At 36.7% G+C, this 72,089-nt stretch overlaps 3 protein-coding genes across 6 annotated transcripts; all 3 read right to left on the reverse strand.

Moving 5' to 3' along the window:
* Nucleotides 1-2,797: 2,797 nt before the first annotated feature.
* Nucleotides 2,798-16,121, reverse strand: LOC133299314 (uncharacterized). Its single transcript, XM_061498768.1, has 15 exons — nucleotides 15,625-16,121; nucleotides 15,290-15,384; nucleotides 15,098-15,211; nucleotides 14,561-14,665; nucleotides 14,392-14,463; nucleotides 11,558-11,670; nucleotides 11,135-11,269; nucleotides 10,354-10,422; nucleotides 10,197-10,284; nucleotides 10,004-10,075; nucleotides 5,845-5,945; nucleotides 5,381-5,498; nucleotides 4,099-4,158; nucleotides 3,837-3,947; nucleotides 2,798-3,128 (listed from the first exon to the last, which is right to left on the reverse strand). Exons 1-15 carry the CDS (start codon nucleotides 15,737-15,739, stop codon nucleotides 3,018-3,020), a joined length of 1,479 nt encoding a protein of 492 aa, XP_061354752.1. The 5' UTR covers nucleotides 15,740-16,121; the 3' UTR covers nucleotides 2,798-3,017.
* A 1,337-nt stretch (nucleotides 16,122-17,458) lies between these two features.
* LOC133299323 (uncharacterized) lies at nucleotides 17,459-30,760 on the reverse strand. Of its 4 annotated transcripts, XM_061498777.1 has the most exons (10): nucleotides 30,490-30,760; nucleotides 29,628-29,699; nucleotides 28,026-28,444; nucleotides 27,793-27,929; nucleotides 27,049-27,162; nucleotides 26,878-26,961; nucleotides 24,379-24,535; nucleotides 19,595-19,755; nucleotides 19,363-19,489; nucleotides 17,459-19,246 (listed from the first exon to the last, which is right to left on the reverse strand). In XM_061498777.1, the coding sequence occupies exons 3-10, from the start codon at nucleotides 28,341-28,343 to the stop codon at nucleotides 17,966-17,968; spliced, it is 2,379 nt and encodes a 792-aa protein (XP_061354761.1). In that variant the 5' UTR covers nucleotides 28,344-28,444; nucleotides 29,628-29,699; nucleotides 30,490-30,760; the 3' UTR covers nucleotides 17,459-17,965. The 4 variants fall into 4 exon arrangements, with proteins under 4 accessions (XP_061354761.1, XP_061354763.1, XP_061354760.1 ...); XM_061498779.1 differs by lacking the exon at nucleotides 29,628-29,699 and having other exon boundaries at nucleotides 19,369-19,489; XM_061498776.1 differs by lacking the exon at nucleotides 29,628-29,699.
* Nucleotides 30,761-56,664: 25,904 nt separating this feature from the next.
* LOC133299324 (UPF0496 protein At3g19330-like) lies at nucleotides 56,665-58,198 on the reverse strand. The gene is made up of 2 exons (XM_061498780.1): nucleotides 58,077-58,198; nucleotides 56,665-57,962 (listed from the first exon to the last, which is right to left on the reverse strand). Exons 1-2 carry the CDS (start codon nucleotides 58,159-58,161, stop codon nucleotides 56,902-56,904), a joined length of 1,146 nt encoding a protein of 381 aa, XP_061354764.1. The 5' UTR covers nucleotides 58,162-58,198; the 3' UTR covers nucleotides 56,665-56,901.
* Nucleotides 58,199-72,089: the final 13,891 nt, after the last annotated feature.

Raw genomic sequence — 72,089 nt, forward strand, 5'->3', positions numbered from 1 at the left:
AATTTAGGCATAAAAATTAATTAATTGCAATTTAAACAAATAATTATAAATTTATTACTGTTTTGAAATTATTTACTCGTGTATTGCAATGTGTCATTCTCTGATTGAGCGTAACCACTCATGCCTAACCTAAATTAGGCATGACTCGTCTGATGTTGACATGTGATATAAAAAATTTATAATTTAACTATAAAATTTTTACTTTTGTATAATCAATACTGATTTAATATTGTTAGTTAACTAAATTGGTTCATAATTGGATACTTAAATTTCAATAGACTTAGATAGAATTAGGAAATGATTAAAGAGACTTACATTTATATATATATATATATATATATATATATATATATAACTTATCGTTTATCAAGTTACTTGAGATAATTTTATCTCTGGCTTCAAAGCACACATTGCTTTTTAGAAGTTGAAACAACCCAAAATGTGTGACATTTTTCCCAAAAATAAATAAATTACATAGCTCTTGAAGTGAAACTCAAATGAAAAAAAAACAATCCTACGTTAAATTTGTTGAAGGATTGCATATTAAATAATACAGTATTTAATACATTTTATTGTAAAAATTGTTCAAAAATTTAGGCACAAAAATTAATTAATTGCAATTTAAACAAATAATTATGAATTTATTACTGTTTTGAAATTATTTACTCGTGTATTGCAATGTGTCATGCTCTGATTGAGCGTGACCACTCATGCCTAAGTTGAGCGTCATCCACGAGACACTCACACTTAAATTAGGCATGACTCGTCTGATGTTGACATGTGAAATAAAAAATTTATAATTTAACTATAAAATTTTTAATTTTGTATAATCAATACTGGTTTAATATTGTTAGTTAACTAAATTGGTTCATAATTGGATACTTAAATTACTGATTTAGTATTGTTAGTTAACTAAATTGGTTCATAATTGGATACTTAAATTTCAATAGACTTAGATGGAATTAGGAAAGGATTAAAGAGACTTATATATATATATATATATATATATATATATATATATATATATATATATATATATATAGGGAGAGATCTTTTGACTCTAGAGTAAGATTTACAACTCTTACTCTTCATCTCAACCGTTGATTTTTGTCCATCTAACTGTTATTATTTATTTGAAATAAATAATTAATTAATTGTTATAGATAACCGTTAGATGGGCAAAAATCAACGGTTGAGATAAGGAGTAAGAGTTGTAAGTTTCACTCTAGAGTCAAAAGATCACTCCCCATATATATATATATATATATATATATATATATATATATATATATATATATGGACTTATCGTGTCTCAAGTTGCTTGAGATAACTTTATCTCCTGTTACAACATCCATGCTTAGAGATGGATTTTGTGGACTAAGATCATAAGTGAGATAATGCAAGAGATAATTTCTAACCACAATCCACAATTGAGGAGAGATGAAATTGTCTCTTGCATTATCTCGTAAATGCACTAATGATTTTGGTACATATGATCCACCTCGAAGCATGGTTGTTTGCATTCACTAATTCTATTCTCCTATTCATAGGTCAAAATCAAGAATAAAAAGGAAAAGTAAATTAAGGCGATAAGTAAACTTAAACCATTTTGTTGGCCTATGCAATGATAAAATTAGTCTCATCCTAAAAAATTCTTCCATAGACTTTTACATGTAATATAACTTATATAGATTAAGCTAATAAATAACAATTTATATTATGTTTAAACAGAAAGAACCCTTCAACTATAAATCTATTACAAAAACTCTCACGTGACTCAAAACTTTGTAATTTTTTTTTGGTAAACAACAGTTAAGGCCCAAACAAAAAGGAAAAAAAAAACAGAAAAAAAAAACTAATTAATAAATACCAATGACTTGCTCCCCCCTACAAAGGCAAGATCAGCCTGATATAACAATAGTATACCACTCAGAGATTCCACAAATGTCATCTAGTCCGCAAGATCATTGACATTAAGAATGTAGTTTGCCAACCAATTTGTGCAGATATTTCCTTCTCTGTATGTATGTTGCAAATGAACCTGCCAATTTTTTCTAATCCATGTCTACATACGAGCAACAAGTTGAAGCTCACGGACTCTTTCACTATCCGAAGTGAGCACAATAATCGCACTTGAAGAATCACTTTCTATGATAACATTATTAAATTCTTCGTTCTAAGCCAACTCCAACCCACGAAAAATGCTTCATAATTCATCAAATGTCACATATTATTTTCTTTAGGAAGGTTTTTTTTTTCACATTTGCGTCAAATTAAATTCACTACTTTGTAAATTTAGTAATTTCGTGAAATCTAGTTACTAAAATTTAATAAGATACTTTACGAAATTAAACTATAACTAAAGGGAATTATATATATTTTATCCTTTATAATAATTGTAAATATTCCTCATAAGACAATAAATCAAAAATCGAAATTCCATTCTTGGCAGCAAGATTATTTATGGTCGATTTGAGAATATGTATTTAAATCACCCTTTTTTTTTATCTTTTTTTCTTTATTCGTTTGTTATATATAGAGCACAATATAATATTCTTGAAGTTTTATACCAGAAAATATATTTATGTAACACACAAGAAAACTTTGTTTTTAATGAACTATTCCAAATATGGAATTCATTTTAATAAAATATTTATTCCAAAATTAATTTATAGTATCTAATATGATCACTTAGGAATAATTTCCTAACTTATTTATTTTTCCCAATTTATTTTCTTATTAAATTAGAATTTGAAATCTACTTTTAGAATAGATAGGAATTAACGCTTTATAGTTTATATCACATCATAACACATAAAATCAATACCAATTTCATGTTATTCGGTCTTTATTATCTCTTATATTCCTTCCCTACCTAAATCTCTATAATTTCAACACACATTGACATAGACTTACATGAAAAATATAGAAGAGGATAAACAGAAAGCAGAAATTAACTAACTTCTAGGATTGTTTAACATGTACATGAGACTGAGAAGCACCAATTGTAAACACCATCAAGGAGTAATGTTTCCCTGTCTTGCCTTAAGGACAAGCTCTTCAGTGGTGGTGCCAATGATCTCGTTAGCCCGTTTCAGCCCAACACATTGATACCGACCAATAGAATCCTGAATTCAAAGGTCAGCTTACAGTCAACACAAAAATCAAAATCTCTTCAGAGCAAAAATTTCCTAGGGTCACAATAATCAAAAATAATCTCCTAGCAATCATAGCAGCATACCATTTCATCAACCTTAAAGAGTTTTACACTAGTTGACAAAATCTAACCTTAAAAGAGTTTTACACTAGTTGACAAAATCTAGTAGCTACAACTTAAGATACTAACACAAAGCAAACAAAATAATAATAATAATCCATAGGTTTCAATTTTCCTTGATGTTCTCATTCAGTCTAGAAATATATTAAAATCTCTAAAATGAAATTAATGCGATAAAAGATAAATACAATGACTCATCTCTAATTGGCAAACATGGCTCAAACAATTAATATTTCTTCAAATACTTCCAAAATAAAAATTACCAAATTCAACAATAGCACATTTAACACAAATTTAGACAACAAAGATTCATCTATACTACTATAAAGGAAACACCACACATGATCTTTCCTATTTGCTTATAAGAAATTTCCAACTGCTATTAGCACACTCATTTAACCTTTAAAGATTTGCAACCATTCACTTTAAAATGTAGAGAGATAAAAAGAAGTGGAAATAACAAAAACAAAGTTACATAAAAAAGGAACCCAAGTTTTCCATTGAAGAGATGCAATATTAAATACTTCAATTAGAACGAGAGAATTTTGGGAAATCTCACCCGAGTAACAATTCCCAATTTCTCCAATTTCCCAACTGCATCATCCACATCAAAATTACATTCCTCCCCAAACTCCTCTTTAATTAGTTCCTCACACCATTGATCAAGATCCTGATTCACATTATCAGATAGATAACATAAGGACTTGAGTAACACTACAAGAAACCTTGTTTCCATAAGTATAAAATAGAATTTCAAAATAAAAAAGGTGGAGAAGAGAACAGAAAACAAGATTTCTATAAACCTATATTGATGTAGATACCTGTCTTGTAGCTTTGCCCTGTTCCATCAGAATAAAGAATGAAACTATTACCTCTTTGACCTACAAATTTAAAGAATTTCAGATTAGTAACCTTCAGATTAAATGTTTGACAGTGCAAAGTTACATAACGAAAAATCAAAAGCAAGCGACTCAAATTAAAGGCTAGTAGTAGCAACTAACAAATGATCTTCCAGCAATCTAATCACTCAATTCTTAGTTTTGAAGGTTACACGCTTGCCAATACACTAGACTATCACATACAAAGTAACATAAATTCTAAGTCCTTTAAATCACAACTGAATGATGTTTTCACACTACCACCAGTCCCACTAGATGAAAATTTCATACCAGCAAAACCAGAACACAAGTACAGCCAACCAAAACAGAACCAAACACTGAAACAGAGCACAATAAGCAAAAGCAAACCAATAACCACCCACCCAGATCAAAACAGTAACAGATTGAAGGAGAAAGAGTTCAGCCACAACCCAGATTAGCCACAGTCAAACCCAGTCGTTAGCCAGAGTCACCCCAAGCAGGGACCCAGTCAAACCACCCACAAATTGAAGTTGCACCAAGCACAGACCATTGCATTAGGGTTCAGATGAGAGAATGAGGTCGAATGGGATGTTCCAGATGAGGTTGAATAAGAGAAAGAGATCAAATGGGGTGTTTAGGATTTTGGTAGGCTTGGTTTCTTTTTTTGTTTTTTTTCCCCCTGAGAATTGGATTGCTCTGCCACTTGGATGGTGGCTGCCTAGACTGCAAAATTAGCTGATCCCTATAATCCTACCACAATCTCACCAAACCGAGCACGTAATTGTAATTGAGAACGAAGATCCCACAAAACAGCGTAAGATTGTATGATCCTATATCAATCATTGTGATCTTTACAACCTTGCATAAGTGTTCAACTGTTCATTATTTAGAGTTATGCGTTATAAAAAAAATTTCTTTCTAAGCAAAAATCTTTATTTGATTACAACCTCATGGATACTTAAAAAAAAGATTAGCGGAAAAAAAAACTTATTAATCATATGTACAACATGCATGATATGTTTTAATGAAGTCAGATGGCCAGATTAGATGAGTTCTGACCACTTTAGGCCAAACAGGGTTATTGAGGATTGACCAGACTCAAACTGGCTAGTTTCAGACTCAGATTATTCTAATAGAACTGTCCAGCCGTATCCTATTTTTCAAAATTCTAAAAATATTAACAAAAATCATTGATACTGATTTAACTGGGAAAAAGAGCAGAGTGCATCAAGCTAGCACTTACTTCCTGTTGAATGACATCGTCACACAGATGGAGAAGTGTACCCTTTCCGCTGTCCAGTTGTTTGTCATACATTGACTGTGTAATCAAATTTTGGTATTGAGCCATATTTTGTTGGAACCTATGGGAAATAAAAATTAGTAGCCACAATGGTTAAATAGATTTTGCCAAATGCATTTACTTGTATATACCACAAACTTGTCATACCACAAACTTGTCGAATGTGGTAATTGAACATGTGAACAAGATTCAATGAGCAACATGACTATTGAGCAATGACTAGTCCAACATTAGTGGGAAAAAGAGTGATTTAGTAAAAATACAACAATCCATATAAGAGTAAAAAGATTTCTTTAGAATACTACCCATTAAAATAGATCAAGTTTCAGGGTTATATGCAGCTGACTATCATAATAATCATTGGAAAGCATATATTTCCAATGAAGGGAAACAGTAAACATACTTACGTGAAGTATGTCTTAGCACAATAACCAATTACTGTGGAGAGAACAGCAATGATGACCCACCAATCAGCTGTTGGCATTTCAAGTGAACTAACTACAGCAACCTGCTAAGAAGAACATTAAATGCATTAGTTCAGAAAATAAAAACGGAAACATGTTTGAATTCTAATTTTCTACACTCCCCCTCAAGTTGGGAGGTAAATATTGATCATTCCCGACTTGCCAATCAAGTCTTCGAATGCTGGACGGTGTAGGCCCTTGGTAAGGACATCTGCCGTTTGCTCTTTGGTTGGAACATATATCAAATGCACACTTCCATCATCTAATTTTTCTTTGATGAAGTGACGATCAACTTCCACGTGCTTTGTTCGATCATGATGCACAGGATTTTGAGCAATGCTAACAGCTGCCTTGTTGTCACAATATAGTTTTATTGGTAGGGAATATGAAATCTTCAACTCTTGAAGAAGTCTTCTCAACCAGATTCCTTCACAAACTCCATGAGCTAAAGCTCGAAATTCTGCTTCAGCACTACTTCTTGCAACCACTGTTTGCTTTTTGCTTCTCCAAGTAACAAGATTTCCCCACACATAGGTGCAATAGCCTGAGGTAGATCTTCTGTCTACTGATGAGCCTGCCCAATCTGCATCAGTGTAGATTTCAATTGTCCTTTTATACCCCTTTTTAAAGAATAATCCTCTTCCTGGAGTATTCTTGAGGTATCTAAGCACCCTATAGACTGCACTAAGATGCTTCTCCTTGGGTGAGTGCATGAATTGACTAATCATACTCACCGCAAAGGCAATGTCAGGACGCGTATGAGATAAGTAGATTAGTTTACCAACCAATCGCTGATATTGTTCTTTATCCACCTCATTCCCATCTTCAATACCTAACTTGGTATTAGGTTCCACAGGTGTCTCAGCAGGTTTACACCCTAACATTCCTGTTTCCAACAAAAGATCTAGAACATATTTCTTTTGTGTTAGAGTGATGCCTGTTTTGCTCCTAGCAACTTCCATACCAAGGAAATATTTGAGAGTGCCAAGGTCTTTGAGTTCAAATTGAGCTGCTAGAAATTTCTTCAAGGTGTTCAATTCCTCAATATCATCACCTGTAAGAATTATATCATCTACATATACAATAAGAATAGCAATTTTACCATCCTTAGAGTGTTTGTGGAAGAGAGTATGATCAGTCTGTGCTTGAATGAAGCCTCTTCTTTTGACTGCTTGTGTGAATTTGTCGAACCATTCTCTGGGAGACTGTTTCAATCCATATAGAGACTTTTTTAGTTTACACACTGATCCATTTCCCTTTTCAAAACCAGGTGGAGGATCCATATAGACTTCTTCATGTAAGTCACCATTTAGGAATGCATTCTTCACATCTAACTGTTGCAGAGGCCAATCTAGATTGGCAGCAAGAGATAAGAGAACTCGGATGGTATTGACTTTAGCAACCGGAGCAAAAGTCTCATGATAATCTATCCCATGAGTCTGAGTGAAACCCTTTGCAACCAATCTTGCCTTGTATCTGTTGATGCTATTATCTGCATTGAATTTTATTGTAAACACCCATTTGCATCCTACTGCCTTTTTTCCTTTGGGTAGGGTCACTATCTCCCAAGTTCCATTTCTTTCTAAAGCATTCATTTCTTCAAAGACAACATCCCTCCATTTTTTATCATTGAGAGCCTCATGTATATTTCTCGGTATCTTTGTACTATCCAACATAGTATTGAAAGCACGAAACCCTGGGGACAACTTTCCATATGAAATATGATTAGAAATAGGATGAGTAGTACAAGATCGAGTACCTTTTCTGAGAGCAATGGGCAAGTGTAGATCATTTTCACCATGACACTCAAGTATTGGGGTGCTGGAACTAGAACATGGTTCAGAATCCTGGCAGTGTAGAGGCTCTGGGTTATTCACACTTTGAGGAGGCTTTCGCCTGCTATAAACTTGTCCCCATTTTGAGGAGGCTCCTGATGGTGAGGATTCTGTAGCTCCCCCTGTTTCCAAAAGTAGAGGTAATACTGTGGCATTAATAGGTTCCCATGACTGATCTTCATCTACTCCTATAGACTCCCCCTGAAGAGAAGTCGAGGGGAAGAAAGGGTCATTCTCAGAAAAAGTGACATCCATAGAGACAAAGACCTTACGAAGAGAGGGTGAATAACACTTATAGCCACGTTGAGTAGGAGAATAACCAATAAAGACACACTGGAGAGACTTAGGATCAAGCTTAGACCGTTGATGGGAGGGAATATGGACAAATACAACACAACCAAATAACTTGAGAGGTAAGGAGGAGACACCTCGGAAGGAAGGGAAGATACGAACAAGACTAGAAAGAGGAGACTGAAATTTCAGAATGCGAGATGGCATTCGATTTATCAGATACGAGGCAGTGAGAACTGCCTCTCCCCAAAGATATTTAGGAACACTCGTGGTAAACATAAGAGTCCGAGCAACTTCAAGGAGATGTCGGTTTTTTCTTTCCGCAACTCCGTTTTGTTGGGGTGTGTCAGGACACGAGCTTTGGTGAAGGATGCCATGTTGGGAAAGATATTCTCCAAGAATAGAGTTAAAATACTCTTTGCCATTATCTGTACGAAGAATTTGTATAGCAACTTGGAATTGGGTTTGAACCATGGCATGAAATTTTTTAAACACGGATGCAGCATCGGACTTATCCTTTAGAAGATACACCCAACAAACTCGAGAATGGTCATCAATGAAGGTAATGAACCATCGAGTACCTGAAATATTTTTAACACGGGCTGGACCCCATATGTCGCTATGAATTAAGGAAAATGGGGAAGAGTCATGGTGAACTTTAGAAGGATAATGAGCACGAGTATGCTTGGCAAGTTGACAAATATCACAAGAAAACAAACTTGGACTTTTATTAATAAATAAGTTTGGCAACAACTTCTGGAGATAAATAAAATTTGGATGGCCTAGCCTACGATGCCACAGCATAACATCATTACATGAATCAAAAGGAAACAGAGTTTTTTTCTACGAAAACAGCTTCATGAGTCACATCCTCCTCAAAGTAGTAAAGTCCACCATCCTCTCTAGCACTGCCAATCATCCTCTCCGAGTCCTGTTCCTGAAAAACACAACCATGTGGAAAGAATTTAGCAAAGCAATGGAACTCAGAGGTGAGCTTGCTAATGGAAATGAGATTACAAGTCAGAGAAGGAACATAAAGAACTGATGTCAAAGTAATCAGCTCAGAAAGTTTAATGGTTCCGTGTCCCGCAATCTGGGAAAAACTGCCATCGGCGATCTTGACCCGAGAAGGTTCAGAATATGGAGTGTATGAACAAAACAAGCCAAGATTACCTGTCATATGATCAGAGGCTCCAGAATCAAGGATCCAATGATTTTGACTATCAACATGGAAAGTTGTACCTTGCTGGACCACATGACTAGTGGCCTTAGGAGGTTGCTCGTGGTAATAAAAAGAGTGTTTTGAGGAAGCCATGAATAAAAAGAGAAGGGTTGACCGTTGATGAAAAATCAAGTTTTGTAAACTTTTGATCTGACCTCTGGAACAGGAAGGGGAGAAGCCGACGAGAAGGTCTGTGCAAGTCGCGACGGAAAAAAAACGTCTGGAAGGCGGCGCGTGGTGGCGCGTGCAGCGGCTGACGGCGATGGGTCCAGCGGCGGTCGACTCGTCGGATCCTTCTGAGTCGAATGGTCACCTCACTTTTTTGATCGGAGGTCAGTAAACTAAGTTTCTGTGTTGGACAGATTCAAGGCGGTGTTTAGGAGGTGTTTGACGGTGATGGAAGTGTTTGGATGGTTATTTCAGATTTGAATTAGGGTAGGAACGAACCCGCTCTGATACCATATTGAAAAGAAGTTTTTGTATATTGATATTGAATAAATTACATGAGTGAGTATTTATACAAGAAAGAATCGCTAAGAATGACTAAGCGATGACTAATCAATCCTATCACAATCCTAATCACAATCAATTCTAATCAATCACAATTAATCCTAATCAATCATAATCAATCCTAATCAATCATAATCAATCCTAATTAATAGGAAATAAAAACGGAAACATGTTTGAATTCTAATTTTCTACAAAAAGCATAACACAAAAATAAAAAATACTCTATTGAGGTTGTAAAACTAACCAGCCCAACTATAGCTGATCCAAGAAACTTGACCCAATCCATTGGAGTTAATCCAGGATTTTTCTTCTCTGGCTGTCATGTAAGAAAGTTATTGACCAAGGTTATCACTTGTGTTTGCCAGGGAAGAAGTTAATTAGGTAATAAAAATTGGAATGTTTTCTAAATACATCACAAATGAGGCAAAGCAACTCACAAGAACTATTTCCATATCAGCCATTGGAATATTTTTGAAATGCTTCACATATATTCCTCGTTCTGCTTTCGATTTGGTACTGGCGCTCCTGAAGAAACAATTTTCATCTCAGATTTCAAATTTTCAATAGAAGTTTGAATATATAAAGCATATCTACCTGTAGACAACAATTATCCTATCAAATGTCGGTTCTTGGATCATGGTCTTGCCCAGCAAATTCCGGACACTGGCAATTGCAGCAAACAATCTCATGAGTGAGTCAGTGACCAGATCATCACAAATTCAAAATTTATGCAACTTAGATGCATGAGCACAGCAATTTTGGTGAGAATGGAACATCAGTGCTTCTTAGACAAATCAGAAGATTGACTGAATGTATGAGGAATTTTGAGGCATTTGAACTATTTTCTTAACCCATGAGCAAATCTTAAATCCAACCATTCTATATACAATTGAAGTTTTAGACTTTCATCACAATAGAATTCTCTATGCCCCAGTACTTAAGCTAATTTAAGATCCAGAACCTCGATCCAAAATGACTATTAGCTTGGATATGGTCATTGTTAACTTTTCCAGAGGTTGTATTAGTGTAATGGTTGTAAACTAGTAATTCCAAAGTAACATTTAGTACCAAAATTTTATGCAGTATTGAGCAAACAATGAGAATTTAAATCTTTGGTTCAATGGAAGCAGAATCAGGATTTACATAAATCTAGATTATCAGAAGCAATGTCATTCAGCTTGCACAGAATGGTCAACGTGAATAAGATGCATCAGATAAGCATCTATTACAAGTAATAAATTAATAATGTTATATAAATGCACTATCAACTATCAAGGGTCCTCACAAAGAAAATAAGATAACAGGATAACAAGAAAAACAGTAGCAGCAACAACAACAAACACACACAAGAGTACACACAGAGATGCAATAGGACCTTAGTGGCATATTTTCAAGACGTATCCGTTCAACATATAGGTCATCCCCATCTGCTTCAGAGTTAATTTCACTGTCCTGCTTTGCATCTTTTTTATTACGCCTTTTTGACCTTCTGGACAAAAGCTTTTCCAACCTGCAAGCATCACAACTTTAAAAGGTTTCTGAAAAAAAAAAGCTTAAGAAACATGCTGTGTATACTCTGGTATGTTCACATGTATAGATTCCACAATATGGTCTTTCACTGCATAGATAAAGCAGATGATATTGATTATAATTCATGCAAAAGAAATTATTTTACATTGACCTTTTAAAGATTTTGTTGAGACAAGTTAATATGATAATCAATATCATGACTTCTCATAATGGATGATTCATTAGAGTCAACAATAAAATTCACTTTCCAGTCTAAGAGCTGGCTTACCTAGTTAATCTTAACAGATATGCCCAAAAACGTCCAATGAGCATGTCCACCTTCTCCATGATAAAGTAGTCAGTTGTTCGATCAAGTCCAATGCCACGCCGAAAGATAACATACTAAAATAATAGGATGTATTAGCTTGCCATTTCACAAACAGACTAAGTGTGAGGAACAAAACAACTTCGATTGGTGTTTGTATTGGCAGGTGTTAATTACATTTTTTTCTGATCCAATGCACAAAATTAAAAAATAACTAATTGTGAATCAACCTCTACTGTGAGTGTGTGCAAGAGAGAAAGAGAGGAGGGAATATCAACTGCAGTCCCGCCATAGTTAACAATGGCACATATAGCACTGTTATCACGGTGCGACCTCAGGCTGTTACCCATTCATTGTCATTGAGCATTTTGAAGTTGCAGAAGTTGCGGCTGCTATCCTGCAAAATTGCAGCTCTTAGCAGCTGCTATTCTTCACAGGGAAAATTCCCCAATTTACCCACCCTGCTTTGTGCGTTATTGAATCCATTTTTGGGGTATTTTTGCAAATCCCCTTGTTTGACATCAGAAACCCTACGTGTTTCTGATTCGAGACTAAATGCACCTTTCTTTCACGCTCATATTTGTGAGTTGACACCATGAATAACAATGAAGCCTGACCTCCTAAGATTCCGGCTACCGATCACAGATTTTCAGTGGCGTTTCTGGCCAACCCACAGCAGTATAGCATTGTTTCTGGCAAGCTCCTTTCATGCATCATAGCAAAACCCTCCTTTGGTCTCAGTTCTGTCCACGTTCTCACTTATTCAGAGAGGTTTCTGTTCTTTTATTTATTTATTTTTTCAGCATCTGTGTTGTGTCTTTCCTCTGTTCTTTGATACTTTCCGTGGGTTGTGTTCAGAGAGGTAGCCTCACGTGTTGGGTTCTTTTCATTTTTAGAGAGGTCTAAATGTATTCCCCTGACTTTCAAACGGATCTCTATTTTTTCAATTTTTGATTTTAGTGAGATTTCCCCTAATTTTTCCTTTATGTTCCTTGACTTCTGTTGTTATTAACTTCACTATGACTTTTGACTATTAATTATGAACAAGTCTTTAATTTTGGATAACTTTTCACTTTTGAGCATTTAAATGTGTGTTATAAATTATTTCACTTGTATCTATAATTATAGTGGCTAAAGGTGAGCCATGGAACAGCGGCAAGGTTGCTCCTTGTGATCGGAAGGTCACAGGTTCAAGTCTCGAAAATAGTTTCTTCATAGAAATACAAGAGTAAGGTTGCGTATAATCGACTCTCACCCCTACCCTTCTAAGTTGAAGAGCTTTATGCACCAGATAAGGGTGTATAAACGGGCCGAGTCAAGCTAAGCTTTAGTTTAAATAGGCCAGACCTATATAAAATATTTTGAGTCTAGCCAGACTTAGCTTGATGTAAAGACCTATATTAAAAAGTCAAAAGACCTGACTTAGACCTGTTAGCCTATTTAAGCCTATGAAACATTCAATACCTATAAAAAATTATAAAAAAATAAATGAAATAATATGTAAAGAACAACCCAAAAGCTTAAGCTTTTGGGTGAGGCTACATTAATGGTTTTATATTTCTCTAACACATCCCTCACACAAGAGCCCGGTGGGCTTGAAGGGTGGACAATGCACAGGCCTGCCTACTTGTGTTAAGAAACTCCACAAGACTTGATTAATTATCAATTAAATGGGGGACGGTGAGGATCGAACCCATGAGACCGAGGCTCTGATACTATGTAAAGAATCAATTTAATCCAAAAGCTTAAGTTTTTGGGTGAGGCTACATTAATGGTTTTATATTTTTCTAACATAATATTATTTATTAATTTATTTAAATAATTTAATTAAAATAAATAATATGATATAGGTCGGCCTATAGGCTAGACGTGGCTTGATGTAGGCCGAGCCGTAAGCCCCTAATAGGCTGCTTGACCCATTTACACACTAGCACCAAGAATTTCCCATTTGAGGGTGAGTGTTGGAGCAACAGTAAGGTTGTTCCTTGTGACTGAAAGGCCATGGGTTCAAGCATAGGAAGCAGCCTCTTCACAAAAAATGCAAGATTAAACCGCATACAATCGACCTTCACCCTTACCCTTGCAAGATGGGGAGTCTTGTGCATCGAGGTTTTCCCTTATCTTCCTCTAGGAGATAAGGGCCTAAGGAAGCCCTGATTCAAGATAAAAATCCCAAATAATGGGTCCTACCCATTAGAGAGGTTGTATTTTACCCAAACTCTAACACTCTCAAGTACTCCCCATCTTCCAATTCTCGAAAATTAGTTCAACAATTGCCCGTGTCATGAAAGAAGCATGTAAAACTAAGAACAAATATCAAGGCCTCATCAAGCTCCCTTCTCGCCACTGTTTCATTTTAAATAAGCAAGATCTTTTTCTTAGAACAAATATTTAGTGAATCAATGAGCATGCAAAAAAAGATTCTAATTTCCAATAATGAAACTAGAAGGATGTTTTAATACCTTAAAAGGGAAAAAAATAAAAAAAATAATGTAGGTCAGCATACCTTGGAAAAAAAAGATTAAACACCATCCCACAAATTGAAAAGAAAAAATTTCAAAGAGATGGGCAGTAATGACTTATAAATTCATGAGTTTCATACAGCATCACTTGGAACCAAATCAAATCCCCCCGCCGCCCCCCAACCAAAAAAAAAAAAAAAAAAAAAAAAAAAAAAAAAAAAACCAGAGAGAGAGAGAGAGAGAGAAATTGCCAGCACGGATAATAAATAATGAATGCTACAGAACCAAGAAATCCTTGATGCATAAGTACCTCCTACAACAGATTCAGAGGCATACCTTATCAGAGAAATCTGGAAGGTTATCATGATGATGCTCTTGAAAATATTTCTTTAAAAGTGTCTTGTCAAGCTTCATTAGCAAAAAACAGACATCAGCAACTATTAGCAGCACAATCAAACATCCCAGGTAACCTATGCAATTAAAGGGGCATATATTATGCACAAACCTTAGATTCATCAACAGTAATGGGAAGATTTAGAAGATACTGGCCTGAATGTGCAACATCAATTTCATCTTCAGTCACTATCTTGAAGTTGCTCTTTTCCATGACCTGCATTAAGAATCAAAGAATCTTCATACAACATAAGAAACAAATATTTAAAAGATATACGTAATGATACTTTCTTTCGTCCAGCACCAAATATTTAAGTCATGCAAATCTTATTTACCAAATACCTCTTGTTTTGGAACTCTAAAAAATGATACTTGTATTATGATTACCTAAAGCTATACCCTTCTCTTAAGCCTTACCCTTTAATGACCCCAGTGTTTAACCTACAACACACTTTTAACCCCATTGATCTGTGTTAAAAGAGTAGCCATTATACAATTCATTCATTTATTCCAATAACACAAGTAAACTCAATACAGCCATAGTCACAATCCCTATACTGTCCCACCCTTCATCAATACCATAGGTTGAGTTAGTTTATAACAAATACCATCATTTTTACATTAGTAACGCATGAGGTGGAGATAGTACCTGAAATAGGTATGTCAAGAAATTCTGTTCAAGTACATCAATTTCTTCATGAGCTAGCTTCTGCTGTTCCAACTTCTGTGCCCCATGCACAGGGTCAAAGAGGGAGTAGAGTTGCTGAAGACATAAAAGAATCAGGCTCCACAACAACAAGGTATCGATAGCTATATCAAAAGATCAAGGAATGAATAATACCATCAAGTCCTCAAATTGTAGAAGGTACCAAGCTCGGATTGTGTACTCTACTCTCTTGCAGAGCTTCAAAAACTCAGCTCGGTCGGAACTATGTTCTGCATATATTACCCAAAAGACTCAAGCACAAAGAGAACAGCAACTTCGAAGGGAGAAAAAACATATGCTATATTTCTTTGTCTAAATTAATTAAAGAAAAAAAAGAAAAAAACTACAGAATTTGAACTCCATAAAAGAACTATTGAACTAAATTATCTAAAGGGTAGGAAATAACATTGAATTTCATCCCAAACATGCTTTTATAACTACCAAAACAACAACAACAACAAAAATAATACCAATAAGGTTGGCCAATGTCATTGTGAGCCTGGGCTTCAGAATTGGAATGACAGCTTCACGCTCTAAACGGATGACTTCATTCTTTTCCCGATCCATCCCTTGCGAAACTGCCATTTTTTCTAGCTACCCTCTTCGTAGTTACAGCAACACTCCCCAAAAAATTAATACTTGAAGCAACCAAGGCGTAAAGGAAACGTTTTTATGCAATATATGGAAAAGGGTAGGTGCAGACTAGATGAAACAGAAGGTTTTTACACAACCCATCAATTTATATTCATATGTTAAGATTCACGCTTCATAGACTGTAACCGCACCTCCCAAAAAGTAACGAAAGCACTCGAAGGTGAAGGTGAAGGTGAAGGTGGGGTCACACAAATGCGTTTTCACCAAACGAAGTTTTGGTTTCTTCGCAACCTCGCAAGTTTCAATTCTCCTTCAGATGGCAAAGCGATTGTTCATAACTCACAGAAGTGAAGTTTCAGAGATTTTTTTTTTTTTTTTTGGTAAGCAGAGCGTCGAATTAAAACTGTTTTTTGATTTATTCAAAGCTGTTTTTATTTTTCAATGCTAAAAAATATATTGTAAATTTGTAATGCTATTTTTTTTTTTCTGGTCAATTTTTTTTTTGTCTGTTTCATTTTACTGTTTGTCGGTCGAGTTGTTGAGTTTGATTTAGATTTTGAGGGAAAGAAAACAAAAAATTACTGATATTGTTTTTTCTTTTCATTATCCAAAGAAAATGCTGATAGTTATCTATTTCAAAATTGCACATTTTGTATTCTCTGACTTTTAAAAAAAAAATTATAATGTATCTTATAAAAAAAAAGTTTTTTTTTTTTGTACGATTATTTTATAAATCTTATCTTCTGTTTCCAACAAACATTTCTCACAGATTATCATCCAATTTATTATTAAAGTATGAAGCAATTCTTGAGAAGCATTATTGACATAGTAATAGTAAGTATCCAATGCTCGAGGGCGACTTTCTTGTCAATATCGAGAAATAAATTGGATCATATTTCTTAGTATAAAATATATTATGTTATTTATTTATTTTATATATTCCTCACAGGCTACTTCATTCAGGGTCTCGCTAATATCAATTTCGGAAAAAAATAAATTAAATTAACGATATGCATTTTTTTGTACTTATTACTACCAGACAATTACATAAGTTACATGAAAATTAATTTAAGGTATTTCAAATTATACTTAATTTTTTATACAATAATATTCAATCTCTCACACACACGTCAACATGAATCGATTATTATCTAAACAAAATTGATGAGTTCTTTTCTCTCTCATTCATCTTTTAAGTGATGTGTGGTTGTTAAAAAGCCAAGGAGACAAATGACCCGACACTGGTTCGTGAAGTTCAGAAGCCAGATTTGAAAGTTGATGTACGTCACATCATTTTTGTGTGGCATTAGAACCCGTTATTAGTTTGTCTCTCAAATTATAAGCAATTATCAAAAGACAAATAGCTTTTCAAGTAATTTAGTGAACAATCCATCTTAACAAGTGACAAAGGCCAATTCTATCGTGCAAGATCCGCACTATACCCTCAGATCAGAGCAACTTTTCCACTGTCCAATTCAAGAGTTATCAAGATTGCACATATTTATAATCACATTATAACTCTAATTTTGTTCCTAAGATTAAATTGGCAGTTAAAGTATATTTGAGTGCAAAGCTAATAGTTAATAAACTATCAACACCAGAGGCACCAGAGTTCTCAACCTTGGCTAGGGACAGCATGTAAAGAACATATTGTTCGTGATGACAACAGCAGCCCAATAATGCTCATCAATGAAGAATCACATTCCCAGCTTAAAAAATCAGATGATAGAATCAGAACCAGTAAAGGCCTATGTCCACATACTACAACATAATTTGGTTGCTGGTAACACAATCATAACCGAATAAGACCATTGTTCAGCATTATAAACACAAAACGAAATTATGAAAAAGAACAAAAGTATAGCTCAAAAAGAGGCACCTACCTTTCAAAATTATTGAAGAATATCTATCTAGAAACAGAGAGAGAGAAAAAAAAAAAAAAGGGAATGAAATATGTAACTTGCCTAATGACCTCAAATTCTTGAAGCTTATCTTACTCCCGGGCTTTCTCCCATCTAACATCTAGATATGTACATGTTATTGTGTTGACCATGGTATAGATATTTACATGAACCTATCTCATCTCAGGGTATATATATTCCTTCTATGGATCTTGCTCAAGTTACAAAATATTATCAACCCGGACAAAGTTGCATTTCTTTTCACTATCAATCTATCACTGAACCCCTAGATAGGTAACATTGGGTTGAACATAGTTTACCGGTTCCATGACCTCAAGTATGGCTTTCCCATTTGATCATGTAAAGCGGGATTCTGAGGCTGCAATGTCATCCATGCCATATCATCAGGCCCCAGAGAACTAGATGCCTCACGTCCATTGAAGTAGTCTAGTGGATGAGAAGATGGGGGTACAACAGCATTGATCCTGGGAGTACCTGCATCTACTACTCCATAGGTTCTTGGAGCAAGGAACTGGTCACCGTGTCTTACTGATTCATAAGGGCTACCTGAACGTAATTGGCTACACTGTGATAGAATACTAAATAAGCTTTGGTCTGAGTTCCCTCCAGTTCCAAGACTCTGACTAGATAGACTCCCACCATCAGATCCGTTCCAGCCACCACGAACTTGATGTTCAGCAGAAAACCAATGCTGACCAATGAAATCTCCAGTATTCACATGAGATTGGGAAGGTGCCACCATGGGAGGAGCATTAACAGCCCAATCAGTTATATTTACTGCAGATAATGGATCTTGCTTCGGCGTTAAGTATCTTCCTCCATCAGAATAAATATTTTCTGACAAGTTTTCTGGCCCAAAAAACACCTCACTAGATCTCCTCTGCCCTTGATCCAATGTGGGGGGTGTTTGCGATGGCTCCTTAAAATGACTAAAAAGTTGGCCATCCCCCATCATAACGTTGTTTGAAGTCTGGAAATCTAACGCGGCTCTTTTTTGTTCATGATGATAGGAGTTAACCCCCTTTCCCTTGAAGAGAGACGGAAGCAAGTCAATTCGATCCTGGCTCTGGTAAGAACTGAAGGAATCATCATTTGACAGCCTGTGCAACAACTCTTTACCGGTGTCTTCTTGATGTAAATCAGATTCTAGACTTATTAGTCCAGTTTGTTGCACTTCATCAACCTGTGGATTTACCAAAGATAACCCATTGGCTGTGTACTCATGGGTCACAGCAGAATCATAGTAAGAATGTGGCATTTTAACTGCTTGCCAGGCATTACAATCAGAAGAGAAAGGAGCTCCTTCACTAATAGGAACATCCTGGGAGTTCATAATCCTTGAATACTCAGATTTATTCTGTGAAGCATCATCTGATTTCGATAAAATAATTTTATCTGAATTTATACTCAAGTGGTTGAGCTCGTCATCACCGCTATGATAAGAATTATGCAGGGACTGGTTCTCTGAGGATCTAGCAAGAGAATCTTCATTATCTTCCAAGCTAGACTGATCATTAAGACCACCATCCTCTTCCTGATCCTGAGGCTGGATCCCTGAGCTCACAATCTCCTCATCCTGTGTGACAAATTATAAATGGAAAAGTTTTAACAGAACCATTGAGAAAAATGCCCTCATCGCATACGGCCAAGATAAAACCAAGGATCTTCCGAAAAGGAAACACTACTACAAACCTCTACCAGTGGCTTTGATTTATCCTTCATCTCAACTACCAATGAGTTTCTCATATCATGTGTCTGTATCAATCTCTCTTTCCAGTTTGCATAAGCCACAGGGAGGTCTTTGTTCACCAATTGCAACCTATAAAATCTTTTCTGATAAGCAATAATGGTGAAATTTTTTAAGATGTACTGTATTAAAAGATAATAATCTGACAGACATAACAGCCCTCAACATTGCACTAACCAGTGGTCATGCAACTTCTTCTGTTCTTCTTTGATAAATACTTTGTATGGCTGCACATGAATGTCATCAAGGTCACCCAAAACATGGTTTAGTGTCCTAGACTGGATCCCGTTGCAAGATAGCTTCATACTCTTAACAAGATCATGCTGTTTCTTGCTAATCTGAAACAAAGAAAACAATCAGCAAATGCTTAGGAGATATTAATAACTATGCAGTAAAAATGCAAAAGTTTGCTTTGTTTCAATTAGAATGTATGAATGTATTGTATTCAATTGTGTATAGAACTGTACAAAAGACCTCTATTTAAAGAGGTTAAATGACCTAATGGGCCAAGCCCAAATAACCTGCTAGAATAACAAAATAATAAATAATACAATCCTATATAATATTATATTATTTTCTAACACTCCCCCTCAAGCTGGTGCGTATATATCATAAGCTCACAGCTTGTTACATATATGATCTATTCGGGGACCTCTCAGAGCCTTGGTGAAAACATCTGCAAGTTGATCACTGGAATTGACAAATGTTGTTTCTATCTCTCCTGATTGAATCTTCTCTCTAACAAGGTGACAGTCAATTTCTATATGTTTGGTTCTCTCATGAAAGACTGGGTTAGAGGATATATGCAATGCTGCTTGATTGTCACAAATGAGCTTCATGGGCTGCTGTTCATAGAGATGTAGTTCCTTAAGCAATTGTTTAGCCAGATGAGCTCACATGTTGCATTTTCCATTACCCGATATTCTGCCCCTGCACTTGACCTTGCGACCACAGTTTGCTTCTTACTTTTCCAAGAGATCAAGTTTCCTCCAAGGAGAACACAATACCCCGAGGTGGATCGTCTGTCTGAAGAAGAACCTGCCCAGTCAGCATCTGAATAGCTAGATACCTTTGCATTCCCTTTATTTGAGTATAATAAACCTTTTCCTGGTGCTCTTTTGATATATCGAAGAATCCTGATAACTGCATCCCAATGGGAGTCACAAGGAGAGTCAAGGAATTGACTTGCCACACTAACTGCAAAAGAAATGTCTGGTCTTGTCACAGTAAGATAATTCAACTTTCCAACTAACCGGCGATAACGACCAGGGTCTGCTAATGGCTCCCCCTGTCCGGGTAACAGCTTAACATTAGGATCCATAGGTGTATCAATAGGTTTACATCCCAACATATCAGTCTCATCTAGGATATCCAGTGCATACTTCCTCTGACAAATGGAGATGCCCTGCCTAGACTGTGCCACTTCGATCCCTAAGAAATATCGAAGTCTGCCAAGTAATAATGATGTCATCAACATAGACCAGGAGATAGATGCACTGGCCAGAAGAGCTATGCCTATAGAAGACAGAATGATCGGCTTTACTTCTAGTTAAGCCAAAGGATTGAACAGCAGAACTAAAGCGACTAAACCAAGCCCGAGGGGACTGCTTCAAGCCATATAAAGATTTCCGAAGCTTACATACCATTCTAGAATTCTCCCCCTGAGCAACAAAACCCGGTGGTTGCTCCATATATACTTCCTCTTGCAAGTCACCATGTAAAAATGCATTTTGTGTTATCAAGCTGTAGAAGAGGCCATTGATGAATGGCAGCAAGTGCAAGAAATAGGCGAACAGATGCCATCTTGGCAACAGGAGAAAAAGTATCCCCATAGTCAAGACCAAATATCTGAGTGTATCCCTTGGCCACCAAACGAGCTTTGAGGCGATCAACAGTGCCATCAGGACCAACCTTGACAGTGAATACCCATCGACAACCGACAACTGACTTTCCAGGAGTAGCATGAACAAGATCCCATGTGCCATTGGAGTGAAGTGCTTGCATTTCATCAATCATTGCTTGACGCCAACCCGGATGAGAGAGTGCTTCACCTGTGGTTTTAAGAATAGAAATAGACGAAATACTAGAAACAAAAGTAAAATGTGGTGAAGAGAGTCTATCATAACGCAAGAAACTATAAAGTGGATGAGGGTTACGAGTGGATCGAATACCTTTGCGAAGGGCAATGGGAGTAATTTCTGATGGAGGATCCGGAGGGGAAGAGTCGATAGTAGCAGGCGGTGAGTCAGTAAGGGTCAAATCCGCTGAAGGCGCAGTCTGACGACGCTGATAGGTGAGAAAAGGACGGTCTTCAGGGATGGAGGCAAGGGGCTGCTCCTCCGGGATAGAGTCTCCTGCAACTGGTAAAGACAAATCAAGAAAAGGAACAGGAAGAACTTGATCAACTTGTGTTATCTGTGATGGGATAGAATGAAAAGGTTGTTGATCAAGGAAAGTGACATCAGCCAAGACAACATAACGCTTGAGATCAGGAGAGTAGCAACGATACCCCTTTTGAAAACGAGTATATCCAAGGAAAATACACTTGAAGGCTTTGGATGTTAATTTATCTTTTCCTGGAGTAAGATCATGAACAAAGCAAGTACATCCAAATACATGTGGAGGTAGAGGATAGGAAGGTGCTCCTGGAAATAAAACACTATGTGGAACTTCGTTATTGAGTACGGAAGAGGGCATGCGATTGATGAGAAAGCAAGAGGTGATTATAGCATCTGCCCAAAAACGAAGTGGAACATTCATATGAATTAGTAGGGTACAAGCAGTTTCAACCAGATGCCGATTCTTACGTTCGGCCACTCCATTGTGTTGTGGAGTGTGTGGACAAGTGGTCTGGTGTAACGTCCCACGTTTCTCCAAAAAATTAGAAAACTCAAGAGACACATATTCTTTTGCATTATCACTGCGCAAAATTTGAATAGAAGCACCAAATTGAGTATCTCGGCACAATTTTTGATAAATTGAAAATAATTCAGAACGATTTTTCATTAAATAAACCCAAGTGCAACGAGAGAAATCATCAATAAAGATGACAAAATACTGAAAACCCAAAACAGACGTTGTTCGACTCGGACTCCAAATATCATAATGAACAATAGAAAAAGGAGCATCAACTCTTTTATTGACTCTATTAGCAAAGGAGGAGCGAGTGTGCTTTCCTTGCTGACAAGAATGACAGTTGAAAGACTTAAGATTGGATAAAAAGGGAACCACATGCTGAAGCTTGGAGAGGCTTGGATGACCCAGACAGCTGTGAATTAGCTCAGGAGACTCTGTGAGAGAACAGGCTACTGCAGAAGGTGGTGCAATCAGATAGTAGAGACCTCGTGACTCAATGTCCGCTCCAATCGTCTTCCCCGTACCCGAATCCTGCATAGAAAAGGATTGTCTAGAGAAGGTAACAATACATGAAAGAGAATGAATCAACTGGCTAACAGATATTAAATTAAAAGGAATGCCAGGTATATAATAAACAGAACTCAAAGTTAAAAGGGGAGTTGGGTTGGCTTCCCCAATTCCACGAGCAAGAGCCTTAGTACCATCAGCAAGAGTGACAGAGGGTAGGTTATTAGAATAAGAAAGTGAAGTGAAGAGATCTTTATTACAACAAAGATGATGAGTAGCACCTGAGTCTATTATCCAGGGTCCAAGAGATGATTGATCAAAAAAAAAAATGATTACCAGTGTCTTGAGTAGGATGCTGAGAAGAAACCTTCTTGAGAAATGCCGCATAGTCGGCACTTGAAAGAGTTACTAATCCAGTAAAAGGTGGTGTAGCATCAGTTTGAGCAAAGTTGGCAGTCGGTGGCTTCAAATGAGGGTACTTCCTATAGCAGCGTTCTTCAAAATGCCCAAGATTCTGGCAATAATTGCAACGAGGCCTCTGTCTGTGGCCACGTCCGCGACCGCGTCCACTGTTCCAATTGGAATCACTGGCCCGAGAAAAGAATGGAGATGGGGTAGTACTGGAGATGATGCCAGTCGTGTTTTTGGATGCATTACTTGAGCCCTCCATCACAAAATAAAATAAAGGAGATGACCAGATCTGAAAATAGGAGAGGAAGGCGAGTTGTTCTGTATTTTTTTTTTTTTTTTGCGTGAACAGTTAAACTGTACGAACACGATGAACAGTGAATTTGTACGGACTGGATGAACAGTTCCACCGTGCGGACGATGTGAACAGTGGATCGTACGGACGCGGTGGACAGTGAATCTGTACGGACTGTACGAACGCGGTGAACAATAATTTTTTTTTCTTTTTTTTCAAAAAACCCGCGTGAAGAGTTTAGAACCAAGCCGGAGGGACGCACGGCGTTAGAGGAAGGAGAGAACGCCTAAGCAGTGGGCCTAGGGTTTTAGCAGAAGCGAACAATTCCCAGAACAAAGAGCTTTGATACCAAATTAGAATGTATGAATGTATTGTATTCAATTGTGTATAGAACTGTACAAAAGACCTCTATTTAAAGAGGTTAAATGACCTAATGGGCCAAGCCCAAATAACCTGCTAGAATAACAGAATAATAAATAATACAATCCTATATAATATTATATTATTTTCTAACAGTTTCCAAATCCTAAAAGGAAAAGAAGAATATGCAAATAATATTGTCATGTGTTATTAAATCTATAGTTGAAGTATATTTGGAAGAATTTACAAAAATCACATTAAAAGCTCTAATCAAATAAGAAAAATCAAGAGAAATATAAGAATATAGCAGTCTGCCTTCAAAGACTTGCTCACTCTTCATTATGTTAGTTGAAGTTTAACTTTAACTTGTCACTTAAGAGGGACTAGGATAAAAAAATTCGCATAATTGAGAAACAATTTTATTATCCATCTAATTACTGAGAGTGACACTAATGAGATAACTGACCCAGATACCAAGATGTTTATCCCAATCAATTTATTATTGTTCAGAAATAAGATAGAGGGAGTGCCTAACCTTGATATATGACATATATTTGTCACCATCACTAGAATGAATGTTCAGCTTGCATAGCTTGTCTCCTTTCTTGGGCCTTGCTCCCACATTATGCATATAATCTGAAGAAACCATCAAATTTTTGGGTTTACCTTTACTGAAGCCTTTGTCAAGCACCCTGCCAAACGTTATTTCATAAACATTTAATCGAGCACTAAAAAAGTAAGAGCTGATATACATATAAAGGAATGAAAACATAAACACAGCCAAGATCACCATCCAGCAGAAGATATAAAACAAAACAGTGCCAGCAAGACATATGCCACTACAAGACATACAAATATGAAAACAGGGGGGAAAATTTGTCCCAAATAACCACAGGATTTAGTTATATACCTTTCCCATTTTACAACATGACTCAAACCTACTTATCGTGCATACTCAGTTAAGTAATCACAACAAAAATTGCCTATGATCAAATTCAACAATCAACATCTTAGAAATACCAAAACAGAACAAACAAATATCTAAAGCAACCTTTAACAAAACCTACCAACATATAGTGAAGTGACAATAACAGAAGGATACCAAACAAAACTTCAATAAAAAAAGTTGTGTAGTCCACCTATGAATCCTTTGGACAAAAATATGCCCAACAATCATTAATGTACACGAATAATACTTGTGCAAAGAGCGATACAAACAATAAGCTATGATGAAATCCCCAGTAGAAGACCTATGCAACCTAAAGCACACAAATCAACACTTGATATGCTACCAGAAATCACGACAGGCATAGTAATAACAACCAACAAGCATAGCACAAGTGAAATGAGCATCCAACAATAAGGATACCTTCGAACTTTGTTAACCAGTTGAGTGGGTCATTGTACCTAAACTAAAAATATTTTATCAAGAGTTCCTTTTTCCTTATTTTCCACTGAAAACCTATGATGACCACAAGTAGAGAGTGAAATGATATATTTAACATCACTTAAATTAAAAAGGATGATCGTGAAAGGAAAGGTGAAACTAGATTATGTACTCTATCCATGCTAGCTGAAGTTTCAAAATAACTACAAGAAAACCAACATAAGATCTAGGAGAGACATGTAAAGGGTTTTCATTGAAATAACTTTTCAACTGCTAATTCTCGTTATGTCCTCTTTGCATCAAATTCCCGAGCCAAAAATCCAGAAACAGATGCTTGGATACAGTGATTAACCTTGGTTTACTATTAATATTTCAAAGAATTATTCCAAGCTTTATTTTTCTGTGCTTACAAACTCCAGGGATTGTACAAACCTACATATAACTTTAGGCTAAAAAAATTAAAAGGAAATAAAAAAAATCTTTCCACTTTTCCGGGTATAACAAAGTGAGAATGATGATAATAGCAGTAATGGGGGATAAAGTAACAAAAGCAATCACAAAAGAGAAGTTGACAATGACAAAATAATAGTAATTAGTAACAACCATGATAGTAGCATGAACTGGAAATGGAGATGACTATGACAGTTATAGCATTCATTCAATCCTCTAAAACGTAAAGAGTTCTCAAGGAAGTGGGTGGCGATAAATTTAAATTGTGGAAAACTTATCCCCTGTGAAGTTCAAGAAGAAATTCCATCCATCCTATAAGAAATATTCGTGTATGCATATAGGGTCTCTTAAGTCAGCAAGTAGATCTTATTCCCTGCTGTGAAGTTCAAGCAGAAATTCCTCCATCCTATATGAAATCTTGAAACAAATGCAGAACTCTTAAATTTCTATAACACAGTGGTTTACCTTACAGATATTTTACTTGGCCGTCAAGAATATCAATGGAAGCATTGATAAATTAAAAACTACACTCCTAAAGCATGTAAGATCTACAAAGTTTGTAGTTCAACTCTCAAATGTATTGCTGACTAAAGAGACCCTATATGCAAATACGAAGTTGCTGATTATAGATTGATTAGTTAACTTTTAGAGTAAACACTCTTTTTAGTCCCTGTCAATATCTACGAAGTCTTTTTTAGTCCCTGACAATAAAAAAGGACCAAAATGGTCCCTGAAATTACAAAAAAATGGTCATGTTAGTCCTTATGTCAACTCCTAAATATGTAGAGTGGCCCTTTTCTGGTACTTTCAGGGACCAATTTGGTCCTTTTTTATTGCCAGGGACTGAAAAGGACTTCGTAGATATTGCGAGGGACTAAAAAGGGTGTTTACTCTAACTTTTATGTCCATCATCACAATTTTGAAAAAATATGACACCCCACACTATTTAACAAAACCAATCTTTTAGAGGATGTCTATGATATATTCCAGTTATCTGCTCCCCGCTTGTACGGTTGTGTGCTGTCTTTCTATTATGGATACCTACCTATCCAAGCATTGGAAGCACAGAGTAAAGAAGGGATCCTTCTCGTAAAAATATGGAATAAACCCTGTCCTTCTTACTCAGTATTTTTGTATGTATGCAAGAGTGTGGTGTGTGCAGATTGCAATATATAGAAAGTCATCCAAGTGTCGAACCTCCAAGTCTTTTGCACAATTTCCTTTTCTGAATCTTTGCAGCTTTCCCAGCTCCCCTTTAACTTCATTAGAAATCCTACCATACTGCAAAAAGAAGAATGAGAACACATCATTAAGTACCATGCCAAAAGACAAATTCAGAATGTACAGTGAAATAACTGCATAACTTACTCATTGTGATAATCATGTAACTGCGAATAGTATGCTCTTTTATCAGACTTCAGATGCTGTTCCTGGTTAACAATCATATCTGGATGAAGATCACCTGAACAAAGTGAAGCACCCCTGGAAATATATATTACAACACACTTATCACTCTGAAAGAGAGAGAGAGAGAGAGAGAGAGAGAGAGAGAATAGTTTCATGAATAACCAGAAAACTACGGAAAGTTCAATCCATGTTATAAAAATACGGTGATGAGATTACAGGGGACAAAATCAGATTTCGCTGAGAATGAAATATGATAATGCCATTAAAACACTATTGATATACAATCATAGAAATGGTTGTCAAATAAACATAAACCATAAAATATAACCATAAAAACTATAAAGAATGAATGAAAAGTAAATACAGCCAAATTAGATCCCTGGAGTTGCAAAAGTTCAACCAAACTAGAAACTTGTCAATGTGCTCTAAGATATAAATAAAACTAGATCAAATTTCACAAAATCCAAACGATCCATAACAAAATATGCAGTTGGAAAATCCGGTTAACTGAACACAAAAATTTATAATAAGTCTGGTTACCATATCACATCAATGAAAAATACCTTAACAGTCATCCAAATAAGAAATTGTCACATTTAGCATATATTTATGTGTACACAGATGAATACAGTCAGATCAACCATACACATACTGAATACAGCAGATTGTGTCTCAAGAATGAAAATATTAAGAAAAAGATCTTGCCATTTCAAGAAAGGGTTTCCAAAGTGAAAGTTATCCCCAGAAAGTAATTCTTGTACAACTTGATGTGGCTCTAAGTCACTCGGAAGAAACTGCATAAGAAGATTTCTTTCATTGTCCGAAAGGTGTGTGTTCCAAACCTGCCAAAAGTTTCACAAAAGACAATTTAGAATTAAAAAAAAAAAAAACTATTTTCAGCTGCAAATAATTGGAACTGACTACAAAATGATAGTTACCTCATACGAAATCACTTCATTTAAATTATCCAAGCCAAAAATTTCTTCAGGTATGGCAAACACATCTGCCAAGATTTGGTGTCCATTAGGGACAAAATTGGCAAATGGTCTCATTTGTCTCCAACTGATGCCAATCTGTTCCCGCTTGGCAACAACTCTTTGCTGATTACCATCCCACTCAACAGAAACATGAGATTTCATGGCTAAATCACTTCTCACTAGTCCCAAATTCTTTCTTTTAGTCCTATGTTGCTCTGGATAACCATAACTAACCATACTTGCACCATTTGATCGTTTTCTTCTTTGATCAGCAGCCATGGCAGCGCAAGATGAAATGTTCTTCAACAAAACACTAAGCCAGTATGAAGCAAAACACCCATTCGTTCACTTTTAATTAACATCTTTCATCCGAAAGCAACCTAACAAGTTCCAAAGGAAAATAATCTGAATTATATGATAATTCTCAAAGTCCAAACCCCAATGTTCAGAGAAGTTAAACATTATTTTCCATCCATACAATTGCAATTTCATTTGGTAAAATTCCCTCCCTTGAAAGGTTTGAACAAAGCCATTCCCAGGTTTGAACGAAGCAAATCCATACTGGTTAGCATAGACATCAAGGTTCAGGGGTACGAAAGTAGAGCATGTTTGGTGCATGAAATTGTCATTCCATTCCTACATCTATTCCACAGGAATAAGGACTGCTTAGTTCTTTAGAAAAAGATTCAACACCAGCCCTTGATTCCATAGAGGCATGAATCCGCATTCCATTCCAGAGAGGAGAGATAGGTGATGGAAATTTTCTCTGTCCATAATGAATAAAAATTTGTCTAACTCGCTTATACCTTATTCATATTAGCTATATTTATGACTGCATTTTATCATGATTCTGTGTATGAAAGATAAAACAAAATGGAATGGAATAAAATGTGATCCATTCCTGAGCAATCATGTACCAAACTTGGAACTCAGCAATCACAAAAACAAAACACTCCAGCTACTTAAAAGTTCAGATGACACACCAAAGGAAAAGAGGTTATTATAAAAAGCTGATATGTGAAGCATTTTGAGTGAATCAACTCCAGTACAAGGTCACACACTTTTTCATACGTGCACAGGGCAAGTAGGCCCATAATATTTGTTCACTATTTTTCACATAAAAAAGGCTAATTCCATGTATCAGAATTCATCTTAATGCTAGGATGGATTTCCCAAAAACAAATACTCACAGAAGCATAGAAACAAACTTCTAAAACAATCTATACAAAGTAATGCATGCACATTTTACCAGTTAGAATCTGGAGTACCTTTAATGTTGCTATCACAAGTGTAATAGTTATTCCTATGCATAAAATCTCTTACAAGTACGTCACCCAAGAAGCAAGAACTATAATACAATTTACAGCTACTTCCAAACACCCAATGAAAAGTTAAATTACCAAAAGGAACAAACATCAATATTCATGCATAAGTGGGGGAAAAGCTTCTATATTTATTGTTCCATGCAAAATTAGATAAAAATATTTCTTTCTATAAAAAATAAAAGCACAAATATGCACCAAGCATGATGATTCGCAAGAATCAATGTAGCTGATAGCTGACCTCACTTAGTGAAAATGAGACTCTGGTGGTAGTTGTTGTTGTAGTTATCGTTGTTACAAAGAACTTTTGTAACTTTCCGCAAAACCCACACATCATATTGGAATAACATCAGGAAGTATGCAGAGGAAGTTAACCAACACAAATCAGCCTCCTTAACAGGTAATTATAACAGAACTATAACGCGACACACAATCACCAAACCTGTATGATATGAGGGCGTGAATCCCACATTGGCCTGGTGTAAGACACAAAACTCCCACTAAAAAACCTTGTCATTAGGAGAGGGTTCTCCTCTACAAAAAGTGGTATAAGTGGCCGCTTTGTCAATCTATTCTTCCCTATCCAATAAGGTTTGAAACACAGCACTAGAGCATGAGTCCCAAAGTAGAGGCTCTCCCCCTTGAGTCATTAACACCTAGCTTTTAGTGGTTGAATTCTCTATTATTTTGATAATCAATTTGAGAACAAGGATTTCCGTTTATCATTCCCAATTTTCAATTTAGCATAATTTCTGTGTGTTTGTTTCGGCATCATATTCAATATTTAAATCCCCAAAAGAAGCAAACCCATTGCACAATTTTACTGCCCTTAAACTTCAGTCCCTCATCCCCCTTAAAAAAAAACAAATAATTACCATAAGAAGAAAAACATAACAAAGATAACAAAACCTCACGTTTTGTTCGAATTCCTACGCACGTAACCCATCAAAAAAAAAAAAAAAATTACATATCGAAATTCAAAAATTGCCGAAAAACCACATTTCAAAAGTTAACTTGTTTGGAACCCTAAAGACCAAAGGTTTAAAAACATAGATAAGAGAAGCTATCGCAATAAAATAAATAAATAAAAATTAAAAGATTACCAGTGAAATGGTGGGCGCTAGTAAGAAGATTGTAATCTGCAGAGCAAATTGAAGCAACAAAAATTCGGAGAAGGATTGAAATTGCAGAGAAGAAGATAGCGATAGCCTAAGAGCGAGAAACAAAGAGAGAGAGAGAGAGAGAAGGTTGTTTCGGATTATACGATGGGGGGTTTGAAGTAATGGAAAGAAGACACACCACAATTTGAGTGTCTGTGTTTTGTGTGTCTCTGTGTGAGGATCAGACGAGTGTGGCTTCCTCAACGAACCGTTATTTTCCGCATTGAACCATTCCTTCGCGCGCTTGAGCTCGGCTTGGCTCGAGCCTCTAGCCACTAGGGTTCGCTCCTCCGTGTGCTGTCGTGTGGTTCGTGATGATACAACCGTATGCTTTCTATTGGGTTGCTAGGATACGAAATGTTTGAATTGTTCTGATTTTATTTTATTTTTAACTTATTTTATAGAATAGTTAATCAAATAGATATTTTTTATATTTTTTTTAAAAGTTAAAATACAAAATAAAAATAACTTAAATATGTTTTCTAAATTAAATTCTAAAACAAATAAACAGGTACAATTTTTGAAACTTTTTTTAATGAATAATCCTTATCAAACGAGTTTTTTTAATTTTTATTTGAAAATTAAAAAACTTTTTTTTGAAACAGATTTCAAACAGGCCCTTTTTCTTTCGAATTTGAATTAGTTTTTAAAATAAAAATATAACTAATTGTTATATTTCTTAAAATTTTAACACTTCTAAAAATATAAAAAAATTAATATATTTAGATTTAATTTAATATTTTCATATTTATGTAATAATATTATTTGGATGTCAAACAAAGATGTCTAGCTTAGGAGATGGTAATTATATTTATGGAATAAAGGTAGAGGAGACCAGCAATAGGAAGCACAGTATCCTTAACCAATAGTCTGATGGTATGAATAAGGGGAGTATGTATGCACCTAGAGATGGTGCGTGCTTTGGGAGTAGATTGAACAATATTCAAAAGTTAGTTCCCCTCTTGGCACTGTTCTGCTATATATTAAGCCTTTAGGGACAGTTAATGGGGTGTAAAACGGCCTAGAGTAGTATTCACATAGGAGATGGGCGAGGGTGAGAGAATGGTGTTTAGAAGATCGTTGATCGTAGACGCACGTCTTGAGTTTGTGGGCTCAGATAAGCTCACGGCCTGGCCAGCGACAGGAGACCTACATGGAGGTGCCAAGCCAAAAGTACCCTCACCATTGAAAAAGTCGCGAATAGCAAGGGAAATTTGTGAGGGAAAAATTCCCTTTCAAACTGCGACGGAATTTGCAAGGGAAAAACAATTGCGAGAGAAAATAGGCAAGATTTCCGTTACTACATTGCCGTCGCAGAATCCCTTGCAGTTCGGTCGCAATTGGCAAGGGAAATTAAATCCCTTGCAAGAATCATAAGTCTGTGACGGAAACAGCGAGGGAAAAAATTGGCGACGGAAGTTCCCTCGCAAAATTTAGGATCTGAAAATTGCAACTGAAATTTCACAATTTCCCTCGCAAATTGCGAGGAAATATATTCCCTCTCAAATTCCCTCGCAAATTGCGAGGGAATATATTCCCTCCCAAATTGCGAGGGAAGGAGGGAATATATTCCCTCACAAAATTCAAAAATAATATATAAATCAAATTTTAAAGGGACAAGGGCATAAATTGGTCGCCGCATCATGTGTATGAGAAAAAATCATTAAATATGTCGCCGCATCCTTTATGGCAGACATTGAGTGCATGTAGTGACAGTAGTGCCTATGTCAGCTAGTCATAGGAAAGATAAGACTCTGTTGATATTTAAGGTGTGTGTAAAAATTGTTCAATAGTGAGAAGCAGAGAAAAATGTCTGAAAGATTCCTGTTCCAACCACCCTCGTCGCCATCACTGTACAAATTAAATGAAAAGTGACACATGCTTCCGATCGATGCTACCAAAAAGGGCATTGGTCTTTGTAGTTGGGCTTTAACCACTTAATTAAAAGTCAAGTCTGGCCCAATAAAGAAAGATAGGGTTCCCAATTCAAGATGTTCAGCAGCCTCTTGGACGTGCATGAATAGCATTTTGAAGACAAGGGAGTATGAAAATCAGTCACTAAGAGAAAATAGAGAGAGCCATTTTAGAAACTTCACATAAGAATTGAAGAAGGAGTAATCTTTGATCATTCTACGATATATCTTTCATCTACCGTTCGATCCAGCTGAGATTCTATTAGTAGCATCACCAGAATTTCGAAACCAACACTACTATGTGTGTACGATTCTACTGCAGGAAACAATCTTGAGAGAATGTTTTTTTCTCTTAAATTCACTGTTGGATCGTGCTGAAATACTTTAAGCAAGAGTTACAATCATTATACTTCATATCTAACGATCAGTTTGTCGATTGGAGCTCACACACACACACATATATAACTTTGAATGTGTGTGAGTAACATTTTGTTGGCATATTCCTGACTCATCATTATTCATATCCAACGGTGGCATTTCTGGTTGGAGGCCTGTAGCATCACGAGAAATTCCAAACCGAAGTGGTTTGTGTGTAGGATTCTGTTTTAGGCAGCGATCTTGAGAGAATGTTTCTTTCTTGAGTCCACCGTTGGATCGTGCTAAAATACTTTAAGTAAGGGTTGCACTTATTATACTTTATATTTAACGGTCATTTTTTCGATTGGAGCTCTGAAGATTGGTGCAACTGAAACAGAGGATAACAGTATTCCTACTCTATTTTGGGTAGTAAGATTCCAAGGGAAATATCTTTTTGCTCAACCATTTGATTGTCCTCAATATTAGTTAGTCCCACCATGATGTTGATACTTTTGTCAACACACATAATTGCTTCTCATGAAGAATACATGTGGTTTATAAGAAAAAAAAATATGCAATATTATTTTTTGCCATTATTTTAAAATAAACGGATCCTTCTCCTTAGTGTAATTTGTAAAAATTTGTAAAAAAAAATTTGTAAACGGAAATAAAGCCTAATTTTATTCACAAAAAGTATGTTAATAAATATTGGAAATAAAATTAATTAATTTGGAATATTTTAATTAAATGAAATTTCAATTATTATTATACGTTAAAGAAATTATAATTAAAAATTTACATTAAAACATGAAGTATGGTAAAAGTGAAAATAAAAAAAAAATTAGTTATTAAAATATAAAGGTATATGGAAGCAGGATTCGAACCCTTCCCTCAAAAGGGCTTTTGATTGTCGTAAACCAATTTGACTACTGGAACACTGTAATAAAACATCACATTCTTGTTATTTTATTTGTACCTTTAGTTATCCCTTCCAAATTTTTATAAAATTCCCCTCCTCCTCTTAGGGTTTTCAGTTTCCCTCTCTTTCTCAATACGACTATTGTTTCCCTCTCTTTCGTGCGCTTAACTTTTTCTCACAACCTCTCTTTCTGTTGGTTTGTTCCCTCTCTCTAGCAGAAAGAAAGAAAGTTGGCTACAGGAAGCAATAAACCTGATCCAATAGACCTGTTAGCTAGCTTCCCCACACAAATGGCTACAGAAAGCAGTCTCGAGAGGATAAGTTCTTTTTCCACGCTCTGTTCATCATTCACTAGTGAGTGTTCTCTCAACCTTACTATGCTTCTTCCCTTCCATATCTTATCTAGGGTTTACTATGTCTCCATCAATTTCAATTTTGAGCGTTGTTTTGAAACCCTGTTTTTGTTGTTTTTCATTGGTTTTTGTGCATGTTTTTTGGAGTTTGAATATGATGGGTATTCTTGCATATGACTTTGTCCTGACTTCATGACTTTTTTGCTTTTAGTAGTTATCTTGTCTTATGACTTTGTCCTCTTGTGGTCTTTTACTCATTTCTCGATTACAGCTTTTGGAAGTCAGGTGCTCATGGTGCCTCTTTAGGGTAATATGAGACATTTACTCATTTTTCGCTTCTAGCATTTTGCAGTTGGGTGCCCATAGTGCCTTTTTAGGGTAACATAAGACTTTTACTCATTTCTCGCTTTCATTTTTTGGAAGTTGGATGCCCATGTTTAGGGTAACATGAGACTTTTAATTATTTTTCATTTTCGGCTTTTGGAGTTTGGGTGGACATGGTATCCTTTTAAGGTGACATGAGACTTTTACTCATTTCTTGCTCCTAGCTTTTAGAAGTCGGGTGCCCAGGTACCTTTTTAGGGTAACATGGGATTTTTACTCATTTCCCGCTTCCGGCATTTGAAAGTCGGGTTCCCATGGTGTCCTTTCAGGGTGCATAGGACTTGTACTCATTTCCTATTCCAGCTTTTGTTCGGGTGCCCTTTGTACCCTTTTAGGGTAATATGGGACTTTTACATACGGTTTTAAATGGAATCCGCTTTATTCACTAATGCTTGCAAAGTACAAAATTCAAAGTACAATGTTGTAAAAAAAATAGGTAAAAGTAATTTAAATGAACTACCCAAAGGCAGGAACTTTTGAGGCTCTTAGTTATAATATTGCTTTAACTTTGCCACATTCCAATGCCTCGTGATGGGCTATCCACCTAAGTTTCTAGCTTGTAGGCGCTTGAATTTATGCTATTGATTACCCTATAGGGACCTTCCCAATTAGGCACTAGCTTGCCTTCAATGGCATTCATGTTCTTGATATTCGCGCTCTAATGACTCCTCTGTTGTACCGAGTTGCTACCCGTTGTTTAGAGGTGAACTAGGTTATGGAAGCTTTTTCTCGGTCCTCGTCCAGCAATTCAAGGTTCACCTTCATCAATTAGTTATTCATTTCCTCGGGAAGTTATCCAAAAAGGCTCCCCGACCTTTACAGTTATCATTGCCTCGAAGCCATAAGTACGTTTGAACGGGGTTTCTTGGGTGTTGGACTGAGTCATCATTTGGTATCCTCATAGAACATCGTACAACCCCCAACTCACTTCCCCCAACATCTGAGGAGCTTCTTCTTTATGCCAATGGTTAGGATCTTATTCACCGAATCGGCTTGCCTATTTGTTTGAGGATGCTCCACCGCCGTAAAGTTGTGCTTTACCCCCAACTCATCGACGGCTTCCTGGAACTTGCGATCTGTGAATTGAGTTCCACTATCCATGATGATCACTCCATGATTACCAAATCTGCACACTATTTGCTTGTAGAAGAACTTCTATACGTTCTTTATCGTGAATGTTGCCATTGGTTCGCCTTCAATCCACTTAATGAAGTAGTCCACAACAATGACTAAGTATTTAACCCATTAGTAGCTTTGGAAAAGAGACCCAGGATATCTATTCCCCATTTATAAAAAAAAGCCATGGTGAAGTTAAGGCAAACAACTCATTGGGAGGCGGCTTATGGACGTTGGAAAACCTCTAACATTGATCGCATTAATGTACATGTATCTTGCCTCGAATTGCTTTTCTAGATAGAGACTTCCCACCTAAGTGATGCTTATTGATTCCTTTGTAAGTCTCTTTGAATACATACTCGGTTGTCGGTGAGGCAATACAATTTAAGAGTGGATAGAAAAAACCTCTTCGATATAACTTATCTTTGATGATCACATACTAGGGATCTTGTTGAAGGAGTTTTCCAGCCTTTTCTTGTCTTTGGGGAATAGGGAGAGTTTCCTTCTTCAAATAAGACACAATCGGGCTCGCCTAGATCGCTTCTTCTACTACACAAACAATACTCAGAGCTCGAAATTTTTTCTGCACTATTGATCTTAAGTTTTCGGGTAACTTCATGCTAGCTAGTTTGGATAGGATGTTTGTCCTTATGTTTTTGTTCCTTTTGTCATGTTCTACTTGTACTTTTATGAATTGCCCGAGTAATTCTTGCGCTTACGCCAAATATGAAGCCATTAATGTCCTTGGGGCTTGGTAAGTGCCTTTGACCTGATAGGTGAGTCGTTGAAGACCTCAATGTGCTCGGCATGTGTGAGTCTGACTATCAATGCTTCATACTCAACTTAATTATTACTCATAGGGAATTTGAGTGTCACTAAGTGTTTGATAACTAACCCCTCCGGGTTCTCTATGATTATCCTGACACCACTTCCCTAAACATTGGAAGATCCATTCACATATAACTTCCATCGCATTTTATCTTCTGACTTCTATGCATGCGTCTTCTATGCTACAAAATCAACAAGTGCTTGCGCCTTTATTGCATTTCTTTCCTTATATAAGATGTCAAAGTCTGAAAGATCCACCGCCCAGGCCATCATCCTCCCAATTAAGTTTGGCTTTCTTATGACTAGTTTGATAGATTAATTTGTCTTTTCCACCACTTGGTGACATTGAAAATATGGCCTCATTCTCTTTTGGGTGAGATGAGGAGGGTGTACGCTATTTTCTCGACTTGCTAGTTCTAGGCTTATGTTCCTTGCAAGACTTTTTAGTTAAATAAATGGGCCTTTGCCTGCAGCTCCTTCCTTGACCAGCTCCAAACTCACAACTTCATATGCTATTTCCAGGTAAATGAAGAGTGTTTCTCTGGGTTTCGGCTTATTGAGAATGGGAGGGGAAGCTAGGAACTGTTTCAATTCCTGCAAAGCTGCTTTATATTCTTCTGTTCATATGAAGTTATGCCCCCTTTACAATTGCAAAAGAGGTAATGAGGTATGGGCTAACTTTGCCAAAAGTTGTGACAATGCTACAGCCCAGCTAGTGAGCTACTTCATCTTTCAGTTCTGCATTTCCAACACTGCCCGACATTTGTCCTAGTTGGCTTTGATTCTTTTTTCCGTCAAGAAGAATCTGAGGAACTTTCTTGCTAAGACCCCAAACGCACATTTCGTCGGGTTTAATTTCCTGTTTTTCCCCTCAATTGTGAGAACATTTCCTCCAAATCTACTAGGTGGGTTGTTGGTTCCCTGGATTTAACTATCATATCATCGACATAGACTTCTAGCATTCTTCGGATTTGGGCTCGAAAAACCTTGCTCATCATCCTCATATAAGTGGCCCCGACATTCTTTATTGCGAAAGGCATCAAATTACAGTAGCAGACAATGTTACCTGTAATGTTTGTTGTATTTTCTTGATCCTCCTTATACATCAGGATCTAGTTGTACCTGGAATATGCTTTCAAGAAAGACAACAATTTGAAACCGGACAAGTTATCCACTAATTGGTCGATACTAGGTAGTGGGAATGGGTCCTTCGGGCAAGCTTTATTTAAGTCAGTATTGTTGGTGCACATCCTCCATCGTCCATCTGCTTTCTTGACCATTACCACATTTGACCACCATGTTGCGTATTCCACTTCTTGGATGAACCCGACTTCAAACAGTTCTTTTACTCTTTCTTCTACTGCCTTCCTTTTACCAGGCACATTTTCCTCTTATTGTGGGCTACCAGCCTGGATCCCGGCATCATCGATGGTTAGTGGCAGGAAAAAGTTGGACGATCACTAGCATGTCTAATGGTGCTCGAGTAAATAGGTCTGCATATTTCTTTAATGGGTACTCTAAATCTTGTGCCAATATGGCTTCCAAGTCGGCACTAACTTTCGTTGTTTGGTCTGACTTCCTTCAAATTAGAATTTGTACATTCTTCCCGTGGGCTCAAACTCTCTTAACTCGGGAGTCTAACTCAGCGAATAAGACATGTTCTCCGTTGTTTGCTTCCTGCTTTGAGCAGTATCCGAGATCTGGAAAATCTCTTTCCCCTTTTCTTCTGGTTTAATATGTAACTCAACTCCCTTGTTTGGGACTCTTAAGCTTATGTTGTAGTTGTTGGCGACTAGTTGATCCCCTTTAATCATAGCCATTTTCCCATTCTTGGCCTCGAACTTTAAGGCCAAATAGTGGATTAGTAGCACTCCCCAAAAAGCCCTCACGAATGGGTGTCCCAGTATCACGTTATAAGTAGTTTGACAATCTATAACAGTGAAAGTCAATGTTGCCGACTTATGTGTGGGCACCTTCCCTGGGGTAAGTTGTAAATTGATATACCCGAGTGGCTTTATCTTGTTCTAAGTGAGGCCATAAACTCGACATTGCATAGAAATAATCGATCTGCACACAAGTCAATCTGATGGAAGGCATCCCATAAGATGATATTTATTGAACTCCTAGGACCTACCAACATTCAATATACCCAGTAATTGGATAAGAGCTAATGAAAACCACAGGATCATCGTGGCATCATCAGTGAAAGTGATAGGGGTGGTTCATGTCTTTCCTCCTTCCTACTTGAATCTGCTCCATTTATAGCCATACAGGATTTCAGATATCGCTTCCTGTCATTGGAAGACTCACTTCCTCCAGCTTGACCTTCGGTTATCATGTATATATGCCCAAGTTCTTCATGATTAGATTGTGGCGAGCAATGGTCTTACTTTTGCACCTTATTCTTCCTGATAGATTCCTTCTGCTTGTCCTTAGAGGGGATTTGGCTTCTATTAAGTCTCATCCCCCTTTTATTTCTTGGTTCATAAGCTTCAGAGCTTCATCTTTTAAAATACTTTTGCAGTTTTCCTTGGTGGATTAGCTGCTCTATTGCATCCTTGAGGTTGTAATAGTCATTTGTAATATATCCATAACATTTGTGGAAATGACACCATTTGCTTTTGTCTATTTGAGCACACATCAATCTGATGAGGGTGGCTTTTCTCCGTTAGGAAACTCTGTGTTCATGACTTCCTTGAGAATCTATACCCTTGATGTATTAAGGGGGTACACCCCAACCACTTCTTGACTTCCATCTCGGGTCTTCCCACGAGTATATATGCTTTGAGTCCATTTATGGACTGCTAGAATCCACAATTGATCTCTTTTTGGGAAGCTTTGAACTCTTCCAGTCCAATGTACTTCCGAGATCTTTCAAGAAGGTTCTCCTTTGCCAACGACCTCCTTTTTTCCAGTGAGTTGGAAAACCCACTTAGATGAAGCACGACAGAGAATAACAGCAAGTATGTTTATGTTTCTAGGCTTATGACTTGCTTGGCTTCAGCTTGGAGAAATTTATAATACTCCTATAATATCTCTTCAGACTTCTGCCTTACTTCACACTGAACGTGTACGGTCTTTGGCTATGGTTCATAATTGGCATACTGCAGCGTGAAATGGTTAGCTAAGTCGGCCCAACTATCCACCGAGTTGGTGGGTAATGACGTGCACCACTCTAGTGCATGCTTCCTTAGAAATACATGGAATATCTTGCATAAGAGGGAATCTATCTCCATGCATAGAGACATAGCTTCCCCGAATATGGTGACGAATTCGATTGGGTCTAAAATTCCATCATACATTTTAAAGTTAGTCAGCTGCCTGAACCAAGACGAAATCGGTGTTGCTTGACGTCGCTAGGTCAGGGGGTACACACCTGGTCTTGCCTTCCTAAATCATTATATCGATAGGAGTATTCTGGTGTGAAATGAATTGGTAAGGTGTGTAGTGAGGCCACTGCTCGCTTGTTCCAAGGCTATGCTTCCCGCTAATTGAGGTGTGCCTTATTCCCTCTAGGTTGATATTGGTTATGAGTTCGGGCTTGGTAATAGTGTCTGGCGTGGTAATGTCAATGGTTTGGTCGACCAAGCTGATATGGGTGGGGTGACGCTCATCAGGTATAAGTGGGAGGGGTTTGACGACTAGCGCGAGGTGAGAAAGGAGGGTGAGACTCCCCTTCCTTGGAGTGAGTCCTCTGTCTATATCAGCTCCAAGCAAAGTCTCTCCAAAAATCCTGTTATTCTTACAATAGTTGCAACAGTTGAGTTACTCCTGACATTTGAACGCAGTGAAGCTCCATACCTATGATGAGATGGTACTCGTCTGTTGGTTAGGGCTTAGTTGGAATGTTCATTACAAGTCATGAGAATTTGGGTGGGATTAGGTTTTAGCGTTCCCTACAGATAGCACCAAATGTTAAGATTTTGAACAGAGATGTCTAGTTGAGGAGCTAACGATTGTATCTCCAGAGCAACGGTAGAGATGACCGATAATAGGAAACAAAATATTTCTAACCAATAGTATAATGGTATGAGTGTGTGTGAACTTGGAGATGGTGAGTTCTCTGGAAGTAGATTGAATAGTATTTAGAAGTTAGTCCCCCGCTTGGCATTGTTTTGCTATATGTTAAGCCTTTAAGGACCGCTCATGGGGTCGAAAATGGCCCTGAATGCTATTCGTGCAAGTGGTGGACGTGTGTGAGAGAGTAGCGTTCAGAAGATCATGGATCATAGACCCACGTACTAGGTTGTTGGGCTCAGACAGGCTCATGACTTGGTTGGTGATAGGTGACCTACTTAGAGCCCGTTTGGATAAGCTTTTGAAAAAAATGACTTTTTATGCCTTGCTTATTTTAAGTGTTTTTTTTTTTATAAAAGTTAAAGCTATTTAGATTTTGAAAAAAATATTTGCCTATTGAAAAATGCTTTTTTTAGAAGTTAAAATTTTTAACTTATAAAAAACAAGTTTTGGTTTTTTTTTTGTGACTTCTCCTTTTTTTCAAAACAAACATCCAAACGGTAATTTGTAGTGAGAAGGACTTTTTTCTTAAAGAAAGCAGTTTTTGGAGAGAGAAAAAGTCCATCCAAACAGGCTCTGAGAGGCCCTAAGCTGGAAGTACCCTGAACCATAATGCCCATACCCTATCTGAGATTCTCCCGGAACACACACACACACACACACACACACTCAAACACATATAGACTTGATTTTCTAAGCTTCTAAGTCATCTCTTAACCTAGAAATCTTTGACTTTTGAGTTGACCTTGATACTTTGTGTTTCTTCACCCTTTTTAAATGTTGCTCTAGTCTTCCTTCGGACATGTTGCACTATCTTCTATAATGTGCTTGCATGTTTAGCTTCCCTGTGCTTTGTTATCATCAAAACTCACTATTTTCACTATGTAACCTTTAGGGTTCAACATATATCTTTACTTTTATGGTTTTAGATTGGGATTTTTGCCAAAAAAAACTCATTGAAAATAACCATGAATCTGGACGAAAACCAAAGATTGATGCAGGAAATAACCATTCCCACATGATTTGGATCTTTTCTATGGTTAGGGAATGATTCTTCAACCTGGGATGGAGAGGGAGAACATTTTTTACCTTCTGAAATAACCATCTTCGACGAAGTAAGGGCATTTAAAACGTAACCCCGTTGTTGAATACTTACTCGAGTAAGTGGGTTATTTACGTGAGTAAGTAACTCACTTCCTCTGGTAAGTAACCATCAACTAATCAAACATGAACAAATTAATATATATTTTTCAAAGGGGGCAAATCGGTAAATTGATTTAAAAATAGGGCAAAATGGTTTAATTCCCTCAAAATAAAAGCAATAAACTTTTATCTTACCCAATATTTGGAGCTTTCAGTTGAAAAAACAAACATATTCGATGAGAGGGTTATTCTAGAGACTAAAGAGATACATATGTGATCAATTTACAGATAGGTTATTCTATCTACTTTTTTTTATGTCTATTTTGCAATCTCCAACCCTATTAGATTAGAATTTGATGAGAGGGAAATAATAAATAGTAGTTGAGATTTTGTTCTAACAGTATTGAAGATTGGTAGGCAACTACAAACTGAGATCTTAAATGTTGTATACCTGCAGTAGTATTGGTCATATAAGGATGTATGTCGACTGACTTTAAAAGTAGAGGGATAGTGTAGAAAAAATGAGGTACTTCAAAATTCCTACCTAGATTTTCTAACAACAAGTAGTTATGAGCTCATTCACTACTACTTGTGCGGGGAAGACTCTTTCTAATCCTAAACCAACGAGCAAAGAAGGATTAACCAATCTTGGAGAAAAAAGATTAGTGTTGGGGCACAAAGGTGTTTCAAGTGTCGAGGGATCATACATTTCGCTATGAATTATCCAAATCAGCAGATTGTGATGCTTATTGAAGCTCCAATCTATGATAATGTCCTTGTCTACGATGAATTCAACAAAGAGAAAAACAAAGAGTATCCACTTTATGATAAGGTCCCTATCTATGATGAATCTGACAAAGAGCAAGATGATGAGAATCCAATAGTTAATGCTCCAATCTATGACAAATTCCCTATCTATGATGAGTATGATAGGGAGCAAGACAAAGAGAACCTAAAGGAGGAAGAAATCTTTTATAGTAATTTCGGTGTAAAGTCAATTACTAGAAATTCTAATATCTCTGACAAAAGAGAAGTTCTACCCAAAGATGCCACGAGGAATGATCCTTCGTTTAAGAAATCTTTAATTTGCAAGCAAAATTACGAATTTGGGCACAACGGACAAGGCAACCTCGTGCTCTATGGAGATAATGATTTAGCTTTTGGTAGAAGTTTAATTGGAGATTGTTAAGAGCAATGAGACTTGAAGTTATCTCAGACAGAATTTTTCTATGATGGGTCACAGATGCGATCACTGAACCAAATTACAGGCAATAGTCCTTTTAAGATAGTCTGTGGGTTTTGTTCACTTACTTCCCTGCTAGTTCCCAAGCACTTTAGTTAAAATGTAAATGAACATTCCAAGCACATCAAAGAATTGCATTCACAAGTTCTATGCTTCATTAGGGAATTTGGTGATATTGTACCAGAAGAGTTACCACCTGCATTACCACCTCAAGGAGTTGACATCAACGAAGATGACGCAGATTTGAGGTCGAAACTTTTCCTAGTAGGGGAGGATGATGCACCCGAGCTGATTGACTTGGTTGGGCTCAAATTTGGATAGCCAAATCCAAATTAGCTTATGCACAAGACCCGTCACGTTGTTATAAGCATCAACAGTTTTGGAATTTTCCATAGTTTATTCCATAATTTAGGGCTTTTCAATAATTATTAATTATTTACCTTTTTTTTTTTAGATTATGTTTGAGTGTGCATTGGTTGTGCATTATCTCCTTTGATTGCACACGATTCCTTTTGATTCTGTTTGATTTTATTTTCATTATATTTTGTTTGCCTATTTAAGGCTTGGAGAAGAACTCTATTGTTATTTAATTTTTTTTGGTTAATAAAATTTAGAAAAAAATAATAATATTTTCTCGCAAAAGTTATTTTCAATCTTTCTTTCTGTGTAGCCAATGGATTACTACTTCGACATTAGATAGCTAGTATGGAATATAATAGAGTTATGGGTGTAGAAAAAAGAGGAAAATCTACAATTTTTTCATGTTAAAAAGTTCAATAGCATTTGATGAATTAATATTTTCAAAAAAATATCTCATAGTTTTAGGTCTAGAAAAAGAGATAACAAATAAGATAGGTTGATCAGTGTCAATGACAAAGTTGGAGAAGTACTCGCTATGAATGCATCGGATGAAGTGTGGGGGAAAACTATTGACCCTCAACTAATAGGCCACCTGCCTTCGCCAAAATTCGTGCAGCATAAATTAAATTTTAGCGTTTATGTTCATGTCATGTATTTAATTGTAAATTATTATTTAATTTGCATGCATAAATTAGTTTTATTATTTATTATCAGTAATGTCTAACTTACATATAAAATATTCCAGTGTGACCCTCAAATATTTAGGAGCCACCAATAGCGACACCTAATTCAAAATTTATTTGTAAACAATTATTTGGAGAAGATATAATTTTTTATTTTAATTTTTTTTAAGTTATTGTATGTACTTTAATATATTTTATTTGAAATTATGGTTTTTAAATTTTGTTAATAAATTAAAATAGAAAATAATATATAAATAAGTTAGAAGAAACAAAAAAATAATTTAAGAATATTTGAAATTTTATTTTAAGGAATATTTTTCTTTGTCTATAACATATTTAACATTATTTAATGTACCAAAAAAATAATTGATTAATATGTTTATCTAGTGTGCACCAAATATACGATAAGATGCTGCTTATGTTGTATTAATTTTAAAAGAGAAAAATAAACAAAATTGTATAGTAAATCAACTTGGTTTAGTAAAGTCTAAATGAGTGGAGTGGAAGTCAAAATAAAATCGCTAAACCGAATTTTTTATTTTTATTTTTTTAACTTGGTGCAAAAGTTATCACGGAGGATAACTTTTGGATTAGGGGTGAGTTTAACTGTTTAACAACCAAAATATATCTACCTTCCGATGCAGCTTAAATCAAAAGATAAAACACGTTATACAAACATTAATTAGTTTAAAGAGAGCTATCAACGCATTTTTTTTTTTATTTAGTGGAATTTTATACTAACCTTATTAATAAAAAAATATATTTGTTATTGAATAAAATAATATGAAATTTTATTCAATAATTAAATATATTTAAAAGTAAATATGAAGAAAATATTACTGACATTTGTATTCTCCATTGCGAAAAGAGTGTAAGCAGAGAGTTGTGTCGCAATACCATACCAGTGCCGATGGTATGTGGCTGGAGTAGAAGCATCTCTCTTTTGGTAGAACAAAGACAAACTAGTGCAATCATGTATGATAACAAAGAAAGGATTAATGCAGAAACAATAGTACTTTGAAGTTTCTGTTGCGTTGGTACCTACAAATTTCCAGTTTCTGTTCTTTAATATCAGCTGGCTTGGTGCCATGGTGGTTGTAATTAAGGATTTGGGAATATAACTAAAAGCTTAATGGTTAAGAATAAAACAAAACACCAAATACAAAAAAAACTTGCTGGAAGGTTACACTGAAATAATTCTGGAAATGCATTCAAAAGTTGAAAGTTGCTGCAAATGAAAGTGTAAGCACTAAGATGAGAGCCGGCGATGTTGAGAATCAATATCTATATATATATATATATAGAGAGAGAGAGAGAGAGAGAGAGAGACGGAAGCAAGGGGAGCAAAAAAAACAGAGAAATTTTTTTTCATGTTGATGCTGCCACAGGTCCTCACAAAATTAAGTGCTTAATGAGTATGAATCAATTGACTTTGTTCTACTTGTGTCTTCGATATACAAATGATTTTTTGAACTTGGCAATGTGATGGACTTTCTCGTGGGGCCCATCACTGTTGTGAAAAAAATTTCAAAGCTTCTGTCTGACACACGTTTGAATTCCTGTTCCACACGTGAACTTCCATCCTTGCTATCTATGAAGACAGGCACAGCCTTTAATAATATCCTTTATGAGACCCATGTAAAAGTAGAGCTACACATGGTGGGCCCATCACATTCATTAAGATATAGCAATATTTTGCTCCTTCAAATAGTGTGTGGTTATCATAATTTTTGTTCAGAGGCTTTAATGAAGCTTGCTGTAGTATCAATGGGACCCACGTTAAAGTGGAGCTAGACATATTCAACATCATTTCAGTATCTCACTTCAAGATAATTTTTTGCAAAAATTCAAGAAACTGCCCATGAAGTCCGTGAAATCCATCGGCAAACAAAGTCCGAGATGCGCTACCCCTCGGCAAACAAAAGTCCGAGATGCGCCACCCCTCGGCAAAAGTCATAAATAGCTGACGCCTAGCCAACGTCCCATCTAGGCACATTTGTACTGTCACTTAAATGCTATTATTTTAGCTATTGCAGGTCATGATCATAGAGCAACATATAAATCGGAGCAACCAAACATCAAAGACCCAAGTCACTGAGCATTGTTTATCACACACTCGTATTGTCGCCGAGTTTTGTTGTTAAAGAAAGAAATGTACATATCTATGATCTATGAAGACTACCAGCCTCTTTCTCTCTTGGAATGCATTATTCTCTCCAGAAGATCTCATCTACTGCTTTATTTGTTACAAGCGAGTTTTATTTTTGAAGAAGGGATAGCATACATATTTATCATCAGGATCTTCATCACCTCTCTCTCTTGGAACAATTATCCTCTCTAGAAGATCTCATCTACTGCTTTATTTGTCATAAGCGAGTTTTATTTTTGAAGAAGGGATAGCATACATATTTATCATCAGGATCTTCATCACCTCTCTCTTGGAACAATTATCCTCTCCAGAAGATCTCATCTACTGCTTTATTTTCTCACGAAGCTCGGATCTGCAATCCTGTCGACATTATTTTACTATTATCAGACGCTCAAGACATTCTTGTTCCAGTTGCCAACATCTAAAGAGTACTTGATTCAACATGGGCTCGCCAGCTTATTCTTACAATTAAATTATTACTACTTCAACAACATTTGAAGACATTCCTCAATAACAAGACGCATCTTCAAAGACAACAAAGTTCAGCACAATTGCAAGCCATAATAGAATATTCTCTTGAAATACTCAAGCATCGCCAATCAGACAATTCATACTCGACGACAACAAATAGACAACTCATGAAGGCCGACGTATTACCGATCGGTTACATTATATCCTACTTAGAACACTACACACTACGTACCCGCCTAAGCTGCCATATATCTTGGCATCTTGACTCCTTCAAGCTACCAAGCTGGGGGGGCTCCTGTTCTGGATACAACTTACATTAGGCCCACCAGATGGGCCCAATCTCTCAAAGCCCACAGTCTAGAACATTCTAGAGGGCACCCATGGCAAGCTATAGAGGCTTTCCACTGAGACATCTCCATTTTCCTGCACTGCTGCCCATGTACACTGACAGGGACCAGCTTGATGAGACAGCTCATGGGCTGACCAGCTCAAGCCCCCATGCAAGAGAGGACTCTCCTCTCTAAATACCCCTCTCACACATGGAGAGGGAATCTTCTTCTTCCTCACTCCTCTCATATGTTGTCATACACACACACTCCCCCTTTGAGCACATACATGGGAAGCTCCACTAATGCCTTGGTCTCTACCATTGCTACTATGGACACCCCTATATCAACATACTTCACCCTCCATGGGAGACATTTATGTACTACCATAAGTACAGTATCAGGCATGATTGTATAAGACTTAATTAAATTTTAATACTATCCAGCGTTTGGCATGATATTGTATAAGATAATATCATCCAATGTTTGGTAATACACTGTATAATACTAGATAGGTTAAAAATAAATATTTTTATCAAAAATACCTTTTAATAATGAATTTACATAATTCTTCCAAATATATCAAATGATATTATTTTTTATAGAAATGTGTTGATCAGTGTGTCCAAAAAATATATTAATTTTTATAAAAATAAAATTCTCCAATATTTTAAAAAAAATTATATTGAAAATTTATTTTTTATTTTAATATATTGATAATAAAATAATATATTAATTCTTGAGAATTGCATTGGTTATTACATCAACCCCTTATCAGGCCTAATCCTACCCTCCTAGGCCTGATTAAGTTATACATCATTTTGATGTATAAAGGGATCCTGCTGTATAAGCTTATACTATATGATGGTCACACCAAATAACTAAAAATGTCATAACGTATAGTATAAGCTTATACAATCAGACCTTATATATCACACCAAACAAACAAAATATATAACTAGCTACTTGAGCATAATGTCTAGCCACCCTGCACCTGCCTCTTGCCATGAGGGGACTCTCCTGCTGCAGTTGAAGTACCTAAAATTTAAGTCCCCATGAGGGGTGTGATTCAACTATCTCAATAAATCTAGGGTTTATGGAGTAGTCTCAACTCATGAGTTCACTTCTTGCATGAAGGATCAGATACATAGCGTAGCATACATCATATAAGCATAACTAAGATTGGACATCCGAGAGCCTAGGTCTTCCCTCGGATAGTCCTAACAAGATAGGACATCTGAGAGCTTAGGTCCTTCCTCGGATAATCATTACAAGATATGGCATCCGGGAGCTTAGGTCCTCCCTCGAACAGTCCATACATAATCTTCGAGCTACATAGAACCTCCGGAGCATAACATATATATGTTCATTGGTCAAGAACTAGAAATTATGCAAGTTAGACAAATCAAATACTTATCATATTTAAGAATCAATACATTAAGTATATATACCATAGAGTCACATATCATAACCTGCATGAATGCAACAATACTAAGCATATAACATAATCAGATATACATACATACAAATATCCAAACCACAATCCCATTGGATCATGGTGGAAAACAAGCTAGGAGAAAACTCCTTAAACCAAAAGCTTATCTCTTGTAGCACCCAAAGCTGGCTTACATGATATCCATGAAAACTAAGTAAACTTTTCCAAAACTTGATCTCGAAGCACAGTATCACTTGGTTCCGACCTGGTTTATCAACTAATACCAATGAATACAGTTGCCATCAATCAACAAATAGACTTAACACGTATTCCAAGAAATTCACATTTTACATGGTAATTTCCAAGTTCAAGATAATAATACACATGATTAATCAACACTTTAAAGTGCCTAACCATGCCAAGAAAAATCCGAAATATAATCAAACCACCCATGAGTCAGCTACAGACATGATCTCCATGTCTGTAGCTCACGAGGACTTTACCTTGCATCTCCATGCAAGTAGCTGAGTCGTTCTAGTCTTACTCGAGATCACCAATGCCCATTATTGGTATCTCTAGACTAGGAACATATTTCTGGCAATGGACGTGTGGTGTCATTGAGCCCTCATGATCGTGATCCCTATCACAAATCCTCAATGTGACACCTGTTCCATTCCAAGGACTTTATCCAGTTACTCATATTCAATATTTGAGACAAGCAATATGAAACAAGATAAATAATGCTTTTATTCATAAAATATATTCATAACAAATAAAGAAATACATGGGTCCATCTGACTCTTAGATTGCCTCTAGAACACCTATGTACTAACAATCATAACATGTGAAGGACAAGATTTAAAAGTAAAGGTTCCTTTTTGTGATGGACTTGCATTGTAAGAAGAGTCAAGGTCTTATGTTTTCCTTTTATGTATGCTAATGCTTCTTGTTAATATTAATATTTACACAAGTGAGAAAATAACTCTCAGTAGATGAGTAGTTGAGAAAATAAAACAAGTAAATGGGTGGCGCGGAGTTCTTTGGTTCAAATATTAGGCCAAGTAATTTAGGGTTAGTGATTAAAACTTTTGCTTTATGTACCCTAAAAGGGTTTATCTCATTCAAATAAATAGAATATTTCTAAAAAAACAAAAAGAAAAAAGAAAAAAAAACAAGTAAATGCATTTTACCCCCTTTGAATTACGGGGCAAGATATACTTACCACAAAAAATATTTACCACCTTTATAACCAATCTAATTACCATTGATTTTCGTTAATCTAACGGTTATATTTTATTAAGAATTAATAATTAATTAATAAGTACAACCCAATAATTTTCAATAAAGTATAACCGTTAGATTGACAGAAATCAACGGTGATTAAATTAGTTGTAAGGGTGATAAACTTTTTTGGTGGTAAATATATCTTTTCCCTTGAATTATAGCCATTCTAAATCCAATACTCTTGGTATTTCAGCTAATCCTTTAAGTTGTTTTTAATGAAAGTGTTGATATCATTCAAATTATACTGATGTTCCCGGGACCCTTGTAACCAAATTTTAGGCTATTAAGTAACTTAAAATCAAATTTATGAAGTTTATGTGATTAAAATATAAAACTTAACTCCAGGACCTGATGGGTTTCCTGCGCTATTTTATCACAGAAATTGGGATTTGGTCAAAGAGCAAGTGTTTAATAGTATGAAGTGGTACCTTTCCAAGCCGGATCAGATAAGGGAGATCAACCATACTCTTCTTGCTTTGATTCCCAAGGTGGATAGGCCCTGCCTCATGAAGCAATTTAGACCTATTGCTTTATGCAATACGGTCTATAAAGGCTTAAGTAAAATTCTGGTGAATAAAATTAAACCTTTTATAGGAAATCTCATTGCTCCTAACCAGGTGAGTTTTATTCCTAAGAGGAATATTCAGGACAACATCATTATTGTCCAAGAGCTTATTCACTCCATGCATAGGATGAATGGAAAGAAGAGCTTCTTTTCAATCAAGATTGACTTGGAGAAGGCTTATGACAGGCTCAATTGGGGATTTATTAAATCAGTGCTTGAAGAGGTGAAGCTCCCTGGTGATTTGATTGCTGCTATTATGGGCTGTGTCACTACACCTTTCATTGAAGTGCTATGGAATGGTGCTAGAACTTCTGGTTTTCTTCCTCAAAGGGGAATTAGGCAAGGGGACCCACTTTCACCCTACCTATTTGTCCTTTGTATGGAAAAACTTACACACTTAATCATGGATGAAGTGGAAAGAAAGAATTGGCAGCAATTAAGGCTGGTAGGTCAGGGCCACAGATTCCCCATCTGATGTTTGCTGATGACATCATCATATTTGCTGAAGCTTCCTTAAGCCAACTAGCTTGTGTGTCTGACTGCTTGGTTAAGTTTGCCAGAATGTCAGGTCAATGTGTGAGTATGGAGAAATCATGCATCTATTTCTCTAGGAATACCCCTCCAGGGATTGTTGATTCTATTTCAGATGTAAGTGGCTTCAAGGTAGTTAAGAGTATTGGTTGCTACTTGGGAGCTCTCATGAGGCATGGGAGGGCTAGTAGAACACACTATGCTAGTGTCATAGACAGAGTACAGAATAGGCTTCAAGGATGGAAATCTAAATGTTTGTCTTTGGCTGGGAGATTTACTTTGGCTAAAAGTGTGATTTCAGCAATCCCAATGTATCATATGCAAAATAATTCTTTTCCAAGCCATATATGCCAGGACATTGAGAGATTGCAGCGAAATTTCATTTGGGGGGATTCAGATACGAAAAGAAAGGCATACTATATTGCTTGGGACCAACTCTGTAAACCTAAAGACTGTGGGGGCCTTGGTATTATAAAGCTCAGATTTCAGAATGAGGCTTTTATGCAAAAATTTCTTGGATGCTCATCAATGATCAAGAGAGTCTTTGGTCCAAAGTTTTACTTGGTAAATATGGTAGGAAGCAAGATCCTAGAAGAGGATTTATTGTTAAACAAGGGGACTCCCCTCTATGGAAGAGTATCTGTTCGGCTAGAGTTAAGATGGACCCTCATTTGACTTGGGAAGTTGGAAATGGCAAATCTGTGCTTTTTGGGTAGACTGTTGGAATGGTTGGAATTCTAGCTTATATGAGCTTGCTTGTGTTAAGCCTCCCAACACAGATTTGGGTCTAAAAGTCTGTGAATTGGTTGCGCATGGAGCAGGAGGCTGGAAGTGGGAGTATTTGAAAAATTACCTTGATGATGGCATTATTAGGAAGCTGCAAGATACTCTGCCTCTTTCATCTTCTGGTCTGAATGATAGGCTGTGTTGGATCAGACATAGTGCTTCTAGATCTATGGTTAGGAATGCTTACTGTCAGCTAACTGATCTTTATGTTGGAAAAGATAAGCTTTGGTCTTTTATTTGGAAATGGAAAGGACCATATAGGATTGCAGTATTCTTATAGCTGGCTTGTTTGAACAAGCTCCCTGTTAGAAGCATTACTGGACTTTGGAGTGGTGGAGAGACATCCTGTCCCACTTGTTTTGACAACCAGGAGACAATCTTGCATGTGCTGCGTGACTGCAAAAGAGTCAGAAGTGTTTGGGAGCAATGGTTTGGAGGAAATGTACCAGAAGCCTTTTTGGCAGCAGAGGGTATCGATTGGTTTAAGCTCAATGTTTGTAAGTCCTTCTCATCCATTTACTGGCAATCCTGGAATGAAGCCTTTTTTGTCACTTGTTGGTTCTTATGGCATTGGCGAAACCTTATGGTACATGATAACATGTTCTCTTGGCCTGGGGATCCTTTGAGTAGGATACTGATTTATTTAAAAGATATGAAAAAATGTTGCAGCAGTGATCCTTTTTCCCAGGTGCAAATAGAGATTCCTCTTTTATTGGTTGCTGTAGTAATGCTCAAAAGGAAGCTGTTAAAATTCTGGTTGATGGAGCTGTCAATTTGAACTCCAAAGCTAGAGTTTGTGGAGGTTTTATTTGCAACTCTAAGGGTGAGTGGTTATCTGGCTTCTCTCTCAATATTGGCAGCTGTTCTTGCCTTGAAGCTGAGCTTTGGGGAATTTGGCAAGGTCTTCAAATAGTGAAGGATCTGAATTTCAAGGAAGTATGGATCGGCTGTGATAGCAAGGAAGCTATTTTTTGTATTAACTCCTCAACTGAAACAGATGGTAGTTCCCTGTTAGTTAGGAAGATTAGAAGTATTGTTCATTCCTTGGAACATGTTTATTTTGAATATGTTCTGAGAGAATTTAATTTCTGTGCTGACAGATTAGCTTCTTTAGGTTGGAAAGGTAGGGGTAGAGAGTTGAATGTGTATTCCTCTCCCCCTACTAGCATTTTTCCTCTTTGGAAAGAATTTTGTAGCTTTCTGCTGATGAAACATGTTTCTTTTGACATGCATCAGCTTTCAATTTAATTCTTCTGGGCTAGGCCCTCCACTTTTACCAAAAAAAAAATATATATATATATAAAATTTTTTGTAATAGTAAGGTCTTGGGATATTTGCGTTTAGTAGGTTCCGTTTGATTAAACTAAAAAAAATTAATGTTTTCATTTAAAATCAAATTTCGAGAAAATAAAGTGATAAAATAGAAAAGTTAAAGGATGAGCTAAAGAAGAGCAATGTTTTTTTGAAAATAAAATACACTTTACTTCCCCCAAAAAAAATATCTCAATAGTCATGTTGCCTTTTCAGTTTTACTAGATGCGATGAATGTAATTCAATCCTCTTGTACTAACCGCAAACTGTGTGCGATATAATAAAGTGAATTGTTATTTTTTTTTGGTGAATGAGTGAATTATTATTATTTTGTTACTAGAGTTGCAAAGCCCAATTAAGGAAAATATTTTCGATATTGACTGCATATTTATTCTACCTCTGCCTTTGTGATTAATGTCCTACGAATTTCATTTTTCATTTTTCATTTTTTTTAATTTTAATAAAGGGAGTACTAGTTTGTTTACCAAAAAAAAAGAGGAAGCACTAGTTTAAGATCACTAAACATAGGCTCCAACTAAGTTAAAATTTTGGCAAACATATTTCTGCAGTTAATGCAGATAAGTTATCTGCATTTATTCTCAAAACGGCGTCGTTTTGATATTGAAATTTTAAAAAATTATAAATATAAAGACTATTATAATTCTGAAATAAATTAAAATTACAAAAATATCATGATTTCCACCCTAAAACCATATTGTATTAAGCTTACTGCAGATAAATTATCTGCAGTAACTGCAGAAAAAGCAAACCCTAAAACTTTACCGAAAAAATAAAAACAAAAACAAACGCGCAAGTGGTATTAGGAGTACAGGGATGAGATGAAGTGCATCCGTTTGTAGCTAATGGAAGACAAAGGAATATCTCTCTAATATTCAATTTTAAAGATAACAGGTTCACTCGGTGGAGCTAGGACTATGCAAAATAATCAAAAAATTAGGTCGAATCATGAACCGAACCAAACCGTCCCATAAAATAACCGAATTTTAAAAATCAGTTCATGAACCGAACCGGTTTTTAAAGAACCAGTTCATGAACCAAACCAGTTTTTTGAACCAGTTTAAGAACCAAACCGATTTTTAGAACCGGTTTAAGAACCGAACTATTTCCGAACCGAACCGAACCAAATTAAATTTTATAACTTTATTTTTTAAATTTTTAAATTTTTTTCTTTTCAAAAGAGGGTCGACAACCGAACCAATTTCGAACCGAACCGAACCAAACCAATTTTGAACCGAACCACTTTCGAACCGAATCATTTAAACCAATTCGGTTCGATTTTTCAAAAAAACCGGTTCGGTTCAACCCATGCACATCCCTAGCGCGGTGTATTAGATTAGGATTTTAAAAGACTTTTTTAAGATAAAAAATCTTATAGATTTTAAAAGACTATTCAGAACTGGAGAGATTTTAAAAACTTTTTTAAAAGACTTTTTTTACAATCAAGATTTCATAAGATTGAATTTTAAAAGATTTTAATAGAATTTATAAGTTTTGAAAAGATAATATGGATTTATAAGATTTTAAAAAATCATATGAATTTCTAACAAACATTCAAAATTACAAGAGTCAATATAAAAAGTTAACAAAGAAATGCAATGATATTAATAAAAAAAAATATAATATAATATAATTTTCTATATATATATATATATCATAAATTTTCTCAATCTTAGAAAAAATCAACGACTCTGATTTGTAAGCATGTAACACCATTAATCTTTTTTGATCTAACGACTCTCAGATGAGATGTCAAACTTCAAATTTGACACTGGTGTCAAAAAATCCTACTTCATATACATATATATATATAATATATTAATATTTCTCATATTATAAGCGGTAAAATCTCCTGCACACTTACACATACATAAAAGTGTTTAAGATTCATATGGAGTCAGGTATAGAGAAGATAGAGGAAAAGAAAATATGAACCTCACATTTTTATATGTATAGAAAAATAATTTATTTTTTCTAATATATATTTTTTCATAATATGCTATTATGAATCCCAAACAGTTACACATACATAAAAGTGTTTGGGATTCATGTGTGTAGAAAAGTAAGTACTGCCTGTCAGTTTGATTCATTCAGATGGACAATAATTCAATAACCTCACACAACCACTGTAGTCTGTAGTGGTTGCAATTTTTTTTTTCCTTACTGCAATATGAGAAAAATAATTTCCACATATATATACATATAATAACTAAAAAATAAAAAATAAAAACTATACAATGGCACCTCTGAATGGTATTTGTATAAGCAACAAACTGTACACAGTTCCACTATGGGTACAATGGTTGTCATTGTACATAATAGCATTCTCCAGCATCTATAAGAATTTCTGCCTAGACAGTGTCCACACAAAACAGCTTAAAACTGATCAATTGATGCTGATGAGAGGAAGATTACGTACAGTTGAGATGAAATATGGATCCTCTTCAGTTTTTAAAAGAAAATTACACAGTAGGTGCTACTCTTGATCTAACATTTCACAGTTATTAAACTATATTTAACATTCATATTCGTCCCCCATACTCATTGCTGAAATTATCTAATTACTTGGAGTGCTGATAATTATATATCAACACAATCACAAAATTACACTACCACTGTAATCCTCTATGAAGTAACTCATTTATGAATAAGGTTCCTCTAAAGTGAGGAAGTAAAAGTGTACTACTAACCATTGATTTAATTTAAAATGTACCGTAATCTTAGCCAAGAGTGGATACACTTTTACTTGCTCAAGTTATCGACAAATTCACTTTGAGGAACTTTTTTCCTGAGTTATTTATTAAAACAGAAAAACCAAATTCCATTTGGACATCATGAGCATGACTAGCGAACTTCAGTAGCCACAGGTGTTTAAGTCACTAATACTACAAAAGTGATAGAACAGACGATAATGAAACAGAATGATTTGAAAGAGGTATTGAGTACTATAATCTGCTACTGATATCAGTAATGTATACAGAAACTCTGTATAACTCGCTGAAACAAAGAGAAAATACAGATAGCCCAGGCACTTCTAGAGGCCTGGTCTTTCCCACACCTTTCCACTCACTTCTTTCTTGCCTCATTCTCTCTTACCTTTCTTTCCCCCCAATTAAAAGAATATCCTTATTCATTTTCAGCCTCTTCAGTCACACGTGGTGTCCTGCTCCCTACATCCACTTCCTTTCTTCCTATGGCACACCCTCTTTAAGTGCGGCTTGCTAACAGATTGACAATGTGATAGTGCTATATGAGGCTATGGCCATAAAGAACCCCGTGTATAATTATAAACAGCTTTGTATGGAAGTTTATAACACTGACACTGTCGCATCTCCAGTGTGACATTGTCACACTGGTGATACAACCAAGATAAATGCAGAAGAAAGCTCTCAGTTTCAAAGTTCACAAAGAAATTAGATTGACAAATAAAAATGTGAGCGCAGAGTTCCTCAGTAAAATTTCAAATTATATTTAACACAAGGTGAACTTTAGGACTGGAATTTGTACTCAATAGGCAATAAATGGAACGTTAATGAGAAAGAGTAACTAATTAGTCTCCATATATAGCTGTGGTTTCTTCACACTGTTTTGCAAAATGAAATGAGAATACTTGGGAGACAGTCAACCGGAACTAAAAACAATGAAACTGCATGTATTCCTCTTCGAACATATCAGGAGAAAACTAGAAAACCAAATAAACAACCACGCAGTAACAGCTAGGTAGAATCTACACCTAAAGACTCACTGGACAGACGACTAAACAGTAAAAACAACACGAAAGGTATACAAAATCCCCAGAGGAATACAATCATTAGCATTATAAACAGAACCAAAAAATGATATCATTACAAATTTACATTTAACACTATGAAGTACATCATGATGCATAACAATGATTACATACTATCACAGAGCATAAATCCCTAATCTCTTAGTAAAATATTGACCCTATACCAAAAATCCTTCTTATTTAAGATCTAAAATTTGATGGCAAGTAAAATGCTGGCAGGTAGAGAATGAACCCAATGGTGAATACATAAGGGGTTCTGTAAAACATACAGTGTCACAAATTATAAACAGAGCCTAAATCCTTAATTGTTGGTCAGTTGCACATGCTTAAGTGAATATGTCATAAAAAAAGGGCAGAGTTTGATAGAAACTAACTACAAAGTTTGATGAAGGGATATCTCTTTGAGGAGTGCATATCTGGCCTTGTTAATAGCATAAAAACAGAGGTATATATGTTGCTCAAGATCATTAAGCAGCTGTTCAAAAACTGGTTGGCTCTTGCGGAGTTGCTTCAGCACTTCCTGTAAGGGGTGCCTATCCCTACCCCTCTGCAATGCAAACCGAACCTGAGCCTTATCGCCTTCAAACTGCGTTTGAAGCCGATCAATGAGGCTATCAATGGTGTCAAGATCATTCACCACAAAAATAGCATTAGCAGCAGCATCAAGCTGCTTCAACCTAGCAATTTCCTTCCTTTCACTTTGCTTGGGACGAGGAATGCACGACGCATTGCAAAAGGGTGCAGCAGCCACGGCGGCGAACCCAGCCGCGGCATGGGTGGCAACAACCGCGGCGGAAACGACAGCTCCGACGGCGGTTATAACGACGCAAACCGCGCAACCGGCGGTGGCGTGGCTAAGGAACCGAATTCTGGAGTGACACTTCTGGCGATTGAGATCGACACTGAGCTTGAGTTCAGAGAAGCTGCGACGCAAGTTGGTGAAACTATGGGAATGTGGAAAGAAGAAAGGGTTTTCTTCACTGTCGAATTGGAGGAAGATATCATACACGCGGTCGCAGTGCGATTGAGAGAGGTCTGCGGGGAGGACGGAGAGGAGATCCGAGAGAGGGGAGTAGATGTGGCGGGCGCGGTGGACGCTGCGGCAGAGGAGGAGGCAGAGGTCGGAGGTGGTTTCGCTGTGGTCGAAGTAAGTGGAAACGAGGCGCGTGAGGGTGCTGTTAGGTTTAGCATTGGCGAGTGTTTCACGGACGCTTTGCGGATCGGGTTGGAGAACCTGAGAGAGGACGTGGCGGTGGTGAGAGTCTTCATCGTTCTCGTTTTCCTCGATGTGTTCTACCTGTGGAGGGGCTTGGACCATGGAGCGAATTTCATTGTAGGAGTGGGCTTGCACGGCGAGATCGTATTCGCGAGAGACATTTGGAGCAGGGGAAGAACGTGTGCTTGTTGCGGGAGTGTTTTGTTCCGTCGAGTTTTCTGGGAAAGTGAAACAAAAAATGCTAAGATTCGGTGAGGCATTTTAACAAACAGGCAGTAGGTGTTGAAATGAAAGGGGGATTCAGTTATAAATTTTTTTATTTTTTTATTTACCTTGGGAAAGGGGTGCAGAAGGAGGATGATGAGGAAGGTTGGTGATTGAAGGAGTAAACGATTTGAAGGAGATGCATTCCAGCATTGTATTGTAATAAAAATTCAGTGTGATTTTTGTCTCTCTTCTTCTTGGATACACTGATTGTGTGGGCTCTTCCCGAAATAGCCGAAAGGGAGAGGGACAGTGGTGGCGGCTTGAATGTATTGGGCTTGTTGAATGGTCAATGAACTAAAAAATAGTTAAATTGGAGATTGGACAACGATTTTTTTTTTTTTTTTTTGTATAACAGACAACGATTCTTCTAATAAATAGTTTTTGTGAGGTTGGATTTCGCCTTCAAATTTTCATTCTTACCCTAGAATATAGAGTTGATTAGATTTTTTTTTTTCCTTCGGAATTCTAATATAGTAATGCTCCATTTTGGGGAACGTTTTGACCAAAAAATTACCAGACTGTCACGCGAACAGTAAAATTTTCCAAAATGTCACGCGTGATAATTCGCTACACAGTGTAGCGAATTATGTTTGCAAATAATTCATCGATGCCATTTATGAAGCGAGGTATTTATCCGTTGTCTATGTGACTTGTTCATCTTTTCGTTTTTGAACTTGTTTATATTAAAGTTTGGTAATACATATGTGCTGATTAACTATGAAGCACCGACCCTTCAAAAACCCTGACGTGTCGTGTCCGACACTTCCCGACACTCTCGGACACTCCGACACTCCCCGACACTCCCCGACACTCCAACACGCGTTATAGAAAATCAAAAAAAGGTTCAAAAGTTGCGTTGTGTTGAGTTTTTAGTTCCAACTATTAGATTCGTTGTATTACGATTACCATTTCATTGAGTTTAATATAAATATTTGGGATATCTTATGTTTCTTTGCAAAGTTTATAAATATCAGAATATTACATTCATTTTTTGGTTAAATTATTGAATATTAAATGTAATATTCACTACATAAATTAAAAATATTATTTAATATCAAAACGTGTCTTAACGTGTCGAAATCTAATATTTTTTAGAACTAACGTGTCGGAGTGTCGTGTCGGAGTGTCACGTGTCTCGTGTCGGTATCGGTGCTACATAGCTGATTAATGCAGGTTTAACAGTTATGATGTGCGCCAGACTGTGTTTACACACATTCGCAGGTACTGCCATCATATGGACGTGATGCGTAGACGACAGTGTCGTTGGAGACCATACCTGGGCTTCGAGTTTAATGCACCTACTACTGACACTGCCCGCAGATGGATTTCAGTTTGTCCACTAATTGCGTGGTTTCATAGAGTTAGCCGTCGATGGATGACTCGCAGGACTGCAGTTGCGACACACGTGGTACGTATTATTTCTCTTGTTAAGTTGTTTACATCGAATTTTACGGTTACTAACTTGTTGTTGAAATATATGTTGTATAGGCTGATCACGCGGAGACTGTGGTCCATATGTCTTCGCCAGAGGGCCGTGCATCGTTCACTATGGATCAGGTCTATCACGAGGCACTCAGATGTCTTGCAGCGTGTGATGATATTAATAGATTGACGGACCCTAGAGAGCCCGCAGCCCCACTAGTAGTGCGATCTACTCCGGATCCTCCTCCTGTCCAGCGTCGTAGTCGACGTGCACGCATAGAGGGTTTGCCCCTTCACCACTCCACGCCTCCTGTTGCTGATACGCCGGTTGTAGTCCCTCCAATTCCCCCCTGTTCCGCAGGTATGTATTATTCTCTAAGCTTTCCATCAGGTCCTTCTCAGCAGTATTGGTGGCCCCCAGCCTATACCGGTGCTCAGCCTGGGTTTCATCCTGCACCGTATCCACCCTGGTCCACTTGTCCTCCTATGGGTCAGTATGGGTTTCCATCGCAGTCGTACCCCATGTATGCAGGTGGTAGTAGTTCACAGCCTACGCAAGGATTAGACTCATTCACAGAGTATTACAGGGCTACTGCTCCACCTCACGATCCATCACATTCACATGCTCAGCCGCAGGTGCAGGTTCATGTGCAAACTGAGGCTGAGGATTCTGATGCGGTCATGGCCACTCCGACAGCATACTCGACCAGTTTTTTGCAGTCGCCACATTCTCAGCCATTTGGGGAGTTTTCAGCGCAGGATTTAGCTGAGGCCATGGGGGAGGCGGCCACAGACGATCATGGTGTTGCTGGTGCTGATGTTGTTGCTGCTGATGACCCAGTTCCTGGTGCTGATGCTGAGGAGATTAGGAGAAACCTCGTTCGACAGGCCAGGTTTACATGCGTGCTATCACCATTTGACCATGATACTTTGAAATGTGCGGGGTTTCATGCTCGACCACACTGATGTACTGATATTTGTAGTGTAGGGCGTATTTAGATTTATATGGATATTGTACAAGGACTCTGGACACTTTATTTTTACTGCTTATTTCTCGTTGTGTAGGATGTATTTAGACTTATATGGATATTTGTAGTGTCGGTGCTGTTTACTTTGCTTTATTTTTTGGCATCTATTTAAAACTTATGCTTATAGTTATTCATAACGTATGCTTATGTGCCATTTGTTGTGTCGGGTTTGTGGACAATTCCAATGAACGCCGTGAATCCATTGTGCCATTTTGTTTATCATGATAGAAATATGCCACACTAATAAAACGATTACATTACACACATGATGTACATACATCACTAAATCCACACTAATATTATGGAAATACATCACATACGTTCCATTAGTACATATATCACATTAAGCGGGTGGTTGTGGTTGCTGTCGCGACGGACAGTGCCGTTTATTATGACCAACCTCTCTACAATAACCGCATCTTGTTCGTGTAATTGCGCCCTCCCGCGAATCCATTTCATTGTGAATGCGAGTACTTCTGGGCCTTCCTCTTTGACGTCTCATAGACACATCCGGAATAACTGTTGCCTGTGCATATGGTGGTATGAATTCCTCGTTACCAATTGGATACCATTGAGGCGAATAAATTTCACATTGATTCTTGGCATTGTACGCAGGGTCTATGTACTGTGTGGGATCGTGATGCGTGGATGTACATGCCACAATGACATGGCTACACGGGAACCTAAACGCAGTGAACTCACCACACTGGCATGTACGATCAGATAGCGATACTGACCATTTTTTACCCCCACGATGAGTACGTACATTATACGACTCCTTCACTCAGGACCAATTGTCCTTTGCGCGTCGTAAGAAGTTATATAATGTGTTGCGATCTTTCGTTGATTTTCCACATATGCTCGCCACATAACTTTGGCAAAGCGATTACCTCGATCCATCTCCTCACGTGCTTCCTGTCCGTGCTCCAAAAAATATGCCACCAGTCTACTGAAAGTTATACGCACAAGTGAGGTAATTGGAAGGTTTCGTGCACCTTTGAGAACTTTATTAACACACTCTAACAGGTTTGTTGTCATGTGGCCAAACTTTCTTCCTTGTTCATCGTAAGAGATACTCCACTTCTCTTTAGGTATACGATCAATCTAGGCCGCTATTTGCGGGCTTGTTTCTTTAAATTTTTCTAAACCAGCATCAAAGTCCAAACGCGATGTTGTATAGCCTACACATAGCACACCAATATATAACAAAACATCCCATTATACGTGACACATAATTTAAAAACATACCTAACTTCTTCAACTACTTCTTCAACATAACATTCTTGAATTTGTGATTGAAATTACTGCCCACGTGGCGAAGGCAATAAACATGGTATGCCTGTGGTGGGGTCCATCCGAGATCAACATTGTTTATCGCAGACAGGATTCCCGGATGTCGATCAGAAATGAGACATATTCTATGCTTTTGTGTCACATGCATTCGAATAAGTGCCAAGAACCATGACCAATTATCAGTATTCTCGGCAGAAACGATAGCGAATGCAATTGGAAGAATATAATTGTTGCCATGTACTGCTGTCGCAATCATGAGGGTTCCCCGATACTTGCCATAAAGATGAGTGCCATCAATGAGGATAATTGGCTTGCAATAATTGAAAGCTTCACAACACTGTTTAAATGTCCAAAACACCCTTCTGAAGACCTTGTGAGCTTGGTCTAGGCATCCATCAATGAAATGGTCACGAAATCACGCTTATAGGCGGATCCTGGTGAAAAACGTAACATGTAATCCAACCACCTGGGTAGGAAGGCATAAGACTCATCCCAGTCACCATATACTTTTACAATAGCCTTTTGCTTTGCCTTTCATGCCTTCCTATATGATATATGGAATCCAAGGATCGTAGCTATCCTTTCTTGGATTAGCGCAATTTTGACACTGGGCTCCTCTCTTATCATTTCTGCATGTCGTCAAACAAGAATGTATTAGTTAACTGGAACAAGTAATTTAAAAATTTGATACATTAACTTGTACGCACCTAAGATCAATGAACAAATGAGATTTGAGTCCAACTGCTTGTGATCCTGGGTAAGACTCTGACTGACACATGTATGTTCGTTGTTCCATATACCTATAACCCATTCACTGCCACCCTTTTTTTGGTATGCTCTCATCCTCCATGGACAACCGGCGTTATGATTTTGACAAACCATTATCAACCTTTTCGTATCACTTTTCTCTACGATTGTTGTGCGATGATTTTCCATACAATATTGTTTAATTGCGATCTGTACATCTTGTTTGGTGTCGAACAATTGGTCCTTATATAGCTCGTGCCCCATCTGCCAGTTAGGTATTTGTGCTCCATGCATATCTTCCAATTCTTGAAATCGCTGATTCCATCCCAAAATGGTACATTATCATTTACTGCACAATAACATATCCAAAACCCCAAAATCATATAATTTGTTAATATGACATAACATAAACCACTAACACGGTTATTAATGGTTACATACCTACAACTGGAGGATCTTGCATTCCGACAATGTCGGGCGATGGAATTGGTTGACCAACTGTAGTTGACGGACAACAATCAAAATCACCATCGACATCTGTATCCGATGACTCGCTGTTCGGAACAAGACCTTCATCAACCTCTTCCTCGGAACTATCCGTACGCCATGATGGATCGTACATGTCGTGGACCGGCAAGCTTTCATCAAACAATTGTTGAGTTTGTGGTGCAAGCGCGAGGGACGCGTCCTCATCTTCTGGATTAACCACTGGCACCATGTTTATGTCAATGATGTCAGTGGATGGTGGAGAAAGTTGACTGCTTGATTATCCACCATAGTTGACTTATGCATAAAATTCAATAAATCTTGACTCGCCGTGTTTTGAAGTGCTTGCATCTACTACTAACGTTACATCTTCATCTTCAACAATTTTCACGCCAAGCCATTGCACGGGGTTACCAGAGGCACATCTAGCGGTCAATCGAGCAAGAGTTTGACCACGTTGTAATCTCAACTTCTTGTATATTATCTTCTTAAGCTCATGAAGATTGCATGTTGGGCTCATGCGAAACTTTTTTGCATCACCTTCAAAAACTTGCCCATTTGGTCCAAAATATTTTCTCCCATTATAATAAACTGTGGCGATTACATCATTCCTACCCTCACTCATCTTACAAAAGTAGAAAATAAACTAACATTCACAAAACAACACAAAGTAGTAATGTTGTATAAAAAAGGAAAATTTTTGCAATCAAAGTCCGCTCCTGAAATGGCAGTGTGGTCATTTATAGTAACAAACTTCGCTACATGGGGCACCATTTTATTGAACATAATTCGCTATGCCCCCTAGCGAATTACTAGGGGGCTGACACCTGTCTATTATTTGTTAGATCAGTCCCTAATTCGCTATGAATCATGGCAAAATAAGTACGTAATTCGCTAGGCAGTACAATGAATTTTGTGGGTATTGACACGTGTCCTGATAATAACTGGACAGGACTGGCAATCTGACACCAAATTCGCTACACAGTGAAATGAATTATTGGTGTTGTGACACGTGTAAAAGCAACTGACTGACATGACTGACTCCTGGTCACCATAATTCGCTACACAGTGTAGCGAATTACTCTAGATTTGACACTTGGCATTCTTGCTGACTGGGCATTCTGAGCTGGCATATTTCGCTACACAGTGTAGCAAATTATTTGCAAACATAATTCGCTACACTGTGTAGCGAATTATCACGCGTGGCATTTTGAGAAATTTTAATGTTCGCGTGGCAGTCTAGTAATTTTTTTGTCAAAGCGTGGCAAATTGATCACTGTTCCAACAATTCGACTCTTGGCCCAATAAATAAGTATTTGTTTGGTTTTGAATCAATTTTTTACCCTAAAGTGTTTTTAAGAAGATTTTAATTACAACTTATTTCAAATACTAAACAAGTTAATATAAACAAGTAATAAATAATAGAATCATACTTTCTAGCTATACCCTATCTTAAGAAAATCCAAGTATATATGGAGCATTTTTGTCTTCTTTTTTTATAGATAAATCACGTCAGACAATTCTTCGAGCGGGGCAATTTTGCCTATTACTCATTTGAATATAAGCTTGAAGAAAGCAACTCTTTATATTCCTGATTTGTGGGAGTATAGTTTGATATTACTTTAAGGTGTCCGCGACTTGTCTTTTTATGAGTAGTTAGTTTATAAAGTACGTGAGAATCTTGAGTTTTATCTCGATGCATTTAAAATCTGTAACTACTACGGGCTTTATTAATCTACAAGCACACTATGGCATTTAATTTTTCTTATTAATCACTACTAACATTCATATATTTGCTAGCTTATCCAAACCGTTCTATCAAGCCTCCAAGGGAACATTCTGCAACACCACAGTCTCCACCGCTAGACCCGACCCGAACCGAAATAGCACACCCCATTCAAACCCATCTCCAGTGGTGCTCTTCCCTTCCTCGTTTGACCTCCTTCTCACCTCATCTAAGACGAACAAAATAGACACGCCCGACATTGTTCTATTCTCTGGTTATATAGTGCCAAATTGTTGAGCATTAGCCGCTATCTCAGCAATCAACTCTTTTGCCATAATAGGTGTTTTATTTCCCAGCACTCCTCCACTAACTGCATCTAAAAGGTTCCTATCCATAGGCAGCAACCCTTCATAGAAGTAAACAATCAAGAGATTGTCTGGAATCTGATGATGTGGACAGCTTGCACAAAGCCTTTTGAACCGCTCTCAATACTTGTGCATGTTCTCTCCATTGGACTGCCTTATGCCACTGATCTCCTTTGTGATTGTTGTGGCCCTGGATGAAGGAAAGAATTTCTCCAAAAAATAATCTTGACATGTCATTCCAGCTTACAATGGAGGAAGGTGGCAAATAGTACTAGGGGTGTTCGCGGTCTGGATTGGATCGGTTTTGGAAGCAAAATTCATCCGATCCAATCTCTTCAGTTTGATCATGTAATTATCCATTCGGTTTGTATTTTTTTTTCAAATCCGATTCGATCCAATCCAATTTTTTCGGTTTGGATTGGATCGGTTTTCGGTTTTTTGAATATCCTAAAATTAGTTTCATGATTATTGTGCAAATAACATTTTTCGTATATATTGGTTTTGTAATTTTTTTTTAAATACAAAAATATCAGTAAACAATACTGTAGTTTTTTTTTTGACAATGAGATATGAAGCTCTACACATGAAATTTTGTTGATGAGACGTGTCTAGGTTTTTTCTTGAGTTTAGTTGACGAGTTAATGGGTCTTGGGTTTAGAAATTTTTGAGCTATGATTGGGGGAAAAAACCAAGTAGGTAGAGGAGAATTAATATATTGGATCAATTTGGATTGGATCGGTTTTCATCAACCCATCCAAAAATCGATCCAATCCAATTAAAATTTGCGGTTTTTTTTTTGTTTTCGATTTTTCGGTTTTCGGTTTATTCGGTTATCGGTTTTTCGGTTCGGTTTTCGAAGTTTGAATCGGTTGATGAACACCCCTAAGTAGTACAACCAGTCCTTAGCTCCACTCTCCAAAGAGAAAGGAAAGGCACGCAACTTGATTTGCTCCTCATCCACCCATGGTGGCTTCATAGTGCTGCAAACTACATGGAACTCCTTCAGATGTTTGTGAGGATCCTCACCTGCAAGACCATGAAATTCGGGAAGCAAGTGTATCAGTCCAGACTTAAGCTCAAAAGGTACATCAGGGTTAGCATAACGAATACACAGAGGCTGCTCATTATTAGCACAAGGTGCAACCAATTGCTTAAGAGTCCTATTATCCATGGTCACAGAATCAAATAAATTACCAAAAGAATAAACACTATGTAAAGGACTTGAACAAACAGACTCAATAGACTCAACAGACTCAACACACTCAACAAACTCAGACCCTAAGGTATGCTCAGGAACAGCTATACTGTAAGTCAACCTACGAGCTCTACTAGCAGCATGCAATGACCTCTCTATCTCAGGGTCATACACATATAAATTGTCAACACTGGTAGTACTCCTAGTCATGCATCATAGCAAAGGCATACAGCAGTGAAGTCGCAAAACATACGATAGAACACAAAAAACAACCAAAAATAGCAAACAGAAGCAAAAATAAATCTACGAAAAATACCAAATGAACTCAGAATGCTATGAGACCAACTCTCCTAAAGTCTAATTGACCCTACGGACTCAAAATCAAATAATTTTTTTTAGAAATAAAATAAAATAGTAAACGATTGAATTCGGCTAAAATTAGGCGTTCATCATGAAGGGTTAATCGGAGCATGTTGAACAATAGCAGAAATACCTGATACGTCCTGAAACGACAAAGAAACACTAAAACGAGTTAGTAAACGACAGAATTTGGTAAAATTAATGGTCACCTCACGCCTTTTTAGGTCGTGACTTATGCTCAGAAGATCGAATTCCTTTGGGAATAGAACTTCTGAAGCCAATCCCTCAGACAAAAGTTTTACCGATTTCCCCAAATTGCCCAAAAACGTAAACCGTAATGCAAAAAATTCAAAAACTGAGACAAGATGCATGTGCAGAATCAAAGGTGCAAAAATCAGAATCAGAAACACAGACGAGTGCCAACGCGAAAACAAGAAAGAAGCGCAAAAACAAGAAAAATGCAGAAAATAACGAAGCAGAAACAAAACAGAAATGAGGCAGAGACGAAATACAAAACGAAAAAGAATACAGAAACAAATAAATGAAAAACAAAATAAATTTTTTTTAAACAGAAACAGAAAATGAAAATTAAAAGAGAATGGAAAACGAAAAACTGAAACAGAAACAATTTTTTTTTTAGAATCTGAAATGAAAATAAAAGAAGTAGATGATCAAGAAAACAGAAAAGAGAAGAGAAAGAGGAAGAACGCTTTGACATGCAAATTCCCCGTGAACTCGCAAACAGCCAGACAAACCGCGAGCTGCGAAATCTGAATCCTGCAAACCGAACTGCAAACCTGCAAAATCATAAAACACAATCGGAAAATGAATAGAAACAATAAATGATTTAGATCGATGCAATGTCCCCGACAATGGCACCAAATTTGACACGAGTTGTCGAACTCGCGCAAATTAAAAATTATTTTTTATTTAGGGTTCAGAAAATTTGCAGTAAAGTGGAAACCCCAAGTCGTCTCTCAAGGAAATTGTTTTGGAAAAAATCGCTTATGAAAACAGAAAATTAAAAGGGGGGTTTTGGATTTTGGTTGAATAATTAAAAGACAAAATATAAAAATTGGGATTAAAAATTCTAATTAAAAAGTAACCAACCTAAGGTTAGGGTTCCTAAGATGTCTTTTCTTGGATAAAAAGTAGCAAATTCGCGATTAATCTCAATTGAATCAGAATCCTTATTTTCAATTGAGAGCATTCTGATCATCAAATCTGATGATCATTCTTTTTCTATAATCGCAATCGCGAACCTCAGATAGAATATTCACAATCGCACGATATCAATCTGAGTTAGGGAAAAGAGACGAATCTGGTTAGAGAATGATCGCAAATCCTCTAGACATATGAAAGGAATCCTTTCCCCTTAGGTCGATTAAAGGGGTTTTAGCCTAGCATGGCTAGGATAAACATGATTAAAAATTTAAATAAAATAAAAGAAGAAGAAAAAGATGAAGAAAGCGAAGAACGCGAAGAACGCTTCAGAGAAAGTGCTTTGATCCTCCAATTCAAAAATTACAGAATGAATAAAAGTTTCATACTCTGTCGTCATATACCCTACCCAAATCGGGTTAGGGCTCAGTTCTGATCGGCCCATCTGTCTATAATACGAAATAAAATAAATAAAATAAAATAAAATAAAAGTAATTGGATTTTAATTTAAATTACAAGTCCAATAATAACATAAAACTTCAGCAAAACGCGTTCAACTTGGCATCAGAAATCGACCAGCTTCCATTATGTGATTTAAAAATATTTACTTGCCCAAAGGGGATAAATTAATTTTAAATTGCATGTGGTATTATGGAGAAATATGTATAATTTAAAAAAATTTGCCTAAAAGAGGTGAGTTTTTATAATTGTGTATAATTCTCCTTGTTGTTCAAATCTTCATGTGATAAAAAATATTTGTATACTATATTCCCTTCCAAAAGGGATAGTTTATGATATACAAATTATTTTGTTGTTGTCCAAATTTAATCTTATTGCATTCTGTATGTCAATCAGTTATTTTTTTTCGCCATAAACAACAACCATGCCATTGTTGAGTTATTGATTATGTCAAATTACAAGAAATGGAGATGTATAATTTATAGAATATTTTTATTTATTGAGTTATATGCTTCTACTCCAACTGTTCAAGTGCAAAATCTTTTTTGAGAATGCTATTATTTTTTGAACTCTTGACCAGTGAAGGTGTTACACCTTCTTGTGAAATGCATCATGATTTTGGGTAAGATTCGAAAGAGTTTCTACGAATTACTATAGGTGATTACTACCAAAGTGAGATTGATTTATTTTCATGGAAATTTCTTTCTAAATTTGAGGAAAGCTTCTAGTTATTTCATGCAATTTTCTGTCCAAAGTGAGTTATTGTGTGTTTAAATTGGAATCTTGTCTGTAATAAAGTTATTGGGGGTGCATTAGTCTAGGCGATATGTTTGCCCAAAGGGGACAGGTCTCTTAAGCCAGTGTATGCTCATTGATTGATTCTTATGAGGCTTTGACCTTGGTATGTGAATTCTGCTCAAAGAGGAATATACTGTTTTGTTGGCCTCGTTGTAATAACTTACATTAACTAAAACAGTATTTTTGCCTATAGTTTATTCTGATGCATTCGTTTTTCCTTAACAATGAATTTTTGTTAATTTCTTCAAATTAATTTAAACATATTTGACCAATGCATCTACATGTAAGTAAGTGAGAGTATATGTATATTCCTAGTACTTTATGTAAATGACATCTTATTTTTCAGTAAGATGTTAATAAAACAAGAGTTTTTTTATCTAAAAAACTTTGAAAACAGATACCTTGAAGTAGCCTCCTTTGTATATAGAACATGAATACTTTATATTCTTTCGATTTTCTTAATTAGTGGGAGTTGTACTCGAGGCTTTCTTTTGAGTGTTTTAGATTCTTTTGATTTCCTTGATCAGTGGAAGTTATATTTAGTTTGCTTTTCTAGTCACTTTTGTATGCAAACTAATGATTATTTTCTGACTTTTGTTTGAATTTTATTGATGATCATCATTATTGTTATTTTTCCTGTCGACTGAGAAATATATGTATGAAATAGTATCTTTAAGCATGTTGTGAGCTTAAAGATTTCTGGATGTCATAACTTTTGAGATCTCATGTTGTATTGTGACATGGTGGTTTATTTAACCTCTGCAATTTCATGTCGTTTGGAAATTTCTTAATTCAATTTCATGTTGTAACAGTCCGTTGTACACCGGTAATGTTAACATTAATTATGATATTAAGCGCAGTTACAATCACAGCAATTCATTTATAAAAATGCGAATAAACTTTTTCCGATTATTACGCGAGCATTTAAAACAATAAAAGGCGTAATAATTAAAAGCTGTGACCGTAACTGTAAACTCTTGCGGAATACTTATTTAAACTATTTCTGTCTTACTTTACTTATTATAAGTTACTAAGGGGTTCCCATAAACCCACTTAGCCAATTCCTCGATTTTACGTTTTCTACCTATCCGAACATGGTTCGGTATATTCATTTATGCTCTCTCAATTTTCTTCGCGTTCATCTCATATTTTAGTATCTTTTACGGGACTTAATTACCTTTCTAATGAGCCATCGTACGAGTGATTTTGATCTCGTTTTCTCCGGATATCGCCGTTTGAAGTTGGACAAGCAAAACTGCCAACCAACTCCAAAACGGAACTAAACATCCCTCACTCCATGAATTACTGTAGAAAATACACTCATCCAATTGCTCTAAAATTTTTACACCATGAAATAGACACCTCAACCTTCAATATTTTATATCATACGCTTAATTTGACTGAGAAACGAAGCGGGAATAAAATTCCCAAAAACTGCCGGAAACAGCCCCTGCATAGGAGCGTTCTGGACTGTCCGTGTTCCTAGAATTCTATAGGGCAGCGGGAAACCTAGAATATAATCATATTTTGACACAATGTAGGGGACATCTCAAGCTTCAAAATGGCGTATGGCACGTTCCTATCGGACCTCTGTAGAGGGAGATATGCTCTCCCGAAGTTCGTCTAAAATCTGCCAATTCTACAGAAATTTCGCCAGAGTTTCCTTTGTTTTTCCTAAAATCCCCAAATTTGCATAAGCTCTCTAGTACCTCAAATGTACCTAATAATTCAAAGGGTGGCACACACAAGGACCAAAAATGCCTTGGAGAACTTACAACCCAATTCAGTTTATATTTATTACACAATATAGCTCACTTTATAATCCTTAACTTGTTTCAATCACCAAAATCCATTTTCATGCAATTTCTCAACATACAAGTAATCATAAACCTAAAATAGGCCTAAGGCCCTTCTATCATAGTACATCATGCATCCAAGGTACAATTACAACATTTAACTTACATGTTACAACTTACAACTTCAACTTTAAATTACAACTTACAAATATTACAACTTTAATTACAAATCGAAACATAAGCTTAAACGACATAAACTACTAGACTTAGGCAAAACTACATGAACAAATATGCCAATGAAACTCATCCTACATACATATGAGATGTTCATGCCCTAAGTCTAGCCTAGGCCACATGGCCAACAAAATGCAAAATAATAAAAGTGCTCCAACTAATCACCCTACGGGCTTCTTGCCTGCCGCTACAATGCCACTGCTACCTCCTGAAATAAAGCCCCCAAGACGGGGTGAGATATACGGATATATCTCAGTAACCCAGAGGTTCTGAAGAAAACTCCGCCCAATGGCTCACTTCGATGCATATAAATAATATAAAACAACCACTTTGAAAACAGGATATAGCAAAGGATTTAGAGAAACTGGGGAATATCGGGATATAAAATACAACGAAGCTGGAATGGTAGCTACTAATACCACGCAACGTCCTCGGCATATAAGCCTACGGGTCTCATCCAAGGTGTGTTCTAAGAACCACAACCAAGGTACCCCTTCCATCCATATACACCCGAGACTTCCTAGTGTGCTCTTACCCGGATGACACACCACGACCCTAGGTCAACTAGAACTCCCTCTCAGAGACCTATCCAGTGGAAGTCCGCACTGCCCGAAGGCTACACTGTCTACTTGCCAGAGACTCGGTACATAAGTACCCTCATAAATGCTACATGCATGCTCATGCTGTTCTACACAACTCATATACATTTGCTACCAATACCATCAACTGGCATGGTGGAACACACAAGGGGAACAAGCCCCAGTACCAAGAGGTAACCTCAATATGTGCCTCCACTTAGCTCCACAGCAGCTTATTTTCCCAACTCGTTATTCAGCAGAATGCCTCAATCCACTTGGTCCAGGACCAAGGGCAATCCACCGACTCACGGTTCGGGGTTCAAATCGACGTACGACAACCTACAATACCCATGTACGAATCGTCAGTTCACGGCAATTCTATCAAAACGCGAAAAACGTCAAAATCACACCCTTCCCCTTGAAGGTTCGG

Source organism: Gastrolobium bilobum, unplaced genomic scaffold (genome assembly GCF_033153095.1).
Source record: "Gastrolobium bilobum isolate Gb01-03AN ecotype WA unplaced genomic scaffold, APGP_CSIRO_Gbil_v1 utg13105, whole genome shotgun sequence".
NCBI classification, from domain to species: Eukaryota; Viridiplantae; Streptophyta; class Magnoliopsida; order Fabales; family Fabaceae; genus Gastrolobium; species Gastrolobium bilobum.

Excerpts from the sequence above, each read along its gene's own strand:
- LOC133299314 (XM_061498768.1), bottom strand. The coding sequence starts at position 15,739 with ATGGCAGTTTCGCAAGGGATGGATCGGGAAAAGAATGAAGTCATCCGT. Across the intron at positions 14,464-14,560 it reads TTACTGTTGATGAATCTAAG|CTTGACAAGACACTTTTAAA; the intron begins GTTTGTGCATAA and ends TTGCTAATGAAG. Across the intron at positions 10,285-10,353 it reads AGGATAATTGTTGTCTACAG|GAGCGCCAGTACCAAATCGA; the intron begins GTAGATATGCTT and ends TTGTTTCTTCAG.
- LOC133299323 (XM_061498776.1), bottom strand. The coding sequence starts at position 28,343 with ATGGCTGCTGATCAAAGAAGAAAACGATCAAATGGTGCAAGTATGGTT. Across the intron at positions 26,962-27,048 it reads TTACATGATTATCACAATGA|TATGGTAGGATTTCTAATGA; the intron begins GTAAGTTATGCA and ends TTCTTTTTGCAG. Across the intron at positions 19,490-19,594 it reads AAGAAGTTGCATGACCACTG|GTTGCAATTGGTGAACAAAG; the intron begins GTTAGTGCAATG and ends AAGATTTTATAG.
- LOC133299324 (XM_061498780.1), bottom strand. The coding sequence starts at position 58,161 with ATGCTGGAATGCATCTCCTTCAAATCGTTTACTCCTTCAATCACCAAC. Across the intron at positions 57,963-58,076 it reads TTCTGCACCCCTTTCCCAAG|AAAACTCGACGGAACAAAAC; the intron begins GTAAATAAAAAA and ends TCACTTTCCCAG.